Below are 72,089 nucleotides of genomic sequence, written 5' to 3'. Positions count from 1 at the left end.
AGTAAACAAGGAGGTTGATGGAAGGTTTAGAGGGGATTTGAGGGGCGGCTTCTTTACACAGAGGGGTGTGGGGATCTGGAACCCGCTGCCTGGAAGAATGGTGAATGCAGAAACCCTCACCACTTTTAAGAGATGGCACTTAAAATGCCGTAACCTGCAGGGTTACGGACCTAGAGCTGGTAATTAGGATTAGACTAGATTACCTTTTGTTGGTCGACACAGATATAATGGTAAGTACTGCAGGGAATAGAATACGGCCAGGGTGATCTCCTGGACTAGTTTCGATCGCCTGAATGGGTCGGAGAGGAATTTTCCCAGATTTTTTCTCCCTAAATTGGCCTGGGTTTTTATCTGGTTTTTGCCTCTTCCAGGAGATCACATGGCTCCGGTTGGGGTGGAGTGTAGATGTTTTTAGTATAAGGGGTGTTGCAGTGGTGTGAGGCTGACTGGTTGAGCTGGGTGCTCTCTGCCTTCCCGTTATTGTTCATGGGTTTATATGTAAACTTTAGGGCTGGTGACCAAGGGCCGTGTGGCTCTTTGACGGCCACACAGACACGATGGGCTGAAATGGCCTCCTTCTGCGCTGTAAATTTCAATGTTTCTATGTTTCTAATAATATATGCACATTGAAGAATTAGATTAGGATATATAATTTCATGCCTAGGACTCTATGTACAATGCTTAAATTGGTTAATTGTTGACTGATTTATCACCAAGTCTGAAAAATATTGATTTGTTTTAAACAGGTTTTTAGATCAATTCTATTTTAATGACTTTGCAGTTTCATAACCTGGTATTGGTTTTCTCCTTGTATAGACTTCTCCTAATTCTAAAGAGCAGTACTTCCAAAATCTATTTGATTTAATTGCCAACTTTCACAAACACAGCCACGGTTTTGTCACTCCTTTACATTTCCCCATGGAAAAAATCATTTTCACAGCACAGGAAAAAGACCAAGGTATGAGAATATTCTTACTTTTAGAAGTATTTTTGAGATGGATTTTGCAAATGTTTCATTTGATTATAACACATGCATTACCATAAATCTATAAAAAGGTAGCAATTTGACCTAGAATTTACTGTTCACAATTTTGGTGTTTGGGAATTTAGTACTTTTGTATAGCATTCTTCTATCTATTTTAATGACCGTGTTCAGTATTCACAAATGAATATTGCAAACAAGAGTCTGTTGTATATTTAGTGGTGAGTATTTTTATCTGCAGTCTGATTCATAATCTGAAAAAATGTCTATAGGCAAGAAATAAAGAGAAAATAAAGTGAAAAGAATACAACAACAACAATTTGTATTTATATAGCGCCTTTAATGTAGTGAAACGTCCCAAGGCACTTGACAGGAGTATTATGAGATCAAAAAATTTGACACCAAAAGAAGAAATTAGCGCAGGTGATCAAAAGCTTGGTCAAAAAGGTAAGTTTTAAGGACCATCTTGAAGGGGGAAAGTGAGGTCGAGATGCGGAGAGGTTTAGGCAGGGAGTTCCAGAGCTTGGGGCCCTGGCATCAGAAGGCAAGGCCATCAATGGTTGAGTGATTATAATCAAGGATGTTCAAGAGAGCAGAATTAGAGAAGCGCAGACATCTCGGGGTTTGTAGGGCTGGAGGAGATTACAGAGATAGGGAGGGGCGAGGCCATGGAGGGATTTGAAAACAAGGATGAGAATTTTGAAATCGAGGCGTTGCTTAACTGGGAGACAATGTATGTCAGCGAGCACTTGGTGCGAGTTAGGACATGGGCAGCTGAATTTTAGATCACCTTTAGCTTACGTAGGTTATGTTATGTATGTACATGCTGTTTGTAGCCACCAGATGGTGTCATTGTTGGAGGCCACTGAGCAGCACGCACATGGTGCTGCTCTGGTATAAAAGGCTAGCCATTTTGTGAGCCAGACACTTTGGGCCGAAATAAAGCAGAAGCAAGGTTGTACCTTGCTTACTTAAACAGTACTCAGTTTGAACCTTTATTGCAAACATAATATTTGGCAACAAGAATACAAGAACCTTTGTTTGAAAAATGAGCAGGATTAGATTTTTAGAGCGATTCGTGGAGGGAGAAGATTGGGCAGACTTTGTGAGCCGTTTGAACCAGTACTTCGTGGCTAACAAAATGAAGGAGGTTGACGATGCAGATCGGCGCCAGGCCGTGTTCCTCACTGTGTGCGGTTCAAAGATTGACGGTCTGATAAAGATGCCTAGTGATCCAACAGAGAAAACGTACGAGGAGTTGTGTACATTGGTACGGGAGCACCTCAAGCCAGACGACGGCATCATCATCTCGAGATACAGGTTTTATACACACGTTCGATCAGAGGGCCAGAGCGCGGCGGAATTCGTTGCCGACCTGAGATGTCTAGGGGGACCATGCAAGTTCGGGACGGTGTTGGCAGACAAGCTGCGAGACTTCTTTGTTATCGGTATCAACCACGAGGTGATCCTGCGCAAATTTCTGGCGGTGGAGGAGTTGGATTTAAAAAGGGCCATCCAGATCGCTCAATCATGTATGATGACGGACAGGAGTCTAAAGCAAATAGCGGAGAAGAACCGAACCTCGGCAAGTACTGTAAATGCGATTGATTCGGCGTTCGGCAGAGCGGCACATGGCAGGGCCTATCCGGCTGCGCTTGCGAAACCTGTGGCTGCCCAAAGTCCGCCAGCGGGAATGTATCCGACTTCTCAATATAGTTGCAAGATTAGGGCATCTCCAGCGCAAGTGTCTGCAGATGAGCAAGCGAGCTGCGACACACCACGTGGAGGATGAGAGTCAGACTAGCGGGATTCCGATACGCAATCCGAGATGCCAGAGGAGGAAGTGTATGGACTGTACTCTTTCATAACCAAGAGTAAACCAATTTTGATTCATGTGAAGTTTAACGGGATACCGGTATCGATGGAACTGGACACAGGGGCGAGTCAATCGATCATGAATAAGAGGGCATTTAATAAGCTGTGGGATACTAAAACTGCGAGGCCCAGGCTGAGCTCTGTTAACGCCAAGTTGCGCACGTACACCAAAGAACTGATAAAGGTGATTGTCAGTGCACAAATTAATGTGTCGTACAACAGTGCAGTTCACGAGTTACCGCTGTGGATTGTTCCAGGCAATGGCCCAACGCTACTCAGCAGGATTTGGTTGGAGTTGCGACTGGAACGACATAAAGGCGTTGTCGTTGGAGGAAGATACATGTGTCCAAGTATTGAGCAAGTTCCCCTCGCTGTTCGAACCGGGTATCGGCAACTTCACGAGATCCAAGGTGCAGATCCACGTAGACTCAGATGCAAGATCCGTCCATCATAAAGCTCAGGCAGTGCCGTATATGATGAGGGAGAAGGTCGAAATTGAACTGGACAGACTCGAACGTGAAGGGATCATATCACCGGTCAAATTTAATGAATGGGCCAGCCCCATTGTTCCTGTGCTGAAAAGTGATGGCACAGTCAGAATCTGTGGAGACTACAAGGCTACAATCAACAGGGTTTCGAAACAAGATCAGTACCCGTTACCGAAGGCTGATGACTTGTTTGCGATGCTAGCCGGAGGGAAGTCGTTCACAAAACTGGACTTGACATCGGCCTACATGAAACAGGAGTTGGTGGAGTCATCGAAGAGACTTACGTGCATTAACACGCACAAAGGACTGTTTATTTATCACAGGTGCCCGTTTGGAATTCGCTCGGTTGCAATATTCCAGAGGAATATGGAAAGTCTACTAAAGTCTGTTCCCAGAACCGTCGTGTTCCGAGATGACATCCTGATCACCGGTTGTGACTCCAAGGAACATCTGAACAACCTGGAAGAGGTTCTACTGCGTTTGGACAGAGTGGGACTCAGACTTAAATGCTCAAAGTGCGTCTTCATGGCACTGGAGGTCGAATTCCTCGGGAGGAAAATTGCCGCTGATGGCATTAGACCTACCATGAAAACCAAAGCCATCAAGAATGCACCCAAGCCGCAGAATGTGACGGAGCTGCATTCGTTCCTGGGTCTACTCAACTACTTTGGTAACTTCCTACCTAAATTGAGCACCTTACTTGAACCACTTCACATGCTATTGAGAAAAGACAACTGGGTGTGGGGCGCATTGCATGACAGAGCTTCAAGAAAGCCACCAATCTGCTTTGCTCGAACATGCTGCTGGTACATTATGACCCATGTAACCGTTTAGTTTTGGCCTGTGACACATCGTCATATGGAATTGGTTGCGTATTACAACAAGCCAATGAGTCGGGGAAACTTCAACCTGTCGCGTATGCATCCAAAAGTTTGTCTAAAGCAGAAAGAGCCTACAGTATGGTAGAAAAAGAAGCTTTAGCGTGTGTGTACGGTGTTAAAAAGATGCATCAATACCTGTTGGGTCTGAGGTTTGAATTAGAGACTGATCACAAGCCGCTCATTTTGTTGTTTTCCAAGAGTAAAGGTATCAATACCACGCTTCTTCCCGCATCCAAAGGTGGGCGCTGGCATTATCTGCCTATGAGTATGTCATTCGCCACAGACCTGGCACAGAGAATTGTGCCGATGCTTTGAGCCAGTTGCCATTACCCACACCGGAGGTGGAAACATCACAACCGACAGTTTTAATGTTAATCATTGATGCTTTTGAGAGTGAAGGTACCCCTGTCACGGTTCAACAAGTTAAGACCTGGACCAGCCAGGACCCGATATTATTGGTGGTAAAGGGTTGCATCATCAAAGAGGATTGGTCTACCATACCTAAGCAAATGTGAGAGGAGGCCAAACCGTACATTCATTACAAGGACGAACTGTCTATTCAAGCAGATTGCATATTGTGGGGCAATCGAGTTGTAATGCCTAAGAAAGAGAGAGAGAAGTTTGTGTGTGAGTTACACAGCACACATCCTGGTATAGTGATGATGAAGGCCATCGTCAGGTCCCACGTATGGTGGCCAGGAATTGATTCGGAGCTGGAAGCATGCGTGCATCAGTGCAACACCTACATGCAGCTCAGCAAAGCGCCAGCGGAATCGCCGCTAAGTCTGTGGTCATGGCCATCCAACCTTGGTCCAGGATCCATGTAGATTTTGCAGGTCCCTTCCTGGGCAAGATGTTTTTAGTGGTGGTGGATGTTTATTCGAAGTGGATAGAATGCATAATCATGTCATCCAGTATGTCCACGGCAACCATAGAGAATCTCAATGTCATGTTCGCGACATATGGTCTGCCTGACATAGTGGTGAGCGACAATGGGTTGTGCTTCACCAGTCAGGAGTTTCAGGAGTTTGTAAAACTTAACGGCATAAAACATGTAAGATCAGCACTGTTCAAGCCTGCGTCCAACAGGCAAGCAGAACATGCAGTACAAATTATCAAGCAAAGCATGAGGAGAGTAACCCAAGGGTCACTGCAGACCTGCTTGTCTTGCATACTGCTGAGTTGCATGACAAGACCCGACTCACTCACAGGGGTCTCGCCTGCTGAACTCATGATGAAAAGAGGTCTTAAGACCAAGTTACTTCTTGTGCACCCGGATTGAAGTAATCATGTTGAATAAAGAAGACAGAGTCAACAAGGGTACCATGATCGCGCAAAGAGATTTCTGTTAATGATCCTGTATATGTGTTGAATTATAGTCAGGGTCCAAAATGGATCGCTGGTACAGTCATGACCAAGGAGGGCAACAGAGTATTTGTTATTAAGCTCAAGAATGGGCAAACTTGCAGGAAACACATGGATCAAACAAAGCTGAGGCACACAGATGAGCCAGAGCAGTCGGACGAAGAAACCGTCGACAACCAACCAACCTACCAGCAGCCTTTTGTGGACTCAAGGGTCATCAGTGAACCCGGAATTTCCATCACAGACTTGTTCAATAAAAAAGGACTTGCAATCCCTGACATGGACTGCCACCCCCAACAAGTCAGCCACCCAGTCACCAGCCACAACAGACTCCGCACATTCACCCAAGTCCGGAATTGAACTGAGACGGTCAACCCGGGAGTGTAAAGCACCGGACCGTCTCAACCTGTGAAAGACTGTGATAAGATCTCAGAGGAGGGTATTGTCATGTATGCATATGCTGTTTGTAGCCACCAGGTGGTGTCAATGTTGGAGCCACTGAGCAGCACGCACATGGTGCTGCTCTGGTATAAAAGGCCAGCCATTTTGTGAGTCAAGTACTTTGGGCCTAAATAAAGCAGAAGCAAGGTTATACCTTGCTTAGTTAAATAGTACTCAGTTTGAACCTTTATTGCATACATAACAGGTTAGAATGTGGAAGGCCAGCCAGAAGTGCGTTGGAATAGTCAAGTCCAGAGGTAACAAAGCCATGTATGAGGGCTTCAGAAGCGATGAGCTGAGGCAAGGGCAGAGACGGGCGATGTTACGGAGGTGGAAATAGGCGATCTTAGTTATGCTGCGGATATGTGGTTGAAAACTAATTTCAGGGTGAAACCAACGTTCAGCCTCAGACAGAAATTGGAGTGAGGGATGGAGTCAGTGACTAGGGAACAGAGTTTGTGGCGGGGACTGAAAATAATGGCTTCGTTCTTCCCAATATTCAATTGGAGAAAATTTCGGCACATCCAGAACTGGATGACGGACATACAGTCTGACAATTTAGAGACCTTAGAGGGGTTGAGAGAAGTGGTAGTGAGGTAGAGCTGGGTGTCATCAGTGTACATGTGGAAACTAATGCTATGTTTTTGGATGATGTCGTCAAGGGGCAACATGTAGATGAGAAATAGGAGGGGGCCAAGAATAGATCCTTGGGGGAACACCAGGGTTAAGCATGCATGGGCTGGAAGAGAAGCCGCTGAATTATTTCTATCAACTTTGTACAAGCTTTATTGACATTGATTTTTTTGATGGATTTATTCCACTCATTGCTTGTGTTTACGTAATTTTGTTAAATTTGTTACCCCTCTATACGCAGGGTGAAGTGAGCACTAGGCTTGTATAATTTTGGAAACCTTGCGAAGAGCTATGAATTTGTTTTGTTATAAGTAGAATGTTTCACTTTCTCTCTGGTGAGGTGCATGGCTTGTAATCAATTCTTCATCTTAAAGATTGGAAACTCAAATCACACCTCAGTCTTCTTTGTTGCTGGTCTTTAAATATCTTCTTGAGGTTAACAAATTAACAAGATAGTTACATATTTAAGTCAATACAGATTAATACCCTGCATTTGATTAAAATGGTATATATCATACCTTTTCTATTGGTGCTGGAATATCCGTTTAATGAGTAGCACTGCAGTTATTCAACCATCATCAAATGATAAATTTATAGTAAATTGCTCATTACCAATGAACAGGGGTCTTCTTGATGAAATTAACATCAAGTACATGGTAAATGTTTGGGAGTATAGTGTACAATGATATTTTAGCAATGCAGTCTTCTGTTTCTCCTTTAACCAAATATTTCCACAAAACAATATAAAGTTTTGTCTCTTAGCTCTATGCAATGCAGATTCCACAAAGTGCAATACTAATTTGTGTACTTTTCTTTTCTACTCAGAAGACCAAAAGAATGGTTATGTAGTCGTTCAGCCTTCCTGAAAATGTTGATACCAGGACCATGAAAATTCTATTAAATTTCTGTATTTTTTATTCCTATTATTCTTTAAGCACAGTTTGAAATTAACATCATAATATAAAAATTACTGAATAATAATTCAATGCTTTGAAAACCATTATAGCAAATGCAGATCTCCCATGGCATTGCTCATTATAAATCAGAAGAACAGGTCAGAAGCACTATACCAAGTAATGTATAATATATTTTTCCAATTATATATATAATTCTGGCCACCACACTTTAGAAAGGATGCCAAGGCCATAGAGAAGGTGCAGAGGAAATTTACTAGAAAGACTTCAGTTATGTGGAGAGACAAGAGAAACTGGGGTTGTTCCCTTTAGAGCAGAGAAGGTTAAGGGGATAGTTTGATGGAGATGTTCAAAATCTTGAAGGGTTTTGATAGAGTAAATAAGAAAAAACGGTTTCCAGTGGCAGAAGGGTCAGTAACCAAAGGGCACAGATATAAGGTAACTGACAAAAGAACCAGAGGTGACATGAGGAACAAATAATTATGTGGCGAGTTGTTATGATCTGTAATGCACTGCCTGGAAGCATATTCAGTAATAACTTTCAAAAGGGAATTGGATAAATACTTGAAAATGAAAAATTTGCTGAGCTGTGGGAAAAGAGCAGGTGAGTGGGACTAATTGGATAGCTCTTTCAAAGAGTCATTACAGGCACGATGGGCTAAATAGCCTCCTTCAGTGCTGCACCGTGTTATGATTCTATTCTATAGGGTAGAGTTGTCCTCCTTTAAGACCATAAAGTTTAATTGCTGTAAATAGGTAACCATGAGCTGCATTATAGACTAATTGCTCTTAAGCACATTGGAGATCATTTAAGGGGTAACAGTTTCTGTGTAGACTGGCAGCTGCTTGTAAATCTCTAGCTCTGAACCAAGGTCATTAAAACCAGCAGAAAATGATTGCCTTTGTTTTTATACTTTTTAAAAGATTTCTTTGCTTCTGTAACAAATTGAACATTTGTTGTGTGACAATTAATTCTTTAACTACATGTATTATTATATTTATGTAAAGATCACATAATTTATTGATTTATTTTTGCTCCTTGTAAATAAATACACCTGCAGAAAGTGGTGACATTTTTTTGATCTGCTCGCTGAGCATCACATCTTTTGTTTTGTATGAAAATACATAACTCTCATGTACCTGAGATAAATCCCGGTGTGAAGTTTCCCCCAGGGAGCGGTCCGATCCCCAACCTTGGGGGGATTGGTTGGTGTTTGTAGCAAGTGGGTTAATGGTGGGTGGGCTTGGGAAGCCGGGAGGAAGTACTCCTGTCCGTCCCTGCCCACAAGGATTGCTCCTCGAGGCTGCCCTCGCCTCGGTGCATCTACCTGGAATCCTGAGGCCCGGGATCCCTGGCTGGCCACAGTAAAACCTGCACAGCAGGTGAAATCAGAGGCTGCAAGGCCTCATTATCATATTTAAATTGCCAACCTGCCTCCTGGCAGCAGGCTGGCTGCCGCTGCCCCCCCCACCCCCCCGTCTTGCCTAAGTAAAAGTGAGTGAGTTGGAGGCGGGTTGGGGTCGGGATTTAGATTTTTAATCCTTTAAGAAGAAACAGTGTTGGAGTTTTGAAGGAACAAAACCTTTATAAATGTAGTATCTGTGAATATTCAGCTCAATTCTCAAATATTTATAAAAAAGCAAAATACTGCAGATGCCTCCTCCCTTCCCACCTTCCAGGACCCCAAACATGCCTGCTACCTGACCTGCTGAGCATTTTCTGTTTTAATCTCAAATATTTATGTTTATCTCTGAAGGTCACCGACAAACTCGCTGATCATCACATCTTTTATTTTGTATGAAAATACATAACACACATTTACCTGAGGTTTAGAACATAAGAACATAAGAAATAGGAGCAGGATTAGCCATTTGGCCCCTCGAGCCTGCTCCGCCATTTAATAAGATCATGGCTGATCTGATCATGGACTCGGCTCCACTTCCCTGTCCGCTCCCCATAACCCTTATTCCCTTATCACTCAAAAATCTGTCTATCTCCGCCTTAAATATATTCAATGACCCAGCCTCCACAGCTCTCTGGGGCAGAGAATTCCACAGATTTACAACCATCTGAGAGAAGAAATTCCTCCTCATCTCAGTTTTAAATGGGTGGCCCTTATTCTGAGACTATGCCCCCTAGTTTTAGTTTCCGCTATGAATGGAAATATTCTCTCTGCATCCACCTCATTATAGAAACATAGAAACATAGAAAATCTTGTATGTTTCGATAAGATCACCTCTCATTCTTCTGCACTCCAATGAGTACACGCCCAACCTACTCAATCTATCTTCATATGACAACCCCCTCATCTCCAGAATCAACCTAGTGAACCTTCTCTGAACAGCCTCCAATGCAAGTATATCCTTCCTTAAATACGGAGACCAAAACTGTACGCAGTACTCCAGGTGTGGCCTCGCCAATACACTGTTCAGTTGTAGTAGGACTTCTCTGTTTTTAGACTCCATCCTCCTTGCAATAAAGGCCAACATACCATTTGCCTTCCTGATTACTTGCTGTACCTGCATACTAACTTTTTGTGTTTCATGCACAAGTACCCCCAGGTTATTCTGTACTGCAGCACTTTGCAATTTTTCTCCATTTAAATAGTAATTTGCTTTTCTATTTTTTCTGCCCAAGTGGATAACCTCACATTTTCCTGCATTATACTCCATCTGCCAAATTTTTGCCCACTCACTTAGCCTGTTTATATCCCTTTGCAGATTTGTTGTGTCCTCCTCACACATTGCTTTTCCTCCCATCTTTGTATCATCAGCAAACTTGGCTATATTACACTCGGTCCCTTCATCCAAGTCGTTAATATAGATTGTAAATAGTTGAGGACCCAGCACTGATCCCTGCAGCACCCCACTAGTTACGGGTTGCCAACCGGAAAATGACCCATTTATCCGATTCTCTGTTTTCTGTTAGTTAGTCAATCCTCTATCCATGCTATTATATTGTCCCTAACCCGTGAACTTTTATCTTGTGCAGTAACCTTTTATGTGGCACTTTATCGAATGCCTTCTGGAAATCCAAATACACCACATCCATTGGTTCCCCCTTATCCACCCTGCTCGTTACATCCTCAAAGATCTCCAGAAAATTTGTCAAACATGGTTTCCCTTTCATAAAACCATGCTGACTCTGCTTGACTGAATTATGCTTTTCCAAATGTCCTGCTACTGCTTCCTTAATAATGGACTCCAGCATTTTCCCAACGACAAATGTTAGGCTAACTGGCCTATAGTTTCCTACTTTCTGTCTGCTTCCTTTTTTAAATAGGGGTGATACATTTACGATTTTCCAATCTGCTGGGACCTCCTCAGAATCCAGGGAATTTTGGTAGATTATAACCAATGCATCCACTATCTCTGCAGCCACTACTTTTAGGACCCTAGGATGCAAGCCATCAGGTCCAGGGGACTTGTCTGCCTTTAGTCCTATTATTTTACTTAGTACTACTTCATTAGTGATAGTGATTGTTTTTAGTTCCTCCCTCCCTACAGCCCCTTGATTATCCACTATTGGGATGTTTTTAGACTCTTCCAGCGTGAAGACTGATACAAAATATTTGTTCAAAGTCTCTGCCATTTCTCTGTTCCCCATTATTAATTCCCCAGTCTCATCCTCCAAGGGACCAACATTTACTTTAGCCATTCTTTTCCTTTTTATGTACCTGTTTATATTTTGTGCTAGTTTATTTTCATAATCTATCTTCCCTCTCTTTATTATCTTTTTAGTCATTTTTTGCTGGCTTTTAAAAGTTTCCCAATTCTCTGGCCTGCCACAAGTCTTGGCCACTTGGTATGCCCTTGTTTTCAATTTGATATCATCATTTATTTCCTTAGTTGGCCATGGATGGTTAGCTCTTCTCTTACAGTCTTTCCTTCTCATTGGAATATATTTTTGTCTGTCTTCTTTACCATTTAGTTTGGTAAACTAAAAATAAATATTACTGGACCATTCATGCAAAAGTTGTAGCTGGGCTATTAGTGAATTTAGGGATTTAAATGGAAGCAGGCAGCCATATTCCAAAGTCCAGAATTGACTCAAACAGAATCTTACAGACACTTGTGGGGATGATTTCCTCTTGCTGCTAAGTGTAATGACATTGTAAACAAATGCAAAAGCCCTGATTTCAACTCTTGGCCAGGAGTTATGCAGACAAGGGCCTCGGTGGATGGCAAACTAGCCGGCCCTCCACAGCGAGAGGCCCTGGAGATTTTAACTCCCTGGCCTCCTCTGAATAAGCACCGCCAATCTCCTGCCAGAACTTGGTGGCAGCTAACCTGCGGATGGGAGCAGGATTTTGAGCGTCAGGAGACCATTGCCTGGGAACGAAAGGTTGTCCCCGGTGATGGCCGCCTGCCCGTAGTCTGAGTAAAATAAATATTTCTCCTGCTCTCTTTCTTAAATCTCTTACATTGAACCATATCTATGCCCCCTTTATCTAGCCCCTTCAATCACTGTAAACATGAGATCTGCAATCAAAGCTCCAAAGGCAGATTTATTTTCAGTCGAACAAGTGTAAGAGTGCACTGATTATCTTGCAGGTTTTAAGGTGTCAGATCTCTACTACTCTAATACAAGATATCTCACCTGCACTACGTGACTAATCCACAATGGAGGAAGGGGTTATGGGACAGGTTAGTATGTCTAAATCTTTCTAGAAGTTCATGTAGAAATCTCCACCTTTTCTTCATTTTACTTCCAAAAATGTCAATTATTATTAAAATTAATGTTACGGGTGGAGTGTCCGAAATCTGGAAACCTTAGGAACGAGGCCGTTCCGGATTTGGGACATTCCGAAATCCAGAAATATCCGAACCTCAGCACGGCCATTTCTGGATGCAGGACGTCAGAAAGACCGTCTGAAATCCGGAAATACCCGAAATTTAGAAACCCTGGGAACTAGGCCATTCCAGGTTTCAGGTATTTCCGGATTTTGGAACGTCCCAAATCTGGAAACGCCTGGGCTGAGGTAGGTAGGGGGGCGTCCAGTGGTAGCATGGGAGGTTCGTGGTGATGGAACATGGGGAGGTTGGCGGCGGCAGTGGCGGAGCGGGGGGAGGTCGGCGACGGAGCGGCGGAGGTCTGCAGCAGCAGCGGAGTGGGGGGTCATACAGCTGTTCCGGGTTGGGGTTAGCGGTTATGGGTTAGAGGTCGGCGGCCAGGAAAAACCTGCATTGAAAACCTGCAAAAAGGGTACATTAAAAGCCACATTAAAATTTTTATTTTTTAATTCTTTTTCAGCGATGACACCATGGGTGGCTCTGCTGCACAGGAGGGCAGGAAGAAGAGTGGGAGAGCTATAGTGGTAGGGGATTCTATTGTAAGGGGAATAGTAAGCGGCCGCAATTGAGACTCCAGGATGGTATGTTGCCTCCCTGGTGCAGGGGTCAAGGATGTCTCGGAGCAGCTGCAGGACATTTTGGAGTGGGAGGGTGAACAACCAGTTGTCGTTGTGCATATAGGTACTAACAATATAGGTAAAAAATGGGATGAGGTCCTTCAAGCTGAATTTAGGGAGCTAGGAGTTAAATTAAAAAGTAGGACCTCAAAGGTAGTAATCTCAGGTTTGCTACCAGTGCCACGTGCTAGTCAGAGTAGGAATAGCAGGATAGCTAAGATGAATATATGACTTGAGGAGTGGTACAGGAGGAAGGGATTCAAATTCCTGGGACATTGGAACCAGTTCTGGGGGAGGTGGGACCAGTACAAACCAAACAGTCTGCACCTGGGCAGGACCGGAATAAATGTCCTCGGAGGAGTGTTTGCTAGTGCTGTTGGGGAGGGGTTAAATTAATATGGCAGGGGGATGGGAAGTAAAATGGGGGCAGAAGCAAAAGACAGAAAGAAGAAAAGTAAAAATGGAGGGCAGAGAAACTCAAGGCAAAAATCAAAAAGGGCCACATTACAGCAAAAGTCTAAAGGGAGAAAGTGTGTTAAAAAGACAAACCTGAAGACTCTGTGCCTCAATGCAGGGAGTATTTGTAATAAGGTGGACGAATTAACTGCGCAGGCAGCTATTAATGAATATGATATAATTACGGAGACATGGCTCCAGGGTAACCAAGGCTAGGAACTCAACATCCAGGGTATTTCAACATTCAGAAAAGCTAGACAGAAAGGAAAAGGAGGTGGGGTAGCGTTGCTGGTTAGAGAAGAAATTAACACAATAGTAAGGAAGGACATTAGCTTGGATGATGTGGAATCAGTATGGGTGGAGCTGCGGAATACCAAAGGGCAGAAAACGCTAGTGGGAGTTGTGTACAGACCATCAAACAGTAGTAGTGAGGTTGGGGACAGCATCAAACAAGAAATTAGGGATGCGTGCAATAAAGGTCCTGCAGTTATCATGGGCGCCTTTAATCTACATATAGATTGGGCTAACGAAACTGGTAGCTGTACGGTGGAGGAGGATTTCCTGGAGTGTATTAGGGATGGTTTTCTAGACCAATATGTCAAGGAACCAACTAGAGGGCTGGCCATCCTAGACTGGGTGAGGTGTAACGAGAAAGGACTAATTAGCAATCGTGTTGTGCAAAGCCCCTTGGGGAAGAGTGACCATAAAATGGTAGAATTTTTTATTAAGATGGAGAGTGACATCGTTAATTCAGAGACTAGGGTCCTGAACTTAAGGAAAGATAACTTCGATGGTATGAGACGTGAATTGGCGAGAATACACTGACAAATGACACTTAAATGATTGACGATGGATAGGCAATGGCAAACATTTAAAGATCACATGGATGAACTTCAACAATTGTACATCCCTGTCTGGAGTAAAAATAAAACGGGGAAGTTGGCTCAACCGTGGTTAACAAGGGAAATTAGGGATAGTGTTAAAACCAAGGAACCGGCATATAAATTGGCCAGAAAAGGCAGTAAACCTGAGGATTGGGAGAAGTTTAGAATTCAGCAGAGAGGGACAAAAGGTTTAATTAGTAGAGGGATAATAGAGTATGAGAGGAAGCTTGATGGGAACATAAAAACTGACTGCAAAAGCTTCTATAGGTATGTGAAGAGAAAAAGATTAGTGAAGAAAAATATAGGTCCCTTGCAGCTTGCAGTCAGAATCAGGTGAATTTATAATGGGAAACAAAGAAATGGCAGACCAATTGAACAAATACTTTGTTTCTGTCTTCACGAAGGAAGACGCAAATAATGTTCCGGAAATAGTAGGGGATCGAGGGTCTAGCGAGAAGGAGGAACTGAAGGAAATCCTTATTAGTCAGGAAATTGTGTTCGGGAAATTGATGGGATTGAAGGCCGACAAATCCCCAGGGCTGATAGTCTGCATCACAGAGTATTTGAGGAAATGGTCCTAGCAGTAGTGGATGCATTGGTGATAATTTTCCAACAGTCTATCGACTCTGGATCAGTTCCTATGGACTGGAGGGTAGCTAATGTAACACCACTTTTTAAAAAAGGAAGGAGAGAGAAAACGGGGAATTATAGATCGGTTAGCCTGACATCAGTAGTGGGGAAAATGTTGGAATCAATTATTACAGTTGAAATAGCAGCGCATTTGGAAAGCAGTGACAGGATCGGTCCAAGTCAGCATGGATTTATGAAAGGGAAATCATGCTTGACAAGTCTTTGAGCCTGCACCGCCATTCAATAAGATCGTGGCTGATCATTCCCTCAGTACCCCTTTCCTGCTTTCTCTCCATACCCCTTGATCCCCTTAGCCGTAAGGGCCATATCTAACTCCCTCTTGAATATATCCAATGAACTGGCATCAACAACTCTCTGCGGCAAGGAATTGCACAGGTTAACAACTCTCTGAGTGAAGAAGTTTCTCCTCATCTCAGTTCTAAATGGCCTACCCCTTATCCTAAGACTATATCCCCTGGTTCTGGTCTTCTCCAACATCGGGAACATTCCTCCCGCATCTAACCTGTCCAGTCCCGTCAGAATCTGATACATTTCTATGAGATCCCCTCTCATCCTTCTAAACTCCAGTGAATAAAGGCTCATTTGATCCAGTCTCTCCTCATATGACAGTCCAGCCATCCCTGGAATTAGTTTGGTGAACCTTCGCTGCACTCCCTCAATACCAAGAAAGTCCTTCCTCAGATTAGGAGACCAAAACTGAACACAATATTCCAGGTGAGGCCTCACCAATGCCCTGTACAACTTCAGTTCCTAACTCCTTTTCTCCATTTGGCCAAACTATCTGTGTTAACTAGTGTTGCTTCCTATTAATGTTGCTCTTTCAAAGAGGCCCACCCATATCTCTCCTAGAAGGAAAATCGCCTCTCCCCCAAAAAACTTGAATGTCCTTGAGAAAAATTAAATTGAGAAGAAAACATCTTTAAATGTCTACCTATACCTAGTGCTAAGTACAGTGAAACCACTCAGGACAATGTCGCAAATTATGATGAAACAGGAATTTCTATAAAGTGGGAAGCAACAAAAATCAAGGCTGTTCTGGCGCAAAACCTTTATTTGCCTAAATTTTGTATAACTTCTTACAACAAGGCCGAATACAGTATAACACTTTAAAATTTAAAGCGAATGCTCAACTCCTTTTTTTAATATAGCGCAGAGTTATTGCAACATCTTAAAAAGGTGAATACATTATCACATTTTAAAAATTAAAGAAAAAATTTTCATGTCTTGGTGAGTTTTTTTTGCTGCAAAGAATTCTGTGATTTTTTTTTGATAGAGATCATAAGTTATTAACCTCTGTACTCTCCCTTCCAGTGCATAAACTCCAAGCTCTACTGGTTAAGTGCTCAGCATCCGACATACTATACCTTTTTATAACCTGTGAAATGCCAGTTTCCTCATAGAATCATAGCGGTCGAAATTCAGTATCACCCTTTTGGAGCGTTAACTTTTGAAAGCTGGGAAAATTAGCACCAGGTTCTAATGATTCCCAGCTTTTTCTAAATTCGGTGTTTCCGCTCCAGGAAGGGAGCGCTAAATCAAGCACTCCACTTCCTTCCTGGAGCGCTAAAGGATGGAGGCAGGGCGGTAGTAGTGCACCGCTACACAATGGCCCGTGCAGTGCTGCCGCGATCCGAGGCTCCTTCCCTCCCGTAAAGACGGCAGCTGCCAACAGGCCCAATCAGCCCCATGCACTCCAGCAGAGTGCCGGGCTGATCGATCGCGGCCCAGGAGTAATCACTTTGTGTATTGTTAAAATTTTTATCCAATTCGCGCCAACATTCGCTTGCACCTCCGAAGCTTGCGGTCTCCCGAACAACACCTCCTGTCAATGCTGTCGCCCAGCGATGCTGCAGGGTGCGGAACTGAAGTTCAGGTCCGTGGCGCTACAGCGGCGATGCGCACAGCAATGATGTCACGCTCTCCGGGCGCAGGAGATCGTGGTGCAAATTAGCCAAGTTAGCGGGAGTCATTCATCTTGTCGCGCCAGTTTGGTAAATCGTTAGCGCCCCGTTATCGCACCCTGGAGGCAATACAGGAGATGCTAAGGAAGCCAATTTCTAGGCCATAGAATGGTTACAGCACAGGAGGAGGCCATTCGGCCCGTCAAGCCTGTGCTAGCTCTCTACAAGAGCAGTTCAACTAATCACATTCCCCTGCCCTTTCCCCATAGCCCTGCAATTTTATTCCCTTCAGGTACTTATTGAAAGTCTGCCTCCACCAGTGGCATCTAAAACAGAAACCACCTTACACAGAATGCTATGAATTATACATTGGTTCAGGGACTCGATGATGGAAACGATGATAGATGGTAAAAATTGAATCCTCATGTGTGAAAGACTGAGCCACATCATGGCAAGTGGTATTATCCAGCAAAAGCTGCTTTCTCATCCTGGCATTGAATGACCGCAGTCACTTTCCGAAAATTGTTGGTATTCTTCAAGATTAGCACTGCTTTCATAATTAGCTGGTAAAATTTTCACATTGTTGAAGCAATGCTGGTTCTTGCTTTACCCAGTCAAGAGAGGTTTCACCGTGTCTGAGTCCAATTGTTAACACACAACGACAATGTTCCCATCCTTTTCTCTCCTTTTTTTGCGTGGCTTTGATCAGGCACAGTAATCAACTATAGAAAAGTCTGGTCTCAATGCAATTGTAAATGCAGTAAGCTGAATGACTATTACGAACATTAAAAACTATTTACATTAAATGCAGGTTATCTGCTGTGGAGGGAAAAGACCTGGAGGAGCTGTGTGTGTTTTATGTCATGTTCATCTCATGTGCAAATGCAGTTATGCACTTATACACAAATTATGTCACTGTATTATTTTGCCAAATAAATAAATTTGCCAATTTATTTTCTACGATGACAATGTTACTTTACGAAAATAAAATATTGTTCTTCTGTACAACAATTTCAGGCATTTTCATTGAGGGAGGACTTCAACATAGTCAAGATCAGCAACTTCTGCAAAATAAAAAACAAATGAGTAATAAAATATGGAATTGTATTGAAAGAGTGTTTAACTCATTTAAAGGTTACTTTTACCTAATTTCTAGCAACATTGTTTTTTGTTCCCAGTTTATTCTATTTTCACCCTGCCTTTTCCGATCTCTGCAATCCATGCCACTTGCAGCAGTTCAGAGGGTAGGCACGCATTAATGTCAATGCAGTGTGTACCCAGTTAAAAGGAAATGTATCAAAGCAGCTCAAGTGATGCATCTGATAATATTCTCCACGGTAACTTATTAATAACAAAATTCCTAAAAAAAAATCAATAAATCAATAAAAGGAAGAAAGAAGAATGAGAAGTCTGACAGTGGCTGCAAGAAAAGTTGCTAATAATGCCACCATATTATAGCATATATAGAAACTGGGATTAAAAGAACACTAATAACAGTATTGGAAGATCTCTCCATACCTTCATAATCATTATCTTGGTCCAATCCATTAGCTTTGCTTTTTTCCAGAGGACAACGTAATTGAACCACTAGACCTCTGCCAGGCTTTTTATAGTAAGCAATTAAATCAGCCAGTTTTTTGAAGAACTTTTCTTTAACTCCATATCCAGTCTGTACAAATTAAAATAACAGTGTATCCTGTTAAAAACCAGTACAATCCATTCATGTTCACTGAATACTCTACTTATCAGAGTGTTATTCACATACTAGGAATTACAGCTAACATGGCTTTGCATTGAAATAATACATTAGGTCCCCTTTATAAGCTACCCAATCTTTTTATGCCTGTTTTACTTGTAGGAAATCACATAATGACTCCCCCTACCTTGTAAAAAAAAAGCCTTCATATAGTTCATCCTTTATAAAATATTTTCCTTACATACAAGAAGAAAGTATTATATTTTACTTGTTGCAATTTCAAGATACATTTATTCAGTGAATGTTTGTTCAGGTGAAGGATCTCAGTGATGGGGAACAGTATGTGTTTCTACTTTTTGCACACTAATAATATCCAGCTCTCCTAATTTAGGTACAGTTTGGTGCTATGAGTCCACACCTATTCGGATTTTAATTAAGACTGCCCAATTCATTTTGCTTTGTGCTCTTGCAGCAGGCTAATAGAAACAGAGGAATGTTGTAGTTCATCAGTCTAGTCTGCAGTTTAACCCATGTCTTAGAAGTTAAAGGACAGTGTACTATGCACTGCACCACCCAGTCCTCTAATATAAAGGTTCAAAAATTAAATAATCTAACATTAGTTTGTGACCAATAGTTTACACTTTAAAAAATAAGAGTTACATCTTTGTATACAGTTCAACAACTATCATTTGTACTTTAACAATACAAATTGGGTGGGGTAAAAAGAAAAGTCATGAATGCTGGAAACCTGAAATAAACAGAAAATACTGGTAATGCACAGCAGGTTGGTCAGTACCTGAAAAAGAAAGGTAGATTAAGACAAGAAGATAGATCTGATCAGCTGCATTGATTGTGGAAAGGTAGGGCACAATTTTCCCGAATGCCGTTTTTTGGCGTATTGCCAGAGTTACGCCCGTTTTTCTTAGCCCCAACTACTTCAAAAAAATAAGTAGCAAATTTCCCCGTTCTATTTTTTGAAATTGGCGCCACACAGCCTGTCCTGTAGCTTCGGGGGGTGGAGCCTAATGTCTGCGCCGAAAAAATGATGCTCCCTCTTCTGCGCATGCGCAAAATAAAAGGACGTTTTTGACATAATTGCTATGAGCACACATGCCCAGTACAGCTCCCTGGTCTGCATGCGGCCATTTTTAAAGAACCAGTTGTGTGTGAGAACTTTAATTCTCATTGGAAAAATCGGAGCTGCAATACAAGATGCAACGTGGCTCAAGGACCAAGAATTTCTTACAAGATGCAGTGGAGGCACTAGTTATTGGAATTGAGGCCAGATAGCACGAGCTGGACACCAGCAGAGGTCACATGAAAGTTTCACCAAAAGAAATGAAAAAACTTGCAGAAGATTATTGTGCAATGGTGACCATCCCGAGGTCTGGGGGCCAGTGCAAAAAGAAGGGGCAGAACCTTGGTCAAGTAGTTAGTGTCAAGTAATATTTTCATTTATTCAATGGAATTGCAATTGTAAATGTGACCAGCTGTATATGTCCCACCCAGCAGAAAGACACCCTCTCTAACAAGTTATATTTTCATCTTTGCAGAGGAAGGTGGCAGACAACAAACGGGAAAGAACTCAAACAGGAGGAGGCCTGGCAAATCTGCACCAACTGACACTCTTGGAAGAGATTTGATGGGTCCTGTCATGTATGTATGCTTGGGGTTATTAGCCACCAGGTGGCACCACTGTTGTAGGTCATTGGGCTGTACGCACGTGTGTGTGGCCCAGGTATAAAAGGCAGGCCATCATGTAATGTAATCACTTTGGGCCCTAATAAAGCAGAGCCAGATTTGTACCTGTGTTAGTTTACAGTATTCAGTCTATCGAGTTATTACATTCATAACATTTGGCAATGAGGTAACTTAAGAACCTTCGCATGCAAAAATGAGCACAATTGGAATTCTGGAGAGATTCGTGGAGGGAGAGGACTGGGCAGATTTTGTAGCTCGCCTGGACCAGTACTTCGTGGCCAACAAAATGGAGGAACCCACTGACGCAGTTAGGTGCAGGGCGGTCTTCCTCACAGCTTGCGGTCCAAAAATCTATGGACTCAAAGAATCTTCTCTCGCCTGCAAGTCCAATGGACAAGGACTATGAGGAATTATGTGCTCTGGTATGTGACCATCTCAAACCAGAAGAAGGCATCATCATCTCACGATATCAATTCTACACGCATGTTCGTTCTGAGGGCCAGGATGTATCGGAATTCGATGCCGACCCAAGACGTCTAGCTGGACCGTGTAAGTTCGAAAACGCGTTCGGAGACATGCTGCGGGACTTCCTTGTAATCGGCATCAACCACGAGGTGATCCTGCATAAGCTACTGGCGGCAGAGAGCTGGATTTGAGCAAGGCTATCATGATTACCCATGCATGCATGACGACGGACAAAAACTTAAACGGATATCATTGAAAATTCGGAACACGGCAAGTACTGTAAACAAGATTGTATCGTCGTTAGGCAGAGCTGCATAAAGCAGGACCTACTGGACTGCGTATGCGAAACTTGTGGCTGTCCAAAGTCCGCTAACGGGAATGAATCTGATTTCACCCTGTTGGCATTGTGGGGGCAATCATCGGCCTCATCAGTGTCGGTTTAAACAGTACATTTATAAAGGCTGTTTGAGACTGGGGCATCTCCAGCGCATGTGTTCGCAACTGAGCAAGTGTGCTGCGGCACACCACGTGGAGGATGATGACCAGTATAGCGCGGATCTGGATATGCAATCCAAGATACCAGAGGAGGACTGTATTCGTTCCTAACAAAGAGCCAACTGATAATGATTAATGTGAAACTTAACGGCATGTCGGTACCGATGGAATTGAAAACGGGTGCGAGTCAATCAATAATGAGCCAGAGGACATTCGACAAGCTGTGGGATACTAAGGCTGTGAGGCCTAAGCTGAATCCAGTCAATACCAAGTTGCGCACGTACACTAAAGAACTCATAACGTTGACTGGCAGTGCAGTAACCAAGGTGCCGTATGATGGTGCGGTTGATGATTTACCATTATGGATTGTTCCAGGCAATGGTCCAACACTGTTCGGCAGGAATTGGCTAGAAAAAAATCAAATGTAATTGGAACGATATCAAAACGTTGTCGTCAGAGGATGATACTCCATGTGCTCAAGTGCTGAGCAAGTTCCCCTCGCTGTTTGAACCAGGCATCGTCAAATTCACGGGAGCCAAGGTGCAGATCCACGTCGACTCGGATGCAAGACCCATCCATCATAAAGCTCGGGCAGTTCCGTACATGATGAGGGAGAAGGTTGAAATCGAACTGGACAGACTCCAGAGTGAAGGGGTCATATCACCGGTCGAATTTAACGAATGGGCCAGCCCCATTGTTCCTGTGTTGAAGAAATGTCACTGGCACTGTCAGGATTTGTGGAGACTACAAGGTTACGAGTTTTGAAACAGGATCAATACCTGTTACCGAAGGCTGTTTACAACGCTAACTGGGGGGGAAGTCGTTCACTAAACTGGATCTGACATCGGCCTACATGACACAGGAGCTGGTCGAGACGTCGAAGAAACTTACGTGCATCAACACTCATAAAGGACTATTTATCTACAACAGGTGTCCTTTCGGTATTCGCTCAGCTGCAGCCATAGTTCAGAGGAACATGGAGAGTCTATTGAAGTCCCTAGAACCATCGTGTTCCAAGATGACATCCTGGTCATAGGTCGGGACACAGCCGAACATCTGAACAACCTGGAAGAGGTTCTACATCGTCTGGACAAAGTGCGACTCAGACTGAAATTTTGAAGTACGTCTTCATGGCACCGGAAGTCAAATTCCTGGGGAGGAAAATCGCTGCTGACAGCATCAGGCCTACAGACTCGAAAACTAAAGCCATCAAAAATGCATGCAAGCCTCAGAATGTGATGGAGCTGCGTTCGTTCCTTGGTCTACTCAACTACTTCGGTAATTTCCTACCTAGATTGAGCACTTCATTAGAGCCACTGCACATGCTGCTAAGAAAAGGCGACAACTGGGTTTGGGATGCGTCTCAAGATAGAGCTTTTGAGAAAGCTACTAATCTGCTTTGCTCTAACAAGCTGCTGGTACATTATGATCCGTGTAAGCATCTAGTATTGAACTGTGATGCTTCGTCATATGGAGTTCGTTGCGCGCTCCAACAAGCTAATGAATCGGGTAAACTACAACCTGTTGCGCATGCTTCTAAAAGTTTGTCAAAGGCGGAAAGAGCCTACAGCATGATAGAAAAAGAAGCACTAGCCTGTGTGTTTGGGGTTAAAAAGATGCATCAGTACCTGTTTGGTCTTCGGTTTGAACTGGAAACAGATCACAAGCCACTCATTTCATTGTTTTCAAACAAAGGTATCAGTACCAATGCATTGTCCCGCATCCAGAGGTGGGCGCTGACATTATCTGCCTATGATTATGTCATTCGCCATAGACCTGGCACCGAGAATTGTGCCGATGCACTGAGCTGTCTGCCATTGCCCACACTGGAGGTGGAGACGCCACAACCTGCAGACCTACTGTTAAATATGGATACTGTTGAAAGTGAAGGAATCCCTGTCACGGCTCAACAAGTTAAGACCTGGACCAGCCAGGACCCGATATTATCGGTTGTGAAATGTTGTGTCCTTAGTGGTGATTGGTCTGTCATACCCAAGCAAATGGGTGATGAGACCAAACCTTACAACCGTTGCAAAGACGAACTATCCATTCAGTCAGATTGTTTACTGTGGGGTAATCGTGTTGTTAAGCCTAAGAAAGGCAGAGAGAAATTTGTACTTGATCTACATAGCACTCATCCCGGTATTGTCATGATGAAAGCAATTGCCAGGTCTCATGTATGGTGGCCTGGAATTGGCTCTGATCTGGAATCATGTGTGCATCAGTGCAACACTTGCATGCAGCTAAGTAAACCACCAGCAGAATCACTGCTGAGTCTGTAGTCGTGGCCATCTAAACCATGGTCCAGGATCCACATCGACTTTGCAGGTTCCTTCCTGGGAAAGATGTTTTTAGTTGTGGTGGATGCATATTCCAAGTGGATAGAGTGTATAATCATGTCATCCAGTACATCCACAGCTACCATTGAGAGCCTTCGTGTCATGTTTGCCACTCATGGTCTGCCCGACATCGTTGTAAGCGACAACGGACCTTGCTTCACTAGTCTGGAGTTTCAAGAGTTCATGAAACTCAATGGTATCAAACATGTGAAATCAGCACCATTCAAACCCACATCTAATGGTCAAGCAGAGTGTGCTGTCCAAACCATCAAGCAGAGTATGAAACGTGTAACTCAAGGTTCACTGCAGATTCGCTTGTCACGCATATTGCTTAGTTACAGGACAAGACCCCACACGCTTACCGGGGTCTCCCCTGCTGAACTATTGATGAAGAAAAGTCTCAAGACCAAGCTCTCTCTTGTCCACCCTGACTTGAACGATCATGTTGAATACAGACGTCAAAGTCAGCAGTGATCGCGCTGCTGTGTCACGCGACATTTCTGTTAACTATCCTGTATATGTACTAAATTATGGTCAAGGTCCCAAGTGGATCGCCGGTACTGTTACAGCCAAGGAGGGTCAGAGAGTGTTTATCGTCAAGCTCGAGAATGGGTAAACATGCAGGAAACATGTTGATCAGATAAAGCTGTGGCACACGGATGAACAGGAACAGTCTGAAGAAGATACAATCAGTGACCAACCAACCTACCCTCAGTCATCAGAGGACTCCGCTGTCTTCAGTGAATCTGGACTTTCAATCACTGACATGGTCAATGAATCTGGACTTTCAATTTCTGACATGGTCATTGCCACTCCCATCACATCGGCTACCCAGCCCCCAGTCATAACAGACTCAGAACGCTCGCCTAAGGCTGGAGTTGAACTGAGACGATCAACTCGGGAGTGCAAAGCCCCGGACTGTCTCAATTTGTAAAAAGATTGTTATCAATATTTTAAAGGGGGGGATATTGTCATGCATGTATGCTTGGGGTTATTAGCCACCAGGTGGCGCCACTGTCAAAGGTCATTGGGCTGTACGCACATGTGCGCGGCCCAGGTATAAAACGCAGGCCATCATGTAATATATTCACTTTGGGCCCTAATGAAGCAGAGCCAGGTTTGTACCTGTGTTAGTTTACAGTATTCAGTCTATCTAATTAATACATACATAACTGGTCCTGCCTGGAGAAAAGCAACCACCACTGCACAAGCAGAGCCCACACTGTAGGGAGAGGGTATGTCCTGCAAATCCGACAGCCTGGCTTTGCTAAATGTCTGGTCTAGCCATGCTTTGGTTCATGGGGATATCTCCATTAGCTACGCTTCATTTGATGCAATGTGCTATCATTTATCGTAGTCCTTCAAATCAGCTTGCTGCCTGCGCTGTGTGAGCCTACTCATGCAACCCACCCTGCCCCCTCCTCTGCTGCTAACCATTTGTCTGTTTTGTTATATTTTGCAGAACTTGAGGCCAACCCTGACGATGCAAAAGAAGATTCAGATGCGGTGAGCCTGAAGAGGAATACTATTGTGTTCCGAACACAGATGAGACTGCACACAGGGAGATTAAAGTAACAGTGACCTCAGTCTTTATTAAGACACTCCAGAGTGAGGAACAGGCCTTAGGGGCCGGCTTATATACAGTGCTCCCAAGGGATGCTGGGATCCCTTGGGATTTCAGGGGATGAGCTCCCTGGTGGCGGACCATGGGAGTGCATGTTTTACAGATACACATCACTCCCTCCCCAAAGTCAAAGTGAAAACTATTTACAAGGTGAGGCGGTCGGGAGCCTTTCTTTCCCTGGTGGATCGCCTCAGTACAAATGTCTGTTCTGGTGTGTTGGCTGTGCCCTCGCTGGGCTGGCGTGTTGTTGGCTCTGCAGGGCTGCTAGGTGAGCCTGTCCTTGCTGGGCTGTTGGGCGTGATGGGTTCGATTTCCTGGTCCGACGTTGATCCTTTGGGTGTGTGTTGTGGGCTCGAAAAAGGTGGTGTCTGCTGTGGGTTGTTCAGGGCAATCTGTGAACCACAGCCTCGTTTGTTCCAGGTGCTTTCTGCAAATTTGTCCATTGTCTAGTTTCACTACAAACACCCTTTTCCCTTCTTTAGCTATCACCGTGCCCGCGATCCACTTGGGACCATGTCCATAGTTTTGCGTATACACAGGGTCATTCAGATCAATTTCCAGTGACACAGTGGCGCGACCATCGTTTACATTTGGTTGCTGCCGCCTGCTCTCTAACTGATCATGCAGGTTGGGGTGAACCAGCGAGAGTCTGGTTTTAAGTTTCCTTTTCATGAGTAGCTCAGCCGGGAGCACCCTTGTGAGCGAGTGGGGTTTCGTGCTGTAGCTGAGCAGTACTCGGGACAGGCGGGTTTGGAGTGAGTTTTTTGTAACTCGTTTAAGGCTTTGTTCGATAGTTTGTACTGCCCGCTCTGCCTGCCCATTGGAGGCTGGTTTAAACGGGGCCGAGGTGACATGTTTGATCCCATTGCGGGTCATGAATTCTTTAAATTCGGCACTGGTGAAACATGGCCCATTGTCACTGACCAGTATGTCAGGCAGGCCATGGGTGGCAAACATGGCCCTCAGGCTTTCAATGGTGGCGGTGGCGGTGCTTCCCGACATTATTTCACATTCAATCCATTTTGAAAAAGCATCCACCATCCCCAAGAACATTTTACTGAGAAACGGGACTGCATAGTCGATATGGATCCTCGACCATGGTCTGGAGAGACAGGACCAGAAACTTAGTGGTGCCTCTCTGGGCGTGTTGCTCATACGCTGCATTGCCGTACACAGGACTGTAAGTCAGAGTCGATACCGGGCAACCACACGTGGGATCTGGCTGTCACTTTCATCATTACTATACCCAGGTGTGTGCTGTGGAGATCCGAGATGAACGTCTCCCTGCCCTTTTTTGGTAGCACTACGCGATTACCCCACAACAGGCAGTCTGCCTGAATGGATAGCTCATCCTTTTGCCGCTGGAACGGTTTGATTGGCTCTTGCATTTCAACGGGGATGCTGGCCCAGCTCCCATGCAGTACACAGTTTTTTACTAGGGACAGCAGAGGATTTGGGTTGGTCCAAGTCCTAATCTGGCAGGCCGTGACAGGTGATTTATCATTTTCAAACGCTTCCATGACCATCAACAAGTCTGCGGGCTGCGCCACCATCAACAAGTTTGCAGGCTGTGCCATTTCCACCCCCGTGGTGGGCAAGGGTAGCCGACTGAGAGCATCTGCACAGTTCTTGGTGCATGGCCTGTGGCGGATGGTATAGTTATATGCTGATAGCGCGAGTGCCCACCTTTGTATGCGGGCTGAGGCATTAGTATTTATCCCCTTGTTTTCAGCGAACAGGGATGTGAGGGGCTTGTGATCGGTTTCCAGCTAAAATTTGAGGCCAAACAGGTACTGATGCATTTTCTTTACCCGGAACACACACGCTAATGCCTCTTTCTCAATCATGCTGTAGGTCCTCTCGGCCTTAGACAAGCTCCTGGAAGCATAGGTTGCAACTTTCCCGCAACGTTAGCTTGTTGTAATACACACCTGACTCTGTACGACGAAGCGTCACATGCTAGCACGAGTCTTTTACACGGGTTATACAATACAAGCAGCTTGTTGGAGCATAAAATGTTTCTGACTTTCTCAAAAGCAATTACTTGGTTTTTTCTCCATACCCAGTTCTCACCTTTGCGCAATAACACAGGTAGGGGCTCTAAGAGGATGCTTAATCCTGGTAGGAAGTTACCAAAATAGTTGAGGAGTCCCAGGAATGACCGCAGCTCCATGACATTCTGTGGCCTGGGCGCATTCCTGATACCCTCTGTCTTGGCGTCTCTGGGCCGAATGCCGTCCGCAGCGATTTTTCTCCCCAAAAACTCCACTTCTGTTGCCATGAAGACGCATTTCGACCTCTTCAGCCGCAGCCCTACGCGATCCAGTCGCTGGAGGACCTCCTCCAGGTTTTGTAGGTACTCAGCGGTGTCCCGACCCGTGACCAATATGTCGTCCTGAAAGACCACTGGTGTGGTACCAACTTGAGTAAGCTCTCCATGTTTCTCATGAAGATCACTGCAGCCGACTAAATTCCAAACGGGCATCTGTTGTAGATGAATAGTCTCTTGTGCGTGTTGATGCAGGTGAGGCCCTTCGAAGACTCCTCCAGCTCCTGCGTCATGTAGGCCGAAGTCAAGTCGAGCTTGGTGAACGTCTTGCCTCCTGACCGCGTCGCAAATAGGTCGTCTGCCATAGGTAGCGGGTATTGGTCCTGTAGCGAGAAACGATTAAAAGTTACTTTATAATCGCCGCAAATCCTGACTGTGCCATCACTTTTGAGTGCTGGAACAATCGGGCTGGCCCACTCGCTGAATTCCACTGGGGAGATGATGCCCTCGCGTTGCAGCCTGTCCAGCTCGATTTCCACTCTCTCCCTCATCATGTGAGGTACCTTGTGGTGAATGGGTCGTGCCTCTGGGACCAAGTGGATCCGCATCTTCACCCTGGAAAAGTTTCCAATGCCAGGCTCAAAAAGGGAAGTAAATTTGTTAAGAACCTGGGTACATGAGGCCTCATTGACAAGTGATAGTGCTCGGATGTCATCCCAGTTCCAGCGGATTTTTCCCAGCCAGCTCCTTCCAAGCAGTGTGAGGCCATTGCCCGGGACAATCCAGAGTAGCAGTTCATGCACCGTGCCCTCGTAGGTGACCTTGACCATAGCGCTGCCCAGGACAGTGATAAGCTCTTTGGTGTACATTCTCAGTTTCGTGTGGATAGGGCTCAGGGCTGCTCTGAGTGCCTTGTTGTACCACAATCTCTCAAACATCTTTTTACTCATGATGGATTGGCTAGCGCCAGTGTCCAGTTCCATGGCTATGGGTAAGCCATTCAATTTTATGTTTCGCATTATAGGTGGACATTTCGTCGAAAATGCATGCACCCTGTGTACTTCAGCAACTGCCTCTTCTCTCTGAGGCTCGAAATTGCTTTGATCCACCATGGACCGATCTTCCTCTGCCGCATGGTGGTTAGCAGGTTTTGTAGAGCTTGCAGCTCGTTTGCAAGCTCGTTGGAGGTGCCCCATTGTTCCACAGCTCTTGCAAACATACCCTTTGAAGCGGCATGAATAGGCTGAATGGAAGCCTCCACAATGCCAACAAGGTGTGAATTGCCTTGCATTCATCCTTTGTTGTGGACTCTGAGTCATCTGGGTCACCTGAGGCCTGCTGGCAGTTGCAGACTCATGGGTTCTGCCCTGTACATTTCTGCTCGCAAATACAGTTCCAGTTAATTTATGAACATTGCTAGCACTTGTGTGCTGAGAGATTTGTTTGGTGTTATCACTGGTGGACATAAACGCCTGTGCTATCTATCGCAATGGCTTTACTGAGGGTCAGTGTCTCTACAGTCAAAAGTTTTCGTAGGATGGTCTTGTGGCCAATGCCCAGTACAAAAAAGTCTCTGAGCATTTGCTCCAGGTAACCATCAAACTCATATTGTCCTGCAAGTCGCCTTAGCTCGGCAACGTAGCTCGCCACTTCCTGACCTTCAGATCGTTGGCACGTGTAGAACCGATACCTCGCCATCAGCACGCTCTCCCTCGGGTTAAGATTCTTCCGAACCAGTGTACACAGCTCCTCATACGACTTATCTGTGGGTTTCACTGGAGCCAGAAGATTCGTCATGAGGCTATAGGTCGTTACCCCGCAGACTGTGAGGAGGACTGCTCTCCTTTTTGCAGCGCTTCCTTCTCCGTCCAGCTCGTTGGCTACAAAGTACCGGTCTAGCTGTTCGACATGGGCTCCCCAGTCCTCACCCTCTGAGAACTTCTCCAGGATGCCCATAGTTTGCTGCATCTTAGCATTGGATTTGTATAATCGTCGCCAGTTATTGTGTTCCTAACACAGATAAGACTGCACACAGGGAGGTTAAAGTAACAGTGACCTCAGTCTTTAATAAGACACTCCAGAGTGAGGAACAGGCCTTGGGGACCGGCTTATATACAGTGCTCCCAAGGGATGCTGGGATCCCTTGGGATTTCAGGGGAAGAGCTCCCTGGTGGCGGAACATGGGAGTGCATGGTTTACAGGTACACAACAAATACATCTTCCAATCCCACCTTCCAGATCAAGAGCATGGGGGGTAGGGTGAGAGGGAGGGGAAGGGGGAGGTGATGGATGAAGCCTCCACTGTTATATTCACTTTGAAGGAGGTGCAGGTGCTGCCCATTGAGGTACCAGCCCCTTTCGTGAGTGGTACGAGTGTTGCTGGGATATTCCATGGTTTCCCACAGTGCAAGGCTGGGGATTCCAGTGGGATGCAGGGAGGCACACCCAGGGCCCCACCGTCTGAGGCTGCTGGTCCCAGTGGGATGCAGTGAGCCACACCCAGGGTGAGGAGGGGAAGGAGAGCTCGACAGCGCTCTTCTGAGGTGCAGGATCTAACTGACGTAGTTCAGATGATGGCAGTGAGTGCAGAGAGCATTGACCTGACCCGATTACTCCTGGACACCATCAGTGGGGTGGCTGATGAGGTATTGCGACTGTCGGGAGAAGTGACAACACTCTCACGAGAAATGGGAACACTGTCCGGGAACATGAGGGAGGGAATGTCTCTGGCAGCGGATACAATGTCGGTGCACAAAAGGGAGGGAATGTCGCAGGTAGCTGATGCGCTGTCAATGAACATAAGGGATGGAATGTTTCAGGTAGTTCAAACACTGTCAGCGAACATGAGGGAGGGAATGCTGCAGGTAGTTGACACACTGTCAGGGCACATGAGGGAAGAAATGTTGGAGTGAGCTTCTGCAATAAGGGAACACGCCAAGACCCCGCGCCCATCGACAGAATCAACTGCCACTCACACTCCAAACCCCAGACCAGCCTCTGAAGAGGTCCAAGCCGGGCCTTCCACATTACCAGCTGCCACCCCTCATCAAGAAGTGTGCATTACCTGAGATGCTCGAAAGAATAAGCTTGGTACCAACCCACGAAACACTGCGCCACCGCCTGACGTCAGTAGTAGAGTCAACAAGACCAAGTGCAACGGGCAGTCTTAGAATAAGGTGAAGGAGAGATGGGTGCAGCCTTTCTTGGCTGCTGCTGTTGTTGTTGTTGTTCTAATTATTATTGTTGTTACTGTTGTAACTGTTCTCAACTTAAAAGTTTTTTGTAAGTTATGTAAATTTACAAATTTAAAAGTTTGTAAGTGATCTTAAAGTTGTTAAGTGTTCTTAGAGTTTGTAAGTGATGTTAAAGTTTGTATATGATCTTAACTGAAAACTTTAAAGTTTGATGCAAGAATATTTTTATTAAAGTTAAGTACAAACAAATGTTTGTTAAACTTTTGAATAAAATATATTTTAAATTATAACGGAAGCATTTCCATTATTTGTTCCATTATTAACACAACTTTTTGAAGTAAAGAAGAATCATTTCCATTATTTGTTCCATTAACACAACATAGCATTACGGAACAGATACAAACAGTAAACATGGTCCATTTTGAATAGTTGCCGCTGAGCCTCCAGGCAGCAAAGTGTTCACGGATGAGCTGCTGATGCAAGGCTCGAGCAATCGTTAAAGGGGCACGACGGCCGGCCCTCCTCCACCGTCGTGCTCCAGGTACATCCTGTACATCTGTCCTCCGCAAGATCCTACAAATCCCCTGGGAGGACAGACACACCCACACTTAAAGATCACACGGATGAACTTCAACAATTGTACATCCCTGTCTGGAGTAAAAATAAAACAGGGAAGGTAGCTCAACCATGGTTAACAAGGGAAATTAAGTATAGTGTTAAAACCAAGGAAGAGGCATATAAATTGGCTAGAAAAAGCAACAAACCTGAGGACTGGGAGAAATTTAGAATTCAACAGAGGAGGACGAAGGGTTTAATTAAGAGGGGGAAAATAGAGTACGAGAAGAAGCTTGTAGGGAACATAAAAACTGACTGCAAAAGCTTTTATAAATATGTGAAGAAAAAAAGATTCGTGAAGACAAACGTAAGTCCCTTGCAGTCGGATTCAGGTGAATTTATAATGGGAAACAAGGAAATGGCAGACTAATTGAACAAATACTTCGGTTCTGTCTTCACGAAGGAAGACGCAAATAACCTTCCGGATGTACTAGGGGGCAGTGGATCCTGTGAGAAGGAGGAACTGAAGGATATCTTTATTAGGCGGGAAATTATGTTAGGGAAATTGATGGGATTGAAGGCCGATAAATTCCCGGGACCTGATAGTCTGCATCCCAGAGTTCTTAAGGAAGTGGCCCTAGAAATAGTGGAAGCATTGGTGATTATTTTCCAACAGTCTATCGACTCTGGATCAGTTCCTATGGACTGGAGGGTAGCTCATGTAACACCACTTTTTAAAATAGGAGGGAGAGAAAACGGGTAATTATCGACTGGTTAGCCTGACATCAGTAGTGGGGAAAATGTTGGAATCAATCATTAAGGATGAAATAGCAGCACATTTGGAAAGCAGTGACAGGATCGGTCCAAATCAGCATGGATTTATGAAAGGGAAATCATGCTTGACGAATCTTTTGGAATTTTTTGAGGATGTAACTAGCAGAGTGGACAAGGGAGAACCAGTGGATGTGGTGTATTTGGACTTTCAAAAGGCTTTTGACAAGGTCCCACACAAGAGATTGGTGTGCAAAATCAAAGCACATGGTATTGGGGGTAATGTACCGACATGGATAGAGAACTGGTTGGCAGACAGGATGTAGAGATTCGGGATAAATGGGTCCTTTTCAGAATGGCAGACAGTGGCTAGTGGAGTGCCGCAGGGCTCAGTGCTGGGACCCCAGCTCTTTACAATATACATTAATGATTTAGATGAAGGAATTGAGTATAAAATAATATCTCCAAGTTTACAGATGACACTAAACTGGGTGGCAGTGTGAGCTGTGAGGAGGATGCTAAGAGGCTGCAGGGTGACTTGGACAGGTTAGGTGTGTGGGCAAATGCATGGCAGATGCAGTATAATGTGAATAAATGTGAGGTTATCCATTTTGAGGGCAAAAACACGAAGGCAGAATATTATCTGAATGGCGGCAGATTAGGAAAAGGGGAGGTGCAACGAGACATGGCTGTCATGGTTCATCAGTCATTGCAGGACAGCAGGTGGTGAAGAAGGCAAATGGTATGTTGGCCTTCATAGCTAGGGGATTTGAGTATAGGAGCAGGGAGGTCTTACTGCAGTTGTACAGGGCCTTGGTGAGGCCTCATCTGGAATATTGTGTTCAGTTTTGGTCTCCTAATCTGAGGAAGGATGTTCTTGCTATTGAGGGAGTGCAGCGAAGGTTCACCAGACTGATTCGCAGGATGGCAGGACTGACATATGAGGAGAGACTGGATCAACTGGGCCTTTAGTCACTGGAGTTTAGAAGGATGAGAAAGGATCTCATAGAAACGTATAAGATTCTGACGGGACTGGACAGATTAGATGCGGGAAGAATGTTCCCGATGTTGGGGAAGTCCAGAACCAGGGAACAGAGTCTTAGGATAAGGGGTAGGCCATTTAGGACTGAGATGAGGAGAAACTTCTTCACTCAGAGAGTTGGTAACCTGTGGAATTCCCTGCCGCATAGCGTTGTTGATGCCAGTTCATTGGGTATATTCAACAGGGAGTTAGATATGGCCCTTACGGCTAAAGAGATCAAGGGTATGGAGAGAAAGCAGGAAAGGGGTACTGAGGGAATGATCAGCCATGATCTTATTGAATGGCAGTGCAGACTCGAAGGGCCGAATGGCCTACTCCTGCACCTATTTTCTATGTTTCTATGTTTCTATGTTAGCGTCCTCGTCCAGGCCAACAGCCCCAGCATTGAAGCACTGACCACATTTGATCAGCTCCGCTGAGCAGGCCACATAGTTCGCATGCCAGACACGAGACTCCCAAAGCAAGCGCTCTACTCGGAACTCCTTCACAGCAAATGAGCCAAGGAGGGCAACAGAAACATTACAAGGACACCCTGAAAGCCTCCCTGATAAAGTGCAACATCCCCACTGACATCTGGGAATCCCTGGCCAAAGACCGCCTTAAGTGGAGGAAGTGCATCCGGGAAGGTGCTGAGCACCTCGAGTCTTGTCATCGAGAGCATGCAGAAACCAAGCGCAGGCAGCGGAAAGAGAGTAAAGCAATCCAGTCCCACCCACCCCTTCTCTTGATGACTGTTTGTCCTATCTGTGATAGAGACTGTGTTTCTCGTATTGAACTGTACAGCCACCTAAGAACTCATGCTATAAGTGGAAGGAAGTCTTCCTCGATTCCGAGGGACTGCCTATGATGATGATGACATCTCGGAATCCCCCAAAGGTGCTTGCAAGGTGATGTGGGTACAATCAATGCAGCCCTGTACCTTTGGGAAGCCAGCAATCCTGGAGAAGCCCACAGCCCTGTCACGCATTGCCTGGGCAGTCATGGGGAACTTTATGTAGTCATTCCTCCAGGCATATAGTACAGCAGTCACCTGCCGAATGCAGATATGTGTTGCATGTTGAGAAATGGTGCACACATCCCCAGTTGTGGCCTGGAATGATCCAGATGCATAGAATGAAAGTGCAGCTGTAACCTTCACTTCAACTGACAAAGCAGTCCTTCTGATGCTTCTAGGTTGTAGGTCTGCTTTTACTAACTCACAGATCTCAGTTACAACTTCTTTGTGGAAACGCAGCATTCTGACACAGTCTGCATCACTCAGGTGCAGGTATGAACACCTGTCTCGATATACCCGATGTGGGTAAGGCCTCCGGCCCATTAACCTACGTGCTCTGAGGTTCCTCATGTGATGACTTCAAATCAATTGTCTCCTCCGCAGCACCATCATGCAGAAGGCTTGCACAAGGTATGGCATTGTCAGTATTGCCCCCATGATTAAATTGTACCTTTGCAAGAAGCAGGCAGGACAAGCTTCTTTGTTGTCTCTCTCCCCAAGGTTGACACCCTAATATGGACCAGACCTAGGTCTGAGCATGCAGAATGGGCTTGCTTAGGTCGGGAAACACCCCCCCCACCACCACCTCTCCCCCCACACCCTCCTCCCCCGGGCCTTCACTTGATGCTGCTTGCTGCATAGTGGCGTAGTGTAAGGTTTCTTATCCCTTCAGTTCGGCTTCCAACCCCTCCACCCCGCCCCGGGCTTCATTTGATGCTGCTTGCTGAATAGTGCAAGGCTTCTCATGCCTTAAGTTTTACTTCCATCTCTGCCCCCACCGGGCTTCTCTTCAAACCGAGCCCATGTGTCCGTGCGAGGGACTGATTCTGCTGGCTGACGCTCCGACCCTCGAGCCCGGTTTGGAGACTTTGGTGATGGCGTGGCACTTAAAAAAAAAAATCCAAACTTCCATTTTCTGCATTTTCAGTTGGAAATATTTAAGCTTGATGATGCATATTTATGTGTTCTCGACTCCCTCCAAAACTTCACATAAAAACAATGGTGTCTTTCTGCGCTGATATTTTTATGTGCGCTGGTTTTTCTTAAGTGCTCAGAAGGTTTATTGGGAGTGGTCACATACGCCATCCTGGGAGAAATGTAAGTTGGCCAAACTTGCATAATTGTGAAAAACTGGCGCAGACATCAGGTTATACACCCATGACACAAAAAAAAAATAACCTAAAAAAATCATAACTAACTGACTTACGCTGGTGCCCAATCTTTGGGGAAACTTGGATTTTTAAAATTTAGGCCAAAAAAGCAGCGCAAATCACTGGGGAAAATTGAGCCCAACAACCAGCATCCTGAGTACTGCTGGTACAATACACTAATTTCAGCCTACCCACCAGCTCCAACTAGACATGCTACATTGCTATCCTCTGGAGAAGGTTTTTTGGAGTGCCAGACAGGGGGTCCGCCCCTCGCCTCCTTGCACCCATCTCACGCAGAGCAGCCTGTCTGCACACAAAGAGGTGTCCGTATACATGAGCTAAAAACAAATATGCACAGATGTATAGATGGATCAACAAATACCCAATATAGGTACTTATCAGTGAGATAAATCTTAGGCATTCAACATCACATAGCATCTGTGGTTTCACATCTGACAATTCCACTAAGTTTAAATTTAAACAAGTTTAACCACATTAAGCCATTCCAGGATTTGAAAAGTTCCAATTCTAAAGCGTACCAAATGTAAATCTATATCTAAACATTTTTATCTACTGCTGAATAAAATTTAAGATGCAAAATTAATTTATTAGATTTATTGTTATCATTACATCATAGAATCATAAAACCGCCATAGCACAGAAGGAGGCCGTTCAGTCAGTCGAGCTCTCTGCAAGAGCACTTCAGCTGGTCCCACTTCCCCGCCCTTTCCCCGTAGCCTTGCAATTTTTTTCCGTCAGGTACTTATCCAGTTCCCTTGTGAAAGCCACGATTGAGTCTGCCTCCACCACCCTTTCAGGCTGTGCATTCCAAATCCTAACCACTCGCTGCGTAAAAATGTTTCTCCTCATGTTGCCTTTTGTCAATCACCTTAAATCTATGTCCTCTGGTTCTCAACCCTTCAACCCTGAACAGTTTCTCTTTATCTATTCTGGCTAGATTGACTTTGAACACCTCTATCAAATCTCCTCTCGACTTTCTCTGCTTCAAGGAGAACCACCTCAGCTTCTCCAGTCTATCCATGTATCTGAAGTCCCTCATCCCTGTAACCATTCTTGTAATTTTTTCTGCATCCTTTCTAAGACCTTCACATCCTTCCTAAAGTATGGTGCCCAGAATTGGACACAATACTCCTGTTGAGGTTGAACCAGTGTTGTATAAAGGTTCATCATAACTTCCTTGCTTTTGTACTCTATGCCTCTACTTTCTCAACCTGCCATGCCACCTTCAACGATTTGTGCACATATAGCCCAGGTCTCTCTGTTCATGCACCTCCTTTAGGATTGTACCCTTTAGTTTATATTGCCTACCAAAATGTATCACTTTGCACTTTTCTGCGTTAAATTTCATCTGTCACTTGTCTTCCCATTCCATCAGCCTGTCTATGTCTTCTTGAAATCTATCACAAACTTCCTCACTGTTCACTATATTTCCAAGTTTTGAGTCATCTGCAAATTTTGAAATTGTGCCCTGTACACTGAAATCCAAGTCATTAATATATATCAAGCAAAGCACTGATCCTAGTACCGACCCCTGGGGAACACCACTGTGTATCTTCCTCCAGTCCAAAAAACAACCGTTCACCACTACTCTCAGTTTCCTGTCACTACAAACACGATTTGCCTTTAACAAATCCATGCTGGCTTTCCTTGATTAATCCACACTTGTCCAATTGACTGTTAATTTTGTCCCTAATTATCGTTTATGAAACCTTCTCCACTATCAAGGTTAACCTGACTATCCTGTAGTTGCTGGGTTTATCCTTGCGCCCTTTTTTGAACAATGGTGTAACATTTGCAATTTTCCACTCTTCTGGAGCCACTGCTATATCTAAGGAGGATTAGCCAGTACCTCCACAATTTTCACCTTCACTTCCCTCAGCATCCTAGGATGCATCCCATCTGGTCCTGGTGACTTATCTACTTTAAGTACAGCCATCCTTTCTAGTACCTTCTTATTCAATTTTTATCCCATCCAGTATCTCCACTACCTCCTTTTTCACTATGACTTTGGCAGCATCTTCTTCCTTGATGAAGAGAGATGCAAAGTACTCATTTAGTACCTCAGCCATGCCCTCTGCCTCCATGTGTAGATCTCATTTTTGGTCTCGAATCGGCCCCAGCCCTCCTTGTTTATTATTTATATGCCTATAGAAGACGTCTGTATTTATTTTATGTTATCTGTCAATCAATTCATATATTCTCTCTTTGTCCCTCTGATTTTATTTACTGACACTTGCTCCACTTGACCCATCTCATTCCCCAGATCCAGCAATGTCTCCTTCCTTATCAGTAAACATATTTATCAAGAAAGTTATCCTAAACACACTTCAGAAATTCTTCCCCTTCTCTGCCTTTACACTGTTACAATCCCAGTCTATATTAGGATATTTGAAGTCCCCTATAATGTATGCACCTGCGAATATGCTCACAGGTTTGTAGAGCTGTTGAAAGGCGGGCAGATTTTGGTGTGCGTCAGCACCCAGCGTGCGACTTTCCATCTTCAGACCCTGCAGAGATACCTTTGCATCGAGCCCCCTCCTAGGTGGTGTGCGCTGGTGACGTACTTCTTCCGCCACCAGTACAGCCTCAATTATGACACGCAGCTCCTGTTTGTGAGCCTGGGGGGCGTCAGGACTGCCGTCCAGGGGCTGCCTGTCTTTTACCAGGAACTCGTCAGGGTCTGGAACAAAGTCTCCACCAAGCGCAGCTCTCCACCGGCTGGAGTGCCGGCTGTCCTGCAGGAGCCGCTGCTCGGGAATCCGTACCTCCACGACTGAGGTTTTAGGTGGCAGGCGGACGAGAGGGCTATGGCTGGTGAGGTGACCAGGGTCAGGGACCTGCTCGATGGCGGAGGAGCGGGCTGGATGGTGCCAAACGTGCTGGTACGGCGGCTAAACTGGGCTGACGTCAGCCGTGCGGACGATGCCATCGAGTCGCTAAAAACAGCTCTGGGCCCTGACTCCATTAGGTGTGTCGAGGAGGCTCAAGCACGTGGGGAGATCCCATCCGAACTGACCCCCGTCCAGACGGAATTCCTCATCGGCGCCAAACCCCGAAACCTCCCTCGGGAGCCGGCGCCTCACAACTTGAGCCGCCTCGGGGAAATCCCCTCCGTGCCTTTCAGTTCTGCGCGGAGGGGTTTCCTGTACGGGCTGCTCCTGCACACTCTCAACCTTGCCATCCTCGCCTGCCGTCCGGACATGCCATGGCGCAACATCTTGCCATCTGGAGGAGGCGGGGGTCCCCGATGGAGTGCCCTCTACGCGGGACTACTCCCACTAATTATCGGGGACTTGGCCTGGAGGGTGGTGCACGGAGCAGTCCAGTGCAACAAATTTTTAAGCTGGTTCACGGGCTCCCAGGCCGCCTGCAACTTCGGTGGTCTGCAGGAGTCCGTGTTTCATGTTTTTATTGAATGCACGAGGTTGCAGCCCCTGTTCCATTATTTAAAGGGGCTGCTCCTCAATTTCTGGCTGCTCTTCAGTCCCACACTCCTGATCTTTGGGCACCCTGTGCGGAGGGGAGCAGGTAGGTCTGAAGGCCTCCTCGTAGGACTGCTCCTGGGCACGGCCAAGGGTGCCATCAGCCGGTCCAGGCAGCGGGCGGTCGAGGGGGTCGTTCAGCCCGACTGCCTGCCTCTCTTCCGCGCCTACTTCAGGGCCAGAGAGTCCTTGGAGATGGAGCACGCGGTGTCCACCGGTACACTCGCGGCCTTCTGCAAGAGGTGGGCGCCGGAGGGACTGGAGTGCATCGTTACCTCCGGCAACCAAATTTTAATTTGATTTTATATGTTTTAAAGTTTAATTTGTTTAAATTGCCGTGTTTTAGTGTCCCCCTGCCCTTTTATAGGGGGCACTTGTAAAATTTATGATTTTAAAGCCCCCCAAAAAAATCACAAAAAATACAAAAAAAACAAAAAAAGGGCCTGGAAAAATGTTTGGCGTGTCCCCCAGGTCAGGGGGCACTTGATTTAAATGTTTAATTTTGTTTTCTCCAAAAGAGTGTAGAGCTGTTGAAAGGCGGTCAGATTATGGTGTGCGTCAGCGCCCAGCTTGCGACTTTCCTTCTTCAGACCCTGCAGAGATAGCTTTACGTCGAGTCCCCTCCTAGGTGGCGTGCGCTGGTGACGTATTTCTTCTGCCAGCAGTACAGCCTCTTTGTGAGCATGGGGGGCATCAGGACCGCCGTGCAGGGGCTGCCATGCAGTAACTCATCAGGGTCTGGAACAAAATCTCCACCAAGCGCAGCTCTCCACCGTCTGGAGTGGCGGCTGTCCTGCAGGAGCCGCTGCTCAGGAATCCGTACTTCCACGACTGAGGTTTTAGGTGGCAGGCGGACGAGAGGGCTGTGGCTGGCGAAGTGACCAGGGTCAGGGACCTGCTCGATGGGCTGGATGGCGCCAGATGTGCTGGAACAGCGCCTAAACTGGTCCAACGTCCGCTGCGTGGCCAATGCCATCGATTTGCTAAAAACAGTGCTGGGCCCTGACTCCATTAGGTCTGTCGAGGAGGCTCAAGCACGTGTGGAGATCCCGTCCGAACTGACCCCCATATGGACGGGATTCCTCATCAGTGCCAAGCCCCTAAACCTCCCTCGGGAGCCGGCGCCTCACAACTTGAGCCACCTCGGGGAAATCCACTCTGTCCCTTTCAGTTCTGCGCGGAGGGGTTTCCTGTACGGGCTGCTCCTGCACACTCTCAACCTTGCCATCCTCGTCTGCCGTCCGGACACACCATGGCGCACCATCTTGCCATCCGGAGGAGGTGGGTGTCCCTGATGGAGTGCACTCTACGCGGGAGTCCTCCCACTATTTATCCGGGACTTGGCCTGGAGGGTGGTGCACGGAGCAGTCCCATGCAACAAATTTTTAAGTCGGTTCACGGACTCCCAGGCCGCCAGTAATTTCTGCGGTCTGGAAGTGTCGGTGTTCCATGTTTTTACTGAATGTGCGAGGTTGCAGCCCCTGTTCCATTATTTAAAGGGGCTGCTCCTCAATTTCTGGTTGCACTTCAGTCCCACACTCCTGATCTTTGGGCACCCTGTGCAGAGGGGAGCGGGTAGGTCCAAGGGCCTCCTCGTAGGACTGCTCCTGGGCATGGCCAAGGGTGCCATCAGCCGGTCCAGGCAGCGGGCGGTCGAGGGGGTCATTCAGCCTGACTGCCTGCCTCACTTCTGCGCTTACATCTGGGCCAGGGTGTCCTTAAAGATGGAGCACGCGGTGTCCACCGGTACGCTCGCGGCCTTCTGCGAGAGGTGGGCGCCGGAGGGACTGGAGTGCATCATCGAGCGGGGAGTTCGAGGTGTGTTGAGGAGCGGCCTATAAAAAGGCCTGTGAATGTCGGAGGCAGCGGGACTTCGAGCAGGGAGTTCGAGGAGCATCGAGGAGCCAGCTGGTGCAACTGCAGCTGGGAGAGAAGGCAAAAAAGAAGTAGAAAGAAATCAAAAGCTGACGTCACAGCCAAGGGGGTAAGTGATTGGCTGGTGATTAGTAAGTAGTTTTTCTTTTACTTTTCTTTATCAGTAAGTAACCTTTTAGCATTGTTGATACCAAATTAAGCTGATCTAACGGTTAAGTCATGGCAAGAGAGCTCGGACATGTGTTATGCTCCTCCAATAATATGTGGAAGTCAGGGATGCTTCCAGTGTTCCTAACGACTACATGTGCGGGAAGTGCATCCGCCTGCAGCTCCTGACAGACCACATTGCGGCACTGGAGCTGCGGGTGGATTTACTCTGGAGTATCCACGATGCTGAGAATGACGTGAATAGCATGTTTAGTGAGTTGGTCGTACCACAGGAAAAGTGTACACAGCCAGATAGGGAACAGGTGACCAACAGGAAGAGAAGTACAAGGAAGGTAGTGCAGGGGTTCCCTGTGGTCAACCCCTGCAAAACAGATACACCGCTTTGGCTACTGTTGAGGGGAATGACTCATCAGGGGAGAGCAGCAGCAGCCGAGTTCATGGCACCGTGGGTGGCTCTGCTGCACAGAAGGGCAGGAAAAAGGGTGGAAGAGCTATCGTGGTAGGGGATTCTCTTGTAAGGGGAACAGATAGACGTTTCTGTGGCCGCAACCGAGACTTCAGGATGGTATGTTGCCTCCCTGGTGCAAGGGTCAAGGATGTCTCGCAACGGGTGCAGGACATTTTGAAAAGGGAGGGTGAACAGCCAGTTGTCGTGGTGCATATAGGTACCAACAATATAGGTAAAAAATGGGATGAGGTCCTATGAAACTAATTTAGGGAGCTAGGAGCTAAACTAAAAAGTAGGACTTCAAAAGTAGTAATCTCAGGATTGCTACCAGTGCCACGTGCTAGTCAGAGTAGGAATCGCAGGATAGCTCAGATGAATACGTGGCTTGAGGAGTGGTGCAGAAGGGAAGGATTCAAATTCCTGGGACATTGGAACCGGTTCTAGGAGGAGGTGGGTCCAGTACAAGCTGGACGGTCTGCACCTGGCAGGACCAGAACCAATGTCCTAGGGGGAGTGTTTGATAGTGCTGTTGGGGAGGTGTTAAACTAATATGGCAGGGGGATGGGAACCTAAGCAGGGAAACAGAGGGAAGTAGAATGGGGGCAGAAGCAAAAGATAGAAAGAAGAAAAGTTAAAGTGGAGGGCAGCGAAACCCAAGGGAAAAATTAAAAAGGGCCACATTACAACAAAATTCTGAAGGGGCAAAGTGTGATAGAAAGACAAGCCTGAAGGCTCTGTGCCTCAATGCAAGGATTCGGAATAGGGTGGACGAATTAACTGCGCAGATAGCAGTTAACGGATATGATGTAATTGGCATCACGGAGACATGGCTCCAGGGTGACCAAGGCTGGGAACTCAACATCCAGGGGTTGTCAACATTTAGGAAGGATAGACAGAAAGGAAAAGGAGGCAGGGTGGCATTGCTGGTTAAAGAGGAAATTAATGCAATAGTAAGGAAGGACATTGGCTTGGATGATGTGGAATCGGTATGGATGGAGCCGCGGAATATCAACGGGCAGAAAACGCTAGTGGGAGTTGTGTACAGACCACCGAACAGTAGTAGTGGGGTTGGGGACAGCATCAAACAAGAAATAAGGGATGTGTACAATAAAGGTACAGTAGCTTTCATGGGCAACTTTAATTTACATATTGATTGGGCTAACCAAACTGGTAGCAATGTGGTGGAGGAGGATTTCTTGGAGTGTATTATGGATGGTTTTCGAGACCAATCTGTCGAGGAACCAACTAGTGAGCTGGTCATCCAAGATTGGGTGATGTGTAATGAGAAAGGACTAATTAGCAAACTTGTTGTGCTAGGCCCCTTGGGAAAGAGTGACCATAATATGGTAGAATTCTTTATTAAGATGGAGAGTGACAGTATTAATTCAGAAACTAGGGTCCTGAATTTAAGGAAAGGTAACTTCGATGGTATCAGGTGTAAATTGGCCAGAATTGACTGGCAAATGATACTTAAAGGGTTGATGGCGGATAGGCAATGGCAAACATTTAAAGATCACATGGATAAACTTCAACAATTGTACATCCCTGTCTGGTGTAAAAATAAAAAGGGGAAGGTGGCTCAACCATGGCTAACAAGGGAAATTAAGGATCGTGTTAAATCCAAGGAAGCGGCATATAAATTGGCCAGAAAAAGCAGCAAACCTGAGGACTGGGAGAAATTCAGAATTCAGCAGAGGAGGACAACGGGTTTAATTAAGAGGGGGAAAATAGAGTACAAGAGGAAGCTTGCAGGGAACATAAAAACTGACTGCAAAAGCTTTTATAGGTATGTGAAGAGAAAAAGATTAGTAAAGACAAACGTAGGTCCCTTGCTGTCGGATTCAGGTAAATTTATAATGGGGAACAAAGAAATGGCAGACCAATTGAACAAGTATTTTTGGTTCTGTCTTCACGAAGGAAGACACAAATAACCTTCCAGAAGTACTAGGGGACCGAGGGTATAGTGAGGAGGAACTGAAGGATATCCTTATTAGGCGGGAAATTGTGTTTGGGAAATTGATGGGATTAAAGGCCGATAAGTCCCCGGGGCCTGATAGTCTGCATCCCAGAGTTCTTAAGGAAGTGGCCCTAGAAATAGTGGATGCATTGGTGATCATTTTTCAACAGTCTATCGACCCTGGATCAGTTCCTATGGACTGGGGGGTAGCTAAAGTAACACCACTTTTTAAAAAGGGAGGGAGAGCGAAAACAGGTAATTATAGACCAGTTAGCCTGACATCAGTAGTGGGGAAAATGTTGGAATCAATTATTAAGGATGAAATAGCAGCACATTTGGAAAGCAGTGACAGGATCAGTCCAAGTCAGCATGGATTTATGAAGGGGGAATCTTGTTTGTCAAATCTTCTGGAATTTTTTGAGGATGTAACTAGAAGAGTGGACAAGGGAGAACCAGTGAACGTGGTGTATTTGGACTTTCAAAATACTTTTGACAAGGTCCCACACAAGAGATTGGTGTGCAAAATCAAAACACATGGTATTGGGGGTAATGTACTGACATGGTTACAGAACTGGGTGGCAGGCAGGAAGCAGAGAATCGGGATAAACGGGTCCTTTTCAGAATGGCAGACAGTGACTAGTGGAGTGCCACAGGGCTCAGTGCCGGGACCCCAGCTCTTTACAATATACATTAACAATTTAGATGAAGGAATTGAGTGTAATATCTCCAAGTTTGCAGATGACACTAAACTGGATGGCGGTGTGAGCTGTGAGGAGAACGCTAAGAGTCTGCAGAGTGATTTCGACAGGTTAGGTGAGTGGGAAATGCATGGCAGCTTGCAGTATAATGTGGATACATGTAAGGTTATCCACTTTGGGGGCAAAATCTGAATGGTGGCAGATTAGGAAAAGGGGAGGTGCAACGGGACCTGGGTGTCATGGTTCATCAGTCATTGAAAGTTGGCATGCAGGTACAGCAAGCGTTGAAGAAGGCAATTGGTATGTTGGCCTTCATAGCTAGGGGATTTGAGTATAGGAGCAGGGAAGTCTTACTGCTTTGTACAGGTGAGGCCTCACCTGGAATATTGTGTTCAGTTTTGGTCTCCTAATCTGAGGAAGGACGTTCTTGCTATTGAGCGAGTGCAGTGAAGGTTCACCAGACTGATTCCTGGGATGGCTGGACTGACATATGAGGAGAGACTGGATCAACTGGGCCTTTATACACTGGAGTTTAGAAGGATGAGAGGGGATCTCATAGAAACGTATAAGATTCTGATGGGACTGGACAAGTTAGATGCGGAAAGAATGTTCCCATTGTTGGGGAAGTCCAGAACGAGGGGACACAGTCTTAGGATAAGGGGTAGGCCATTTAGGATTGAGATGAGGAGAAACTTCTTCACTCAGAGAGTTGTTAACCTGTGGAATTCCCTGCCACGGAGAGTTGTTGATGCCAGTTCATTGGATATATTCAAAAGGGAGTTAGATATGGCCCTTATGGCTAAAGGGGTCAAGAGGTATGGAGAGAAAGCAGGAAAGGGGTACTGAGGGAATGATCAGCCATGATCTTATTGAATGGTGGTGCAGGCTCGAAGGGCTGAATGGCCTACTTCTGCACCTAATTTCTATGTTTCTATCATCCCCGGCAACGGAATTTTAACATGATTTTATATGTTTTAAAGTTTAATTTGTCTTATTGTGCCTGGTTTTAGTGTCACCTCCCTTTTAGCCAAGGAGCACTTGTATAATTTGTGGTTTTAGTGCCCAAAAAAACCCACAAAAAAACCCCACAGAAAAAGCCCCCAAAAAACAAAAAAAACAAAAAAAACAAAAAAATGGCAGTTGAAAACTGTTTGGAGTGTTCCCCCCCCCTCCCTCTTTTAATCAGGGGGCACTTGATTGAATTGATTTATTGTTTTACAGTCAAAAGAGTTGTAGAGCTGTTGAGGTCTGGACTAGAGTCGCCACCAAGCGCAGATCTCCCCCATCCGGAGTGGCGGCTGTCCTTCAGGAGCCGCTGCTCAGGAATCCGTACCTCCACGACCGAGGTTTTAGGTGGCAAGCGGACGAGAGGGCTGTGGCTGACAAGGTGACCAGGGTCAGGGACCTGCCGGATAGCGGGCTGCATGGCGCCAGACGAGCTGGCACAGCGCCTAAACTGGGCTGATGTCCGGCGCGCGGCCGATGCCATCGAGTCACTAAAAACAGCTCTGGGCCCTGACTCCGTTAGGTGTGTCGAGGAGGCTCAAGCACATGGGGAGATCCCGGCCGAACTGACCCCCGTCCGGACGGAATTCCTCATCGGTGCCAAGCCCCGAAACCTCCCTCAGGAGCCGGCGCTTCACAACTTGAGCCTCCTTGGGGAAATCCCCTCCGTGCCTTTCAGTTCTCCGCGGAGGGGTTTACACTCTCCACCTTGCCATCCTCGTCTGCCATCCGGACACGCCGTGGTGCACCATCTTGCCGTCCGGAGGAGGCGGGGGTCCCCAATGGAGTGCTCTCTATGCAAGAGTCCTCCCATTATTTATTGGGGAGTTGGCCTGGAGGGTGGTGCACGGAGCAGTCCCATGCAATAAATTTTTAAGTCGGTTCACGGGCTCCCAGGCCGCCTGTAATTTCTGTGGTCTGGAGGAGTCCATGTTCCACGTTTTTATTGAGTGTGCGAGGTTGCAGCCCCTCTCCAATATCTGAAGGGGCTGCTCCTCAAATTCTGGTTGCACTTCAGTCCCACACTCCTGATATTTGGGCACCCTGTGCGGAGGGGAGTAGGCAGATCAGAAGGCCTCCTCGTAGGACTGCTCCTGGACATGGCCAGTCCAGGCAGTGGGCGGTCGAGGGGGTCGTTCAGCCCAACTGCCTGCCTCTCTTCCGTGGTTACATCAGAGCCAGAGTGTCCCTGGAGATGGAGCACGTGGTGTCCACCTGTCAGCCTTGCACAACAGGTGGGCGTCGGAGGGACTGGAGTGCATCATCACCCCCGGCAACCAAATTTTGATTTGATCTGTTAGTATCTAAAGTTTAATTTGTCTATGTTTGTCGGTTTTAGTGCCCCCAGCCCTCCACTTTTAGCCAGGGGGCACTTATATAATTTGTGTTTTTGTGCCCTCAACCCCCCCCACCCCCCCAAAAAAAAACAAGGGGGCACTTGAAAAGTTTTTGGAGTGTGCCCTCCTCTTTAATCAGGGGGCACTTGATTAAAGTGCACAACTAAAATAGTTGTAGAGCTGTTAGCCCCCTTTAATCAGGGGGCACTAGATTACTGATACAACACAAAATAGTTGTAGAGCTGTTGAGTTGTGAGTGGCTTAGCCAGTCACATGATGTTCACAAGACGCAATAAATCCCCAGTAGTTGGGTTTAGGGGATCTACGATGAGTCTTGTGGTTGTGGGTGGATGAACTGATAATGTGTAGTGTGATTGTTAAACCTTTGCTAATAAACCAACTAGATCTTAATAGCAATGTGTTGCTATGAATTCTTACGCAAATAACCCGTGAAGCAAATACATTACATCTCCCATTATCATTACCTTATAGTTCTTGCACCTCTCTGTAATTTCCCTGAAAATTTGCTCCTCTATATCCTTCCCAATAGTTGTCGGCCTATAGAATAGATGTTAGTGTAATGGCACCTCTATTGTTTCTTAACTCTAACCAAATAGATTATGTCCTTGATTCCTGCAGGACATCCTTTCTCTCCATCACTGTAACCAATACTGCCACCCACCTCCTCTTTTTCCTTCCCTAACTTTCCAGAACGCCTTATATCCTGGAATATTTGATACCCAATCCTGTCCATTTTTGAGCCAGGTCTCCGTTATCGCCACATCATATTCCAATGTGGCAATTTGTGGCATTATCTCTTCAGTATTCAGTATCCAAAACTTGGCTGTGCGTGTCCTAACTTGCACCAAGTCCCACTCACCCATCACCCCTGTGCTCGCAGACCTAAATTGGCTACCGGTTAAGCAACACCTCTATTTCAAAATTCTCATCCTTGTTTTCAAATCTCTCCATGGTCTCGCCCCTCCCTATCACTGTTATCTCCTCCAGCCCCACAACCCCTCCCGAGATGTCTGCGCTCCTCTAATTCTGCCCTCTTGAGCATCCCTGATTATAATCGCTCAACCATTGGTGGCCGTGCCTTCTGTTGCCTAGGCCCTAAGCTCTGGAATTCCCTGTCTAAACCTCTCTATCTCTCTACCTCTCGTTCCTCCTTCAAGACACTCCTTAAAACTTACCTCTTTGACCAAGCTTTTGGTCACCTGCCCTAATTTCTCCTTATGTGGCTCGGTGTCAAATTTTTTGTCTCATAATGCTCCTGTGAAGCACCTTGGGACATTTCACTATGTTAAAGGCGCTATATAAATACAAATTGTTATTGTCGTTGAGAGTGATTAAGAGCCAATTTTAGAGAACTGATCACAAAACGTTATCATCTTTATAGCTGGAAAAGCAACTGGTTCAGAAACCAAACCCTAAATAATACTACCACATGGATAAAGGAAGCACATTGATATAAATGCTACCAGGAATGCCTCTGTAACCCCTTTCAAGATTTTATTTAAATGCATGGGCAGCTATTTGCAGTAGTAGTCGGTGAAGTGCCATGAGCCAGAGTTCAGGAGGGTAGCCTTGATCTCTGAATTGCTAACTTTGCACCTCAAGTACATTTTGGGTGATTCTGGTGGAGAATCTGAAAATTGTCTCTCATGCCTTTGAAAAATCATTTTCTGTGCTAGATAATGTAGTGAAAAGCACAGTAGATCAAATAACTGTAATTGTATTCTTACCTGAACCATAAAGCGTCCTTGATGGTTTTTTAAAATTCTGTAAGTATATACAGTTCTCTTAAAGCTAAAAAGAATGAAAGATATTGTCTGTGAGCATCATTGCACCATATTGATTACTAAACTGCAAAATAAGCTCCATAATTAACAGAACTTGGAAATTGAAAGAGGCCATTAACAATGCAGGGCAGAAATTGATGCATGAGACTCTGCTGCAAGTGCACAATTTCATTAGACACAAGCACAGGTGGGAAATAGGATGACAAAACCATTACCTTTTTTCTACACTCCACACTTGTGTTTAGTGTAGGGGTGACCACACATCCCTGTTTTCCAGGGACAGTCTCCAGATGAGGTATTGTGTCCTCGGAACAGTTCCCAGTTCACAAAGCTCATCCCCAAGGTGTACCTCTGGGCGGTGAGTGACTCCACTGAGCTGTCAGTTTGAGGCTCTAAGGCTAAACTAAACAACAACTTCTACAATAGCCAGTATGACTCACTGCACGTGCGTGACTGGGCGGTCTTTCTGCGTATGTGCCAGTTGTTGTTTCTGAGTTTCCGGCCAGGCTTGTGCCGCTGGATTGTCGGCGCAAGAAATGCCTGGGAGCACAGCAATTGAAGTGGGTGAGGGAGAGGCCGCGGTGGCGGGCCCGGTCACCCTCAACTGGGGAAGGGGGTGACGTGACCTCAGTCACGGTGGCGGGGGAGGGGGTGGGTCAGGTGTGACCTCAGTCACTGTGGGGGGGGGGGGGGGTCGGGTGTGACCTTAGTCACCGTGGGGGAGGGGTCAGGTGTGACCTCAGTCACTGTGTGTGGGGTGGGGGTCGGGTGTGACCTCAGTCACTGTGGCGGGGGGGGGGGTCGGGTGTGACCTCAGTCACTGTGGGGGAGGGGTCAGGTGTGACCTCAGTCACTGTGTGTGGGGGGGGTCGGGTGTGACCTCAGTCACTGTGGCGGGGGGGGGGGTCGGGTGTGAACTCAGTCACTGTATGGGAGGGGTCAGGTGTGACCTCAGTCACTGTGTGTGTGGGGGGGGGTCGGGTGTGACCTCAGTCACTATAAAGGTGGGGTCAGGTTAGAAAGGGAAAGTGGTCAGGGCTTTCATTCCTGATCACTTTCTAGTGTTACATTAGTTGAGGTTTGGCTGCAGTTGTCGGTCCCCTTTGGAACTTTATAGCCATCAGATGCTTCGCTGAAAGAAATCTTTTGTCTATGTTTTTTTTTACTTTCAGTAAAAATTAGGCCTGTAAACAAAACTACATGTTTATCACACGGGTACTTACAAGACACAGAGGCATAAAGCATCAGGGACCGTTTCACTCTCTCGCACTAAATAACTTCCTTCTATCCCGTTTGCTGCAAATAAAACTTCACAGGCCTTTTTGCTGATGCTTCCATGAAAATATGGAAGTAATGTTGCAGCAGACATTTAGTCTGGCTTTTATCTCGTGTCTTCTCTCCGAATCACATTTGGAAATCTTGTTTGAATGTCTTGAGAGCTCAGTATTAACTGATAAATAAAAAGAATGAGGATGTTACATTGTTCTGTTCTTACTAAACAGCAAAATGAAAAACTACTAAGGTTTTGGAGATTCGGTTCAAAGCTTGAATATGGATCACTGGATGAGATGTAGAAAACATAAGGTACTGGTTAGAGGGGTAAAGTCAAGTAGGGAGAAATACTGAGTGGGGTGCCTTGGGACTCAGTGTTCGGACCACTACAGTTTTTAATCTATATCAAAGGCTTGGGGCTAGAAATTCGGTATCGCCCATTTTGAGGCGTTAATCCCGTCTGGGCGGTAAAAATAAAAGTCCTTGAGAGTTTGCGCTGCCTACCGTAAAATTAGGTTTCTGTGCCTCAAGAGGGAAAGGGAGCGCTAAATCAGTTGTTGCACAATTCTATTAGGGCGGTGGAACCAAAAATCTCGCATTAGTGGAGGCAGTGGAGAGGCAGTCGTTCATTGGGTGTAAAGTGCTTTGGGACATCGTGAGGTTGTGGAACGCTCCATATAAATGCAAGTTCTTTCTTTTTCTTTTCTGTCTCTATAAAAACCCCGGCCGGCCCTCCTAATTTGGTCCCATGTGAAAATTTAACCCATTTGCATTGTTTCCGAATTTAAGTTGCTGATGAAAACAAATTCCCATTACCTTGCCAGAATTAATTTAGGATAAATTGGTCTGTAGTCATTTGCTTTGTTACCCCTTTTCAAAATGGACACTACATTAAACAATAACAACTCACATTTAGCGTAGTAAAACATTCCAAGGCGCTTATTCGTCTGTTTTCAAACTACTTTGTTGCAGCTGGAGATGTAACATTGTTGAAGGAAATTTTTAATAATAAGATCAAAATAAATGTTATAAATGCCAGAAAAGCATCCAAAGTAACCTATTTTTTCTCTCCCTCTCAAAGCTCAAATTCCACACTAATTCAGCTAGAACAGACGCTGAAGCATGTCACATGCACACATCATGACAGGCATTCTGGTACATGGCATAGAAGCTTATGGGCGCTTATAAAACTCTCAATACTCAGATCACCTCATAAGGCAAATTGTCATAAACATACAGAAAAATAAAAACACTTCAAATGTTTGTTAAAATATCTGAATCAGACAAAATATTAATCCCATCATCTGCATCTCACTATATCTCTATGACATGGTGTATTCTGAAATTTGGTTTTGAACATCATATTCACAGGTAATATGCATCAAAGTGGTCAACATCAGGAAAAAGCAAGAATAAGACAGATTGCAAAGCTATTTAAATACACCAAACTGCTTATTATTAAAAGTGACATACATAAAATGTTAAAATAAATTGAGTAACTGAGTCCATGCTAAGCACAGACATCAATATGGAAACTTTCCACTTTCCCACATACATAGCCAGGTGCAGACATTTACACACAAATACAGACAGACAAATGTACATATATAGATCCAAGAAGATACAGAAATATATTAGATTATTAAAGACATGGTCCTCATAGAATCATAGAATGATACAGCACATGAGGAGGCCATTCGGCCCATCATGCCTGTGCCGGTTCTTGAAAGAGCTATCCAGTTAACCCCGTTCCCCAGCTCTTTCCCAATAGCCCTGCAAATTTTTCCCCTTCAATTATTTATCCAATTCCCTTTTGAAAGGCTTAAAATGGCCCTGTTACTACAACAAATGAATGATGTGGGCTGTGTAACATATGTAGCACTTTACAGCCTTCTGGACTCAACATCAAGTTCAACAATTTCAGAGCATAACCTCTGCCAATCTTTGGCTCCATCTCCCCCACCCCACCCCGCCTCGAGCTTATGTTTTTTCTCTCTTTGTCTCCAAAGGCATCTGGTCATTATTCCATTCACACCCGATCTAGACTAACCTTTTTCTAACTCTGACCATTACCATTTCAATTCGGAGCATCATCCCTTTTGTCTCTCTAATCTCTCCTGGCTTCCACCCTATCACAGACCTTCTCTTTTGTTCTTTCCTCCTCTCCCCCTTTCAGTGCTTCTTAAGAATCTGTTCTTTTTGAACATTCGCCAGTTCTGACGAAGGGTCATCGACCTGAAACGTTAACTCTGTTTTTTTCTCCACAAATGCTGCCTGACCCACGGAGATTTCCAGCATTTTCTGTTTTTATTTCAGATTTCAGCATCCGCAGTATTTTGCTTTTGTATGTAACATAGCGACACTTTCAGCTGGTGAAGATTAGAATCAGGATTGATGTAATGATCTGGATCATTAAGAACACTGGTTTGGCTTACTGGCCTCCTGTCACTTATTTCCTTGCATCCTTAGAATAAATCCCTCAATGTTTCTTGAATTATTATTGGATAAAATGTATTTTAGAAAAATGTAGGTTGGACACCGGGGCCAAAATTGCTCACCACCCAAAACGAGGCGCAACGAACATTTTCGAAGTTTTCTGGCCACCCCAATGCATGGGGCGGCCATTCAGTAGAAATTCGACACTTCAGAATTTGTTTTGGAGTGGGGCTGAAGTGGCCTCCTCATCGGGGCAGAAGTGGGGGCGGGGCGGAGTGACCGACGCTGCAAGGCATCAGCGCCGCGCTGATGATGTCATCATGCTAGCGTGTTACAACGTTCCTCCCCTTCAGTTAAAGGGGAGGGCCGCTGCGAACCCCTCTGTAGCCACTTTGTGGCAAACACTGGGCCACCAGGGAGGAGGGGGCCAGGTTGCCTGTTGGCGGCCAGGCCGAACCCGCGGCCATAATTGTTGGCCCGATCTGGCAGTCGGCCGACAAAGAAAATAGCATGGCATCGCCGGCAGCGCTACCTCCGCTTTAAGGGCAGCCATGTCGCCAAGCCACAGAAAGTGTACCGACAGCAAAAGCTGTCGGGGGTACCGCCACTCACGCGGGGCAATTCCGGGAAAGGGGCAATTTCCTGAGTGCAATTTCGGGAAGGGGTCCCCACCAGTCGGTAAGGGGTCGGCGCGTGCACACCGCGGCAGGAAAATGGGCGGAGCTACACCACTCCAAACCTGAGGAAGGGCAATTTTCACAGAGACTCGGCAGCCATTCTACACCGACCCATGGGCACCGTTTTCAGGCGGCCAGAGGCCTTATAGAAAGGGGCAATTTTGGTCCCGATATGTTTGCTGGATTAAAAAAAACTGATGGATTCCTAGATTATTTAAGCAGTGTTCACGCAATGTCTTCGGTGTAAAATGCAGATTCCAGCAAAAAACATGACATTAGTTTTTAAAAATAGTCAGTGAAATGAAAAAGCTCCCTCTGCTGAATTTTGAGACTACTGCATCCCAACTTCATTATTTTCAATATTTTAAACTTTAAAGAAATTAAACACTTTGTTTGATACACATTTAGTTTTGTTGTGTCTTTTAGTGGAATTTGAATTTGGAACAATTAAAATTGATGTAAAGTAGGTGTGTTCATCAAAGAATGTGTAAAGTATGTGTATTCATCAAGGTAGACATGCAGGCCGTGATCCTTACCAACAGATCCAACACAGACCCAACCCACATCCGGACCGGGGTCAAACAGGGCTGCGTCATCGCCCCAACCCTCTTCTCAATCTTGCTCGCCGCCATGCTCCACCTCACAGTCAACAAGCTCCCCACTGGAATGGAATTAAACTACAGAACCAGTGAGAACCTGTTCAACCTGCGCCATCTCCAGGCCCGATCCAAGACCACCCCAACCTCTGTCGTCGAGCTACAGTACGCGGATGATGCCTGCGTCTGCGCACATACAAAGGCTGCACTCCAGGACATAGTTGACGTATTTACTGAGGCGTACGAAAGCATGGGCCTTACGCTAAACATCCGTAAGACAAAGGACCTCCACCAGCCTGTCCTCACCGCACAGCATTGTCTCCCAGTCATCAAGATCCACAGCGTGGCCCTGGACACCGTGGACCACTTCCCATATCTCGGGAGCCTCCTATCAACAAGAGCAGGCATCGACAACGAGATCCAACACTGCCTCCAGTGCGCCAGTGCAGCCTTCAGCCGCCTGAGGAAAAGTGTCTGAAGACCAGGCCCTCAAAACTGTCACCAAGCTCATGGTCTACAGGGCTGTAGTAATACCTGCCCTCCTGTATGACTCAGAGACATGGACCATGCACAGTAGAAACCTCAAGTTGCTGGAGAAATATCACCAACGATGTCTCCGCAAGATCCTACAAATCCCCTGGGAGGACAGGCGCATCAACATCAGCGTTCTCATACAGGCTAACATCTCCAGCATTGAAACACTGACCACACTCGATCAGCTCCGCTGGGCAGGCCACATTGTCCGCATGCCAGGCACGAGACTCCCAAAGCAAGTGCTCTACTCGGAGCTCCCTCACGGCAAACGAGCCAAAGGTGAGCAAAGGAAACGCTACAAGGACACCCTCAAAGCCTCCCTGATAAAGTACGACATCCCCACTGACACCTGGGAGTCCCTGGCCCAAGACTGCCCTAAGTGGAGGAAGTGCATCCGAGAGGGCGCTGAGCACCTCAAGTCTCAACACCGAGAGCATACAGAAATCAAGCGCAGGCAGCGGAAGGAGCGTGCAGCAAACCAGACTCCCCACCCACCCTTTCCTTCAACAACTGTCACAGGTGGGACAGACAGAGACTGTAATTCCCGTATTGGATTGTACAGTCACCTGAGAACTCATTTTTGGAGTGGAAGCAAGTCTTCCTTGATTTCGAGGGACTGCCTATGATGATGATGATGATGTGGCCCCTTTCCTCCCAAAATCACTAATGCTCAACAAACAATCACCATTGTAGGAAATCACCTACATTAAATAAATAATGGAAGTTGGCATAAAGAATGTCATTCATGCCACAAGTTTTTTCCCCACACCATTTTCCAAGTCTGTCTGTATGATCGATTGCTACTATTACCCTCTGAGATACTGTCAACCTCCAGAGTTCAAAAATCATCAGTAATATTCATCGTTAAAAACCACAGTAATTTAAGACCACCAAGTAACACGTCATTCCATACCCCCTTTCCAAAGCACCACTCTCCCTTTTCCACGGACCATTCTCCTATCTTTTTAAAGTAAACTACTATTTCTGCAGCAAGATATTTTATGCATTTTTAAATATTATACCCATTATTGCCCAATTTATGCTAGTGCTTTGGAGTAGCATACAGAGTGGCAAGTTTTATTGTGTTTTGGCCTGTGGTGACACTTCAATGTTTACCTTGTGTCTGTACTTCCATTTTCCTTGCTCATAGTATGATGAATGATAGTATTGAATAGAGTGAGTGACAAAATCCAGCCATAACAGATAGACATTTCCACTCCAAACCATTCTGACTTTTTTCCTTCAATCACCACACAAGTCTTTATCCCTATCTCCATCCATAATCTGGTCATCTTTGCCGCCATTCCAAAGAATTCCAATGACTTCAGTCACCATTTATGTTGAGTTGTCTACCTGCTTAAAGTCTACAAATCCCGTACACAAATTTCTCTAAAAGGCTGAGGGCCAGACTTCCCACATTGTAAAATAGTTCAGTTTTTTGGCGTTATTTCCGATTAACAGTTGTTTTTTTAGGCCGAAACAACGCCAAAAAAAAGACCTAAGTTTCGCCAAATTATTTTTAATTTTGGCGTAAATACCTCCGTTTTTAAGGACGGAGCTAAATCTTTTTACCTTAAAAATAACACCCATTCTGCGCATGCCCAACACTCGAAGCATTTAGGTTTCGAGGGTAACGCGAGGCACAATTGCAACTCGACAGAGATTTCAGCCACTGTGTTACAGAAACATATCATAACCATAAAATTTAGATACACACAAACTACCTTGGCAACAGGAACAAGTTTGGAAGGAGTGACTGATTTCACGCATCTCCGAATTTTGAATTAAAAGTAATTTTAAACCGAAGCTGCCTATTAGAACTGGCTCGGTGTGGGCAGAGAAATTTGGATGTTGCCCAGGTCAGGTCGGGAGGGCACGCTGGTTCCTTGGGCTAGAAATAGGATCCCGCCCAAATACGGGCACAGGAGAGAGAAATTGGAAGTTTTACTTCAACCCTGGCTATGGTTCTGTAATGGAGAATCATTCTTTCCCATTCTTGTTCAACAAAGGATGAAATTATCACTATAGGTTTCCTGGGGTTTATATCGTAATGCTGTCTCTGTTGGCATGGCAAATGAACCAGCTGAAGACACAGAATAGAGAGTATTTATCATTCCTATCGGTTTTGTTCTCTCCCAAAGCTTTAATTTTTAGCTCCATTTCCCAAGATGGCCCCGTTATCGCCAATTTTAAACATGGACATAGATATAGAAAATAAATGCAGGAGTAGGCCATTCGGCCCTTCGAGCCTGCACCACCATTCAATAAGATCATGGCTGATCATTCACCTCAGTACCCCTTTCCTGCTTTCTCTCAAAACCCCTTGATCTCTGTAGCCGTAAGGGCCATATCTAACTCCCTCTTGAATATATCCAATGAACTGGCATCAACAACTCTCTGCGGTAGGGAATTCCACAGATTAACAACTCTCTGAGTGAAGAAGTTTCTCTTCATCTCAGTCCTAAATGGCTTACCCCTTATCCTTAGACTGTGACCCCTGGTTCTGGACTTCCCCAACATCGGGAACATTCTTCCTGCATCTAACCTGTCCAATCCCGTCAAAATTTTATATGTTTCTATGAGATCCCCTCTCATCCTTCTAAACTCCAGTGAATACAGGCCCAGTCAATCCAGTCTCTCCTCCTATCCGACTCCACCAGGTAAGGCAAGCTTTTTAAAAGCGGTTTTTAGCACTGTCCTTAAAAATATCCTTATTGGGGAAACTCGCAAAAATTGCCGTTATCGTTGGATTTGACCCTGAGTGACGTCACAACAATGGTTCTCAAAAAGAATCGGCTCTTATTTTATAAGGATGGCGTTACACCACTGGCGAAACTAGCAAAATGGCCCTAAATTTATTTAGCTCCAAAAAATGGAGCTAAATTGATCGTTACGGTGGCAACTTTCGGGCCCAAAGTATGTAATTCTAATTTGGGGGATATGAAAATCAAATTAACTGGGACATTATGTAATCCAGCAGGTGAAACATTGAGGCAGGCTACGAAGCATCAGTTCAGACCAGCAGACTTCGGAACTTTGAGCCAAACCAAGGAAACTCAGGAGATGATCAGGAGAAATTAAAGCAGAGAATTGGAGGGAACAATGAAGCTTACTGGAGAACACTGGGGCAAACTGGAGAGGATTGGAAGAGATTGCATCAAACCAGGATAGATAACAACAGGGTTAGTTTTAAAATAGTTTGAAAGTACCAGCATTCCTTAACAAAAATGAAATAAATTCAATCAAATGTTAAAATGAATGTACTAACTTAGAAATCTAAGGCAACAAAATTATTAAAATACTGTTTCAATTCAGACAAGTAAAGACGCAGCATGTTTAGTGAAAGAGTTGACACAGTGGGAAAAATGTACTCCAGGCCCATTGGCCCAGAATTGGCAGTTGTAATGATGGCAAAACTGTCAGCATCGCCGTTATTACTGTGTAAAACTGACGGCAACTTCTGGCGTCCACACATGCGCAGTTAAACGCGGAAATCCAGAAGTTGCTGTCAGCACCCTGCTCCTTCACAGGGTGCGCTGTTGCAGTCTTCGCAGATGCAATCAATCAGATATCACTGATTTGATGTGAATTTCAACTTTTTACGCATTATTCTTGCTGTCGAATACCATTGAAAAAGTTACACCTTGTTGAATGAGGTGCAACTGGCATTTTTAACGACGTAGTAAGTCATAATTACTGCTGAACAACCTCTCTGGCCCTGAAAAATGATGCCGCTGTCCACATAATATAGGAACATAGCAACATATGAACAGGAGTAGGCCATTCAGCTCCTTGAGCCTGTTCTGCCATTCAACAAGATTATGGTTGATCTGTATCCAAAATCCATTTCTCTGCCTTGGCAGCATATCCCTTAATAGCCATGGCTAGCATAAATCTATCAACCTCAGATTTAAAATTATTAATTGAGCTAGCATCTACTGCTTTTTGTGGGAGAGACTTCTACACTTCTACCACCCGTTGTGTGGTGTATGAAATGATACAATGAACTCCGTACTGTGAGCCAGTGACTAGGTGTAACCTGGTCAGTCTTTAATGGCTTTCAGAAGTGAAGATACAAAGGTGAAGTTCAGGTTATATACCGGGCCCAGCACGAGTGTACCTATGACCCTAGGACCTCCGACGGTAGTGTCCCCTGGTGGTGGGCAGACCTTATGTACATACATTACAAAGCCATTCGAGGCGCATTAACGCCCCTGGGTCGTTAACTGAGGCTCTACACAACCGAATTTCTCGTCCTTGGAATCTGAAACTCAATATTAATTGATTGAATTTGTAGATGATATTAAAGTAGGTGGGACAGTGGAATTGAAGGGTAAAGTACAGACAGTACAGAATGTGAGTATGTGAGTAGGCCAATTAATGGCAGATGAAAGTATTGCACAAAGGAAGAAAAATGGGCAACATATGTACATCATGAATGGTTTTGAAATAGCCAAAGGTGACATTGAACGAGACCTCGGAGTCTTAGTGGACTCAATAGTTAATATGGCCAGTCAATGCAGAGCAGCAATTAACAAAACCAATAGAATAATGAACTACATATCATAAACAGTTGAATAGAGGAAGCCCTGATCATATTCTATATGCTCTGATCAGGTTATACGTTGTGTTCAGTTCTGGTCACTAGAAACATTCAAGCACTGGAAATAGTGCAGAGAAGAGCTACAAGGTTGATCCCTAGTGTCAAAGGTCTGAGTTATGAGGAAGACTTGAGAAACTTAGGCCTTTCTGCCTGGAATGGAGGTTTCTGAGAGGTGATCTTACAAATTTATATAGATAGTAAATAGCATGGACAAGGTTAATTGTATGACAAAAAACACAGGTTCAACCTGTGTTGTAGTAAATGGTAACTTTAGGATTGATATCAGGAGGTTCTTCAGAGAGTGATCGATATTTGGAATGAACTTCTAGGCAGAGTGGCAGAGGCAAAAACCCTGGAATCATTGAAGAAGCCACTAGATGCAGCAATGGTTCTCACTGGATTATGAGCCAAATGGCCTTCCTCCTCCCTAAGTATGTTGTGACCTTGTGAAGTATGTGATACCTAGGAAACAGGTCAAGATGAAGGTGAATAGGAAGTAAAGATAGATAATTTGGCCTAGAAATTAGGTGCAAATGCATTAATGCCCAGACGCAGCACTGACAATAAATCCAGCCATATTGGGCGGGGGTTTAGCGGCGGCGCTATGGAGTTGTGACCTGATCTCCTGCGCCCGGGGATCGTGACATCATGGCGTGCGCATCGCCCCATTAGTGCCCCAGACCCGAAATTCACTTTTGCTCCCTGCAGCAGCGCCAGGCGAAAACACCGGCAATTGCAGGAGGCGTGGGTCGGGTGGCCGGCCGTTATCAGGGCGATAATTAAAGACGAGGTGGCTGAGGTAAGTAAAAGAAAACTTACCTTTCTTTTTGCTGTTTCCCTCCGTTTTCCTCATGGGGGCTTGCACGCGATCACTCAGCCTGGCACTCTGCTTGAGTGTTGGGCTGATCGCATGAGTTCCCCACTCCATTGGTGGTCCAGGTCGGTGATTCTTTCATTGCAGAGCCTGCAGCGATGACCCTTCCCTTTAATGGAGAGAAGGGCAACTTTGTACGTGGCAGCGCTGCATGGCCCAGTGTGCAGTGCTGCTGAAGGGTGTACCCTGTTAGCACTCCAAAAAGAAGTGGAATACTTGATTTAGCGCTTCACTTCCTTCCGGAAGCGCTAAAGCGAATTCTTTTGAGAGCGGGGAAAATTTACTGCCTGGCGCTAAGTTTCCTGCCTCTCAAGAGTTACCGCCCCCAATAATCAATTTCTCCCACTTTCTTTATACATTTCTGGCATAAATCGATTTTAGTTCTATGTAATTATAGCAATTCTACAGCTAAAAGTTCAAATTTGTTCTTTATGATGTTATGTCATTCTTTGCTGTTGACCGGTCATTACCTGAGACATATCCGGAACCGCCCAGTCGGCTCCATACAAAATGCATAAGGCAGGTCACTGATGGATTGTTTGCCAAGGCCAGCAATTATGTCAACTTTGCCTGTGATGAAGCTAGTCAGAATGAGTGGACACTCGGGTTTGCTTCTCTGGCTGGCTTCCCACAGATGTAGGGCATCATCGACTGTACACACGTGACAATCCACGCACCCCCAGATCAACCAGGAGTATTTGTAAACCGCAAGGGGTTCCATTCCATCAATGTAATACAGCCAAATTTGCTGATGGGTGGGAAAGCAAATTGTGAAGAGGACACAAAGAATCTGCAAAGAGATATAGATAGGTTAAGTGAGTGGGTAAAAATGTGGCGGATAGAGTATAATGTGGGAAAATGTGAGGTTATTCATTTTGGTAGGAAAAATAAAAGAGCAAATTATTATTTAAATGGAGAGAGACTACAAAATGATGCGGTACAGAGGGATCTGGTGGTCTTTGTACATGGAACACAAAAAGTTAGCATGCAGGTACAGCAAGTAATTAGGAAGGCAAATTGAATGTTGGCCTTTATTGCAAGAGGGATGGAGTATAAAAGTAGGGAAGTCTTGCTACAACTGTACAGGGCATTGGTGAGACCACACCTGGAGTACTGCGTACAGTTTTGGTCTCCTTATTTAAGGAAGGATATACTTTCATTGGAGGCATTTCAGAGAAGGTTCACGAGGTTGATTCCTGAGATGAAGGGATTGTCTTATGAAGAAAGTTTGAGCTGGTTGGGCCTATGCTCATTGGAGTGCAGAAGAATGAGAGGCGATCCTATTGAAACATATAAGATTTTGAGGGGTGTGGAAATGTATTTGCATCTAAGCTGATACCATATGGTAGTTGTGTGCCCCTTGCAATATATTACAAGAGGGAGTACTGGTCCTTCCAGAACTTTCTGCATAAAATCAGTCAGCTTGTGTAAACAGCTAAACCTGGTTGGAGATGGCTGATGGCCATCAGACAGCTAGGAGACAAGTCATGCTGAGACAAGCACCCCCCCCCCCATGGTGCTCTCCTATTGTCTACACGACAAGAGTTCCATGTCACCCCACCCTTTTCTATGTACTCAAACCACCAGCCACTATCTCTTGTAGAGACCTCATCCTTTTGATGTAAACGATAAACTGACCAGGAAATTGAACAATCCTGACACAATACAAGACAGCTGATAGCCCATTACCTATGACTCATGGAGTAATGGCCGGCTGGCCAACTGATAACCCTGACAAAAGGAAATATCTGTAAACCATGTCAGGACCAGGATATAGTAATTAACTCTTTATCTGTATTCACTGACTGTGAGACAGAGCAATACACAGGGAGAGGCCATAACTTGGGTTTTACTGTATAAATATCTTGTGAAACTGTACCATTGTAGAGGTGTTCACTTAGCCCTTGACTGAGTGTAACCTGCCCCTTGCTAGCAAGCGAATTAAAGAAACTTCTGCCGGAGCTGTAAGTGTCAGAGTCATTCTTTTCAGAGGTCGAGATTTCGACAGTTACTTCTTGGAGGTTCCACCGAGATGCATACTCTCTGTCCTGTGAGTAAAACGGATAGAGGCATAGTGCCTCTCCAGTGAAAGGCTTCAGTGGCCAAACAAGGTGAGCCTTTTGCTCACAAGAGGTTTCTTCACTGTTGAATTGCATATGTAATCTGTTGTCCACAGGGGAGGTACTGCAATCTACAAGACTCGACATTTAAAAGCTAAAGGTATTTTTTATAACGATTTCTTTCTCAGCTCGCCAGCAGAAGAGAACAGGTTCTGGAAAAATCTCGAAATAGCCCGGGGAAGGTTTCAGTAGGTAAGGGAGCGCTAGTCGATCGAAAAGGGTTCCTGGTTCTTATGTGATAAGATTTTTATTGTTTTTAATTCGGAAGGGGTTCTTATGTGATAAGAGTCGAGAAAAAAAAGAAAGCGCTAATCGATCGAAGGTTCTTATGTGATAAGATTTTTATTATTTTTAATTCGGAAGGGGTTCTTATGTGATAAGAGTAGAGAAAAAAAAAAGAAAGCACAATCGATCAAAGGTTCTTATGTGATAAGAGTTTGGGTATGGAACCATAAATTTTATCAGTTTTTTTATTAGGATAAGTTAAGGACTCGGTCTGTAGTGGCGTACAACGGAGACTGAGAATTTGTTTAGATAAAGTGTAAGGTTATGATTTGTGTACTCGCGGGAATATTGTTTGTTGTCCTTGTTATACTGTTGTGTGCAATACCTTTGTGAGAGATTGCCATTAGAGAAACGGGAAGAGTCACTAGGGAAAATTGTGATTGGAAAAAAAAACACAAGGATTGATTAAGAAAAGAAACAGTAACTGATTGATCAACTACGGTTGGTTCATGCCAACGTATCTCACATACCCAGACTGAGCCCGAATTAAGAGCCTTTTCAGGCCACGTAATGGCCAGAAGAAGTGGGCGTAGAGAACTCGGTTGGCCGAAAGGATTGTGAGATCAGAAACTGTGGAAAATCTTAATCATCCAGAATGGGGGCTGGAGCAAGTAAACCACCACCAAAAGGGGCCCCAGCCCATTTTATGCTCCAGAATTGTGGTCAGTCTTCAATTGACCACCGAAGAGAATGGGTAAAATGGACTAAGGGTGAAAACAGGCCATTTCCACCCGATGGTTCATTTAATTTAGAGAGAATAACATGTCTAGAAGGATGCCTTATAGACAGAGACCCAGGTAGAAGAGGGAAAAAAAAGTGAATTGGTCAGCGTTTGGAGATTGGAAAAGGGAAGCTGAGGAACGACACGAGAAGAGCCTAAGAGTTAGCAAGCAGTGTACTAGAGGGAGAAAGCAGGGGGATGAACGGGTAGAGCAGGTGAATCGCCCTCGACATAACAAACATCCATCCATTATGGTTGCTAAAGAGACAAAGGCACACTCACCAAGGGCCCCTGAGGGTTGGGATAAGGATGAGGATGAGGACTGGGACGAGGATTGGACTCCCTACAGCCATCGACCACCGCCGTATGTTCCACCCCCGGAGGGTGCTCCAGGCCAACAAGGAGGAGACGATCCTCGGGCCGGAGTACAGGGAAACTGGGTAACACCCGCTCCCAACAATACAGGTGCGGCTGCAGGAAAAATAAGTCAGTCACAAGGGAATCAATACCATGACGGCCCTGCAGGTGGCACACGAAGTCTTACCCGTGGACAAGCCGATAACCTGGAGCCATCATCGTCTGCAGACCCAGTAAGACTTTTTCCCAGTCCACTCTCTGGGGGGGCTCCGGTCCCTATTTATCGACCATGGTCACCAAGTGAGTTAAGAATAATTGTGGAAGGATTGGCAGACCCCAAAACCAATATTGAAAAGGCCATAGACCAGTTAAAAGTAATCATCTTGTGCCACGAACCCAGTATATTAGATGGTCAAATCTTACTGAAAGCATGGTTAAAGGACACGAAATTTGCCGAACTTGAGATAAAATTCAAAGATTTTAAAACCCATTGAGAGGCTCCGGATGCAGATCCCAGCACGAAGCCAGGAGAGGGGTTCTGGGGAAGATGTTGGGAAGGCTTACATTCGGTGTTCCCGAGGAAAACGAATTGGTCCAAAATTATGGAAACTACACAAAGAAAGGAGGAGGATGTTGAGGATTATGTAGAAAGAGTGCGAGAGACCATGAACCAATGTTCAGGCATGAAAATAGAGGAGGTAGAAGCTCCTATGATCAGCGCTGTGGTAAACGGGCTACGACCCGAACTCAGAGATCCCTTTAAACTAGTTTGTCTCGGATGGCGACAGGAATCACTATCCAAGGTTGTATCTATATTAAAGGACATACAAGAGCGAAATAGAGAATCTAGAAGCAAGGTCACCATGTTTGTAGGACAAGCAGCTCCAATAACACCCACCCCGGTGACACCGTCCTATGGCCCCCCCCAGGGTAGAGGAAGAGGGCGAGGCAGAGGAGGATATTACAGGGGAAGAGGGAGAGGAGGTGCAGGGCAGGAACAATATGATACCTGTCACAATTGTGGTCAGATTGGACACTGGGCTAGAACTTGCCGGGCAAAACGGCAACAACCAAATTATGATTGGACTCAACAGGCAGGTAATAGAGCACACCCTCCTCCTTCAGGACCCAACCCGTATGTGACCCAAGTCCAGGTACATGCTAGACCTCAGACTAATTTCTCTGTGCAAGATCCATTTGGATCACAGAATCAAAAGCAATTCGGCCAACAACCAAATTGCCCGTATAATGATCAATGACGCCCAATCCCAGACCCGAGTGCGGCGAACAAACAGCTACCCGTTGTTTCGTTAAATGCCATAGGAGAACCTGAAGTAAAAATTCGAATACAAGGGAAGGATATCCCATTCCTAGTGGATACTGGTGCCACCTATTCGGTCCTTTCAAGGGAAGATACGAGGGGAATTCCCACTTCCACTAATCAAACCTCAGTGATTGGACTATCTGGACATGCACAGCAAATGTTTTTCTCCAACCCTATCAATGTACAATTAGAGGATTACGAAGATAATCATTCATTCCTACTGTCTAAGGAGGTTCCAGTGAACCTGTGTGGACGTGACCTGTTATGTAAAATGAGTGTCGCGATCCTTTGTTCCCCAGCTGGTCTGGAGGTTCGAGTCCCCATAGATAAATGTGGCGCATATCCATTACTTCAACCCACAACTCCCATATTGTATGCCTGGAAAAATTTGGACCCCACACTAAGCAAAACCCTATCCTATTTGGTTGGTTCATATTGGTGTGTAACAAGGTTAATCACAGACTACCTCAAATCTCAAACCTTGGGCAAGTGGTACGAAACATTACACTGCACAGCATATTGTGACAACACGGGATCAGACGCTACAGCACAAATCTTTTATCAACCAGTCCTGCACCAGAAACATCAATTGATGATTGAACAAATTTTTATCGGACCCGAAGGGATAGCGGTAGGGGTTGAATTACCCTCCCACAGTCAGAGCTTGTTTAGGGTTAAAGGGAGCGTTCCACACTGCACCCTTGCAGTTGCAGGCACACATAAGTCCCAGGATTTGGGACGAATGGTTAAAAGAATGCAAGGATCCCCAGTACAAGAGGAATGGCACACACTTAATGGAACTTTGGGGCAACATGAAAGGGGGGGGAGGCCATTCTGTCAAGTTGAATGGGAAAATATACGTCGATGCTGTCTTAGAAGAAAGGATGCTTTCAGCCACTAGCTTCCCAGTACAACAAAGCACAGCAGAGCTTCTTGCTAAAGTTCCAGAACAACTATGGTCTACACACGCTAATGAAGTAGGAAAGATGCTCACCGCACAACCCTATAAGGTAGCGATCAATTCAACCGCCCCACTCCCCAAGAAGCCCCAATACCCCTTGTCTCCAGCCGCAGATCAAGGTATCGAGCCAGTCATTAAGTCCCTGCTGGCCCAGGGAATAATCGTTCCAACTAGAAGTCCATGTAACACACCGATCTTTCCGGTGCAGAAGCCCAATAGTGACAAATGGAGATTTGTCCAAGACCTACGAGCCGTGAATCATTCGGTATTCCCAACTTATCCGGTGGTACCCAACCCGGCAATTATACTTGACAGTATTCCGGCATCATCGACGTATTACACAGTAATTGATCTGTGTTCAGCATTTTTCTCAATACCCATTCACCCAGAGTCCCAATTCCTGTTTGCCTTCACGTATAAAGGACGCCAATATACGTGGACAAGACTCCCGCAGGGATTTACCGAGAGCCCTACCATATTCTCACAATGCCTAAAGAGGGATCTGGAAGATGTAATTTTACCAGCAGGTTCTACACTTGTGCAGTATGTTGACGACTTATTGCTCGCCTCACCCTCCAAATTGGCCTGCGAAACGGACTCCCTTGTGTTATTAAAAGCCCTGGCTTCGAAAGGACACAAGGTGTCAAAGGCAGAGTTACAATTTGTCTCAGAAAAGGTTCGGTATCTAGGGCACGAATTGGTCAGAGATACGAGACAATTGACACAAGACCGAGTAAAAGCAATCTGCTCTGCCCCACTACCAGTAACCAAGAGAGAAATGAAACACCTCCTCGGCATGACAGGATACTGCCGGCAATGGATTATGAGTTATTCCGAGATTGTTAGACCACTGTTAGACATGTCCATGCCTGCACTACCAGAGAAGTTGATTTGGAATGAGGTATCCCGGAATGCTTTTCAGAACCTTAAACAGTCCCTCACTTCAGCACCCGCCTTCGGATTACCAGATTACACTAAGCTATTCAACTTATTTGTGCATCACAAGTCGGGTTTTGCACAATCTGTTTTGACTCAGTTACATGGGGACAGGCAGCGACCGGTAGCATATTTCAGTACCCAACTAGACCCAGTGGCACGCGGACTACCAGGATGTCTTCCTTCATTGGCAGCAGCTTATTATGCTATGCAACAGGCTCAGACAATAACTCTAAATCATCAGACCATTTTGTATATCCCACACTCTGTCGAGATTTTACTTACTAAGTGTGCCACCCAACACCTAACCTCCACAAGAACCACTAAATACGAGGTCGAACTGTTATCAAATCCGAACCTTATCATCAAAAGATGCACTACCTTAAATCCAGCCACTCTACTCCCCACGGAAGACGACGGCGAACCCCATTCATGTGAAATGGTAACCGAATTAGTGACTAAACCACGTATCAATCTAACAGATGTACCAATGTGTAACCCTGATCTAGTGTACTATGTTGATGGATCAGCCCTACGAAATGATAGGGGCCAACCTAGAGCGGCTTATGCAATTGTAACTCAGTTTAATGTTGTCGAAACAGCCTCTCTTCCAGACTCCTTTTCAGCCCAACAAGCCGAATTGTTTACGTTAACTCGAGCCTGTATTCTGGCTGAAGGACACACAGTTAATATCTACACTGACTCCAGGTATGCTTTTGGGGTATTACATGACTATGGACAAATTTGGAAGATTCGCGGGTACCTGACTTCTTCAGGAACCACTATCAAAAATGCAGAACAAGTGGAAAATCTCCTGCGAGCCATTCAATGCCCCTTGAAACTTGCCATTATCAAATGCCAAGCACATACAGGCCAGTCGAATGAGGTGGCACTTGGGAATGCCAGAGCTGATAATGCGGCTAAGTCAGCAGCTCTGTTAAAAGGGGGGATGCAGGTGTCATGTTCCCACTAAGGAAAAATAATTGCTCAGACCCGCCACCCACTATTAATGACGTGCTGGCCTTTCAGACACAGGCCAGTACGGAGGAGGTGGTGACCTGGACGAAGGATCAATGTTATAAAAATCCAGAAGGAATATGGGTTCACCACGACGGCCGTGTGGTGGCGCCCAGATCCTTACTTCCATGGATTGCCCGATGTGTTCATACATTCACACATGCAGGCAAAGGGGGATTGGCAGATTATATTTTGGCAACTTGGTATGCACCAGGTATTTCGGCAATTGCAAAACAAATCTGTGAAAATTGTGTTACCTGTCAGACAATGAATCCGGGTAAGACGGAAAAAGTAGAATCTGCCTCCCACCCAAATCCAGTCGGGCCTTTTGTAAATTTACAAATGGATTTTATTGAATTACCTATATGTATGGGATTCAAGTATGTATTAGTTATTGCAGATGTATTCTCTAGATGGATTGAAGCCTTTCCATGTAAAAAGGCCGATGCCACTACTGTTGCTAAATGTTTGTTAAAGGAAATCATACCGCGCTTCGGAATCCCTGCTAAGCTTTCTAGTGATAACGGGTCACATTTCACGGGAACTGTTATAAGAGAAATGTGTAAAACTTTGCAGATTAATCAACGTTTTCATTGCAGTTATCATCCACAATCAGCTGGACTTGTTGAAAGATATAATGGAATGCTTAAAAATAAGCTGGCAAAACTATGCAATGACACTGGACTGAAATGGACAGAACTGCTGCCCTTAGCTTTGATGGTAATGCGATCTGCAACCAACAGAACAACAGGCCTGTCACTGCATGAGATAGTTATGGGACGTCCCCAACGACTACCTTTTACAGCACCATTTACTGCAAAACAGATGGACATCCACAAAATGGAGGAAAATATGTTGAATTATTGTATTGCACTAACCAAATGTATTTCCAGCTTTCATTCACAGGTAAAGGAAGCCCAAGTCAAGCCAGCGGAAGGGAAGTGTCATAACCTGGAGCCAGGGGAATTCGTTTACATCAAGATTTTTAAAAGAAAAAGCAGTCTACAGCCAAGATTCGAAGGACCATACCAGGTCTTGCTGACGACCAATACTGCAATCAAAGTAAAGGAAAGACCAACATGGATCCACGCATCCCATTGCAAACGGGCATCCGACCAGGAGGAAGGGAAGAAGGAACCAGAGGAACAGAAAAAGGAAGACTGAATAAGGAACTGTATGGACTATGGGGACTGATGGGCTTGACAGGGTTTTACTTTACATTATTGATTACACCAGGGGTACAGACCCACCACCGAAGGGAATTGCACGTAAACGTATTTATGGCACTGAGTCATAGGTATGCTCAAGAAAGAAACTTGGCAAGTTGTTGGATATGTTCCCATGTGCCTGTCCACTCCAAAGGGGGTATTCCCCTGAGATCTGTCCCCTTTAACGAATCAGAAATGGTAGAATGGTTGACAGTGCAAAATAGGACAAACCTAACTAAGGGGCCAGAAACGAAGGAGCAAACAGAATGGAGGTCGGCAGGGTATAAACTTACAGCCTTCCAGGGATGGTACCAGCCCAATTATGATAATAACCATCAGCCTCCCTTCCTAAGCATTACTCCCAGAATAGAAAATCCCGAAGGTATAATATGCCTAGTGAGTAATGAGACTACAGGACCAGAAATGGGATGCAGCAAGTGTTCCCAAATGATTAAATGGCAAACCACAACTAATCCCACTGAGAGAAAGATAGCAACCGTTGGCTGGACAACAGTCCATAACAAAGGCCCAGGTAAAGGGTGGGAAGGTGAGACCACTTGAGTAGGGATAGTGCGAAAGGACCAGGAGCTGACGTCCTATAATTGCACCTACTTTATTTGTGGCCATAAAGCCTACCCATGGTTACCAGCCAACTGGACAGGGTCCTGTTACTTAGGATATGTGGTACCCCTTATCAGATCAGTAAAGACTCTAAGGGAGGCCTATGGAAGTCACAGATTTAAACGGGATTCGACGTGGCTAAACGGAATATTCAAGGTAATGGTGCCGCCCTATGGAATAGCATCGACCGAATGGCAGCTACGGGAACTGGCTAACTTAGTCGAATCAGTAGCCAACGCAACTTCCCAAGCCTTTGAAGGGATAAATGACGAAATGGTAGCTATTCGAATAGTGGCTCTCCAAAATCGTATGGCCTTAGATTATCTCCTAGCCAAGGAAGGAGGGACATGCGCATTAATAGGTGAAGAATGCTGTACGTATATCCAAGATAAATCAGAAGATATCGGCAGTCTAGCTGAAAACATCAGGAAAAAGGTAATAGAGTATAAACAGACAGTTGGCCAGGACGGTATCACCTTGTGGGGTTGGGCATCAGGATGGTTGGGAGCCCTGGGGAAATCTGTGGGACAGGGTTTGATCATATTCCTGCTGATAGCTTTCTCCCTGTATCTATTATTTGTCGTCGTTAAGTGTTGCTGTGCCAGGGTGGGAGAAACTATGTTACCTACCGAGACCACGGCTAGAGTTATGGTAGCAACAACTGCTGAAGGCTCTTGTATGGAAATGGAAATGGAGAGACTGTACAAAATCAGAATGGATTAAGTTGTCCATGTGAAGGACAAAATGGGGGAATGTGGAAATGTATTTGCATCTAAGCTGATACCATACGGTATTTGTGTGCTCCTTGCAATATATTACAAGAGGGAGTCCTGGTCCTTCCAGAACTTTCTGCATAAAATCAGTCAGCTTGCGTAAACAGCTAAACCTGGTTGGAGATGGCTAATGGCCATCAGACAGCTAGGAGACAAGTCATGCTGAGACAAGCACCCCCCCCCCCATGGTGCTCTCCTATTGTCTACACGACAAGAGTTCCATGTCACCCCACCCTTTTCTATGTACTCAAACCACCAGCCACTATCTCTTGTAGAGACCTCATCCTTTTGATGTAAACGATAAACTGACCAGGAAATTGAACAATCCTGACACAATACAAGACAGGTGATAGCCCATTACCTCATTCTCATGGAGTAATGGCCGGCTGGCCAACTGATAACCCTGACAAAAGGAAATATCTGTAAACCATGTCAGGACCAGGATATAGTAATTAACTCTTTATCTGTATTCACTGACTGTGAGACAGAGCAATACACAGGGAGAGGCCATAACTTGTGTTTTACTGTATAAGTATCTTGTGAAACTGTACCATTGCGGAGGTGTTCACTTAGCCCTTGACTGAGTGTAACCTGCCCCTTGCTAGCAAGCGAATTAAAGAAACTTCTGCCGGAGCTGTAAGTGTCGGAGTCATTCTTTTCGGAGGTCGAGATTTCGACAGGGGGCTGGATAGGGTAGATGCAGAGAGGATGTTTCCCCTCGTGGGGGAATTTAGAACTGGGGTTATATTTTCAAAATAAGGAGTTGCACATTTAAAACTGAGATGAGGGAGAGTTTTTTCTCTCAGAGGGTTGTGAATCTTTGGAATTCTCTATCCCAGAGAGCTGTTGAGGCTGAGTCATTGAATATATTTAAGGTAGAGATAGACAGATTTTTCAATAATAAGGGAGTCAAGGGTTATGGGGAGCAGGCAGGAAAGTGGAGTTGAGGTCAAGATTAGATCATGGTCTTACTGAATGGCAAAGCAGGCTCGAGGGGCCAAATGGCCTACTCCTGCTCCTATTTCTTATGTTCTTATGTAATGTGCAGCTGGTGTGTAACCACAAGAAAAGGTTTATGCAGCGGGATGCCACAATGCTTTCATCCTGCTTCATGAGATGCTTGAGCTAGACGCCACTATTCTCTCTGCAATTGTGGACAGTGTGCGTGGAATGCCTGACAGTATGTCACAGATTTTCTGCTATCTCTCAACGATTATCTTTCTCAGCGATGGCCCCCAGGGTACAGCATCCATATTCAGCAGAGCAGAGTTTGGAGAGGGCTGTACCTCCGACATAGACTCTCCACAGCTGTCCCTACTACCACTGTCTTCTCTCAGTCACTTATGAACCATGAGTCACCAGGTGAAACCCGAATTAACTGCCTAACTTGATCCACCGAAGTGCGAGTATCTGAGCTGGTGCATGGTAAGCACGAGTCCTGTGATAGTGTATCCTCAGAAGGAATCAGCTTCTATGAGGATTAATCATCTGGGATATCAACTGACTGCTGCTGTAAGCGTGGATATTGCAACTAATCATTATGAAGATGATCATATTTCACTCGTGGGTCACCGATATTTAACTGTGCCACCAGGTAGCTGGGAGGTCCCAATCTCACCATCTCTGATGATCAGGGATGTTGAAACGCCACTGATCTCCAGCCCTTCCTATTCTACAGCTATCAACTGAGAAATCTGTGGAGGACCACCTCCGGCCCTCTCCCTCTCCTTTGTGTTCTGCGCTCTCTTCTCCTGCAACGGGAAAAGGCCAGTGCAATTATTAAAAAATATTTTAAAGCGTTTTGCATCATAGAATTGTCGAAGTCGCAGCACACAAGGAGACCATTTGGTCCACCTATGCTGGTGCTAACTCTTCAAATAGAACTATCGACAGTAATCCAATTTCTTTGCTCTTTGTCCAATTCCTTTCATATTCTTCTTATCCATTTCTCTTTTAGTTAGTTAGACCCAGGGTTCTGGGAGGGTGGAAAAGAAGATTTTCACCCTGTGTTTATGCCCTTTTTTATGACTTCACCAACCAGTGGAAAGAATCTTTCCATTTACATGGTATCGTATTAGGCACCGAGATGAAATTCTGACCACATATCTACTCCATCACGTGCCTCTGCCTCAGCTCTTCAGTTACTAAAAACCTCATCCATGCCTTTGTAATCTGTAGACTTGACTATTCCAACGCTCTCCTGGTCGGCCTCCCATCTTCCATCCTACATAAAATTGAGCTCATCCAAAACTCTGCTGCCTGTATTCTAACTCACACCAAGTCCCGTTCAGTCATCACCCCTGTGCTCGCTGACCTATACTGGCAACACCTCAAATTAAAAATTCTTATCCTTGTTTTCAAATCCCTCCCTGTGCTCATCCCTCCCTATCTCTGTAACTTCCTCCAGCTCCACAAGCATTTGAGATCTCTGTGCTTCTTATATTTCGGCCTTTTGCTCATCCCTGATTTTAATCACTCCACCATTGGCTGCCTTGCCTTTAGTTGCCTAAGCTCTAAACTCTGGAATTCCCTCCCAAAATCTTGCTGCCTTTCTGCCTATCTCTCCTCTAAGACACTCCTTAAAACCTACCTCTTTGACAAGCTTTTGGTCAGCTGTGCTAATATCTTATGTGGCTCGGTGTCACATTATTTTTATATCTTCTTATGTGTCTTGGTGTCGAATTTTGTTTGACAATGCTCCTATGAAGCACCTTGGAGCATTTCACTACTTTAAAGGTGCTAAAAAATACAAGTTGCTGTGGTTATCTTTGCAAGAAAATGTGATATCTGGTGTAATGTG

General features: G+C 45.3%; 1 protein-coding gene across 1 annotated transcript; it reads right to left on the bottom strand.

The window, feature by feature from the left end:
* Nucleotides 1–17,905: 17,905 nt before the first annotated feature.
* LOC139275780 (SH2 domain-containing protein 1B2) lies at nt 17,906–49,343 on the bottom strand. Its single transcript, XM_070892983.1, has 4 exons — nt 49,198–49,343; nt 47,918–47,981; nt 18,401–18,551; nt 17,906–17,946 (listed from the first exon to the last, which is right to left on the bottom strand). The coding sequence occupies exons 1-4, from the start codon at nt 49,341–49,343 to the stop codon at nt 17,906–17,908; spliced, it is 402 nt and encodes a 133-aa protein (XP_070749084.1).
* Between the last annotated feature and the right edge of the window lie 22,746 nt (nt 49,344–72,089).

Source organism: Pristiophorus japonicus, chromosome 11 (genome assembly GCF_044704955.1).
Source record: "Pristiophorus japonicus isolate sPriJap1 chromosome 11, sPriJap1.hap1, whole genome shotgun sequence".
NCBI lineage: Eukaryota > Metazoa > Chordata > Chondrichthyes > Pristiophoridae > Pristiophorus > Pristiophorus japonicus.
The sequence above is the reverse complement of the archived record's forward strand: the minus strand, read 5'-3'. Positions and strand labels throughout refer to the sequence as shown.

Bases quoted from the DNA above. Each gene is read 5' to 3' on its own strand.
- LOC139275780 (XM_070892983.1), bottom strand. From the start codon at position 49,343: ATGTCTGCTGCAACATTACTTCCATATTTTCATGGAAGCATCAGCAAA. The intron at 47,982-49,197 runs GTAAGTACCCGT...CATTCTTTTTAG, and splicing joins GCTTTATGCCTCTGTGTCTT to CTTTAAGAGAACTGTATATA. The intron at 18,552-47,917 runs GTAAGAATACAA...TAATTTGTACAG, and splicing joins AAGGACGCTTTATGGTTCAG to ACTGGATATGGAGTTAAAGA.